The sequence below is a fragment of the Mesoplodon mirus genome (assembly GCF_964341445.2).
Source record: "Mesoplodon mirus genome assembly, chromosome: 6".
In the NCBI taxonomy this organism is placed as follows: Eukaryota; Metazoa; Chordata; class Mammalia; order Artiodactyla; family Ziphiidae; genus Mesoplodon; species Mesoplodon mirus.
Window position 1 is genome coordinate 68,546,326 of NC_138982.1, and position 72,089 is coordinate 68,618,414.

A 72,089-nucleotide genomic window follows, 5' to 3' on the forward strand; every position below is an offset into this window, starting at 1 on the left:
TAAGTGTTGTCCTGTAGAAAGCCACTTTCATTCTGGATATCTCTCTCTGCTGCTGATCGGAGGTGCAAATAGGCATGCTTTATCCTTTAAGCTAACTGCCCAACCCCCGAACAAATAGGACAAATAGGAAGTGTTAATTCAGAAGCTCAGAGATAAGCTGAGAGGTTTTGTGACAAAATGGGATAGAGTGAACCAATCTCTGTAAGAGCAAATCTCTGAATTAAGCAGATAGAGACGATTTATCCAGAAAAGAGAAATTTAGTATCTTCTTTTTTTTTTTTTTTTTTTTTTTTGCGATACGCGGGCCTCTCACTGTTGTGGCCTCTCCCGTTGCGGAGCACAGGCTCTGGACGCACAGGCTCAGTGGCCATGGCTCACGGGCCTAGCCGCTCCACGGCATGTGGGATCTTCCCGGACCGGGGCACGAACCCGTGTCCCCTGCATCGGCAGGCGGACTCTCAACCACTGTGCCACCAGGGAAGCCCCAAAATTCAGTATCTTCTTAAAGATAAAAAAAATTTGAAAGACACTTATAGTAGTCAGGTGTTGTTTTGATATCTTTAATGTTCAAATTTTATGGCCATGTTAGGTATTTATGTGATTTGTTACTTTTGACCCTGTTTTATTGCCCTTGTTTTTGACATAGAAAATGCCTGTTGATAGCTGTGTCCATATGTTTTGATGACTTTTCCTAAATTCCGGGTTTAAATGAATTGGTACACATTTTGGTTCACATATATGTTATTTTCTATTCTTGCATTTTTCTATTTCTAGAATTTTCATGTGATTTATCTATGTTTTTTAGCTTAATAATCATGTTTTTGAAAAGTCTGTGTCTGGAAAGTCCAATATCTGCATCACCAGTGCATCAGCTTCCATTGTCCTTTTTTTTCTTCTTTTATTCTTGGTCCTAGTTTTTGACATGCATGGTAATTTTTATTAAATGTTAGACACTGTGATGAAGCATTGTAGAAGCCCTGGATGATGTTATATTTCTTCAGAAATTCTCTCTATACTCTGGCAGAGAGAGGAGAAAATCTCCACATCCAATCACTCAAGCCAGGGTTTCAAAGTTTGTGAGATTTTTTTCTTTTGATCACCCACACTTCTTGAATATAGTTCTCTAGTTCTCTGTGTGCTTAGAATATTTAACAAGGTTCCTCTTCTTTGGTAAACTTTGAATTTTATTTTCTCCCCAGTATTATGGGAGTGTCCAAATTATGGGAATGCCCCAAACAGCACTCAACTTCTCAGTTACTTTCTGCTTGATTTCTGAGCCTCTTGCTCTGCATAATTTAAGAATTAGCAAATATCCTGAGATGAGAACTTGCATAGAATGTTGGACTCACTTTTTTTTTCTTTTTTTTTTTTTGCGGTATGTGGGCCTCGCACTGTTGTGGCCTCTCCCGTTGCGGAGCACAGGCTCTGGATGTGCATGCTCAACGGCCATGGCTCACGAGCCCAGCCGCTCCGCGGCATGTGGGACCTTCCCGGACCGGGGCACGAACCCGTGTCCCCTGCATCGGCAGGCGGGCTCTCAACCACTGTGCCACCAGGGAAGCCCCTGGACTCACTTTTTGCATCATTCTTCTTTCTTGGGATCTTGGCTCCTGAAGTTCTGGCTGCTTAGTAAGCCCAAACTCTTTTTTTTCCAGCACCATAAGCTCTGTGTGCTTATCTGCCTTTTAGCAGCTGCCTGCTGCCCTAAACCTTTTCAGAATGGGCAAATGCCCTAGGGAGTATGGCAAAGCACACAATATTGGGAACACTTCAATGAATTTCTCTTTTGTTCAGGATCTTGGCCCTAAAGGCTTAGCTGCTCCAGAAGCCTTCCAACAGATTTTTAAAACAATTTTATTTAGCTTGTCAAGTTGTTATTTGGTTGAGTATTGCTCTGCTACAAGTTATGCATAAATAGTAGGAGCAGAAGTCCTGACTCACATAGATTTTGACCACCTGCTAAGGCCAGCTTCCTTCCCATCACAGGCTCTACTTGACCAGGCCATCTCATTATGAACTCTATCTGATGGCTGTTCAGATAGGCAGCATGGCTTACCTTATTGGGAAGTATATGGGTTTCTGTGGCAGATGGACAAAGGTGCAAATCCTTGCTTAACCACTAACCAGTTGTTAGCTCATGGGCAACAATTGCATGTCTTTGAGACTTGATTTGTTTACCTGTAAAATGGGGATTATAATAGTTGTAATATTGTAATGTATAATGAGAAATGTACATTTGGTCTTCATCCCAGTTCTGGCGCAGAGCTCCTAAAACCTTTGAAATTTCCTAAGCAGTAAGAGCACTGAAAGTGAAAGGAGTGGCTGTCGTTTGTGATTCATAACAAGTCCCTTTCTACCACCCCAGAGTTTATGTTAATGAGGTGTCTTTTGGAAAGCCCCTAAGCATGAGGGCTGGTGGCCTGGAGAACTTACCATATGATTAGAAGGTTGGAACTTTCAGTTCCAGTCACCAACCTCAGGCCAAACCAACCTCTGGGGAGGAGGGAGCAGCTGGACTTTGAATCAATCACCAATGGCCAGTTATCTAATCAATCATGCCTATGAATGACACCTTCATAAAAATCCCAAAGGATGGGTTTCTGAGAACTTCCGGGTTGGTGAACAGGTAAGGGTGCTGAGAAAATGTTATGCTTGGAGAAAGCATGGAAGCTCCTCACCCTTTCCCCATACTTTATGCATCCCTTCCATCTGGCTTTTTCTGAGTTATATCCCTTTATAATAAACTGGTAATCTAGTAATTAAACTGTTTTTATGAGTTCTGTGAGATACTCTAGCAAATTAATTGAACCCAAGGAAGGTGTTATGGGAACCTGTGACTTATAGCCATTTGGTCAGAAGCACAGGTGACAACCTGGACTTGTGATTGACATCTGGAGTGGGGACAGTCTTGCAGGACTGAGCCTTTGACCTGTGGGATCTGATGCTATCTCCAGGTAGCTAGTGTCAGAATTGAGTTAGATTGTAGGACATCCAGCTCGTGTCATAGAATTGCTCAATGTATGGAAAACTCACACATCTGGTGTCACAAATGAAGTGTTATAGTATAGTAGGTGAGCGTAAAGGAGAGACACAAAAGAGTGTGTGTGTTTTTTTCCTTTAGAATAGTATTTTTCTCATAAGGTGTTGTAAGCATTAAATGAGGCACTGTGTGCCTACTGGCATACAGTAGGTGCCAAGTACATGTTGCTTTCCTGCCCTTCCTCTGCCTAAGGCCATCCCTGTGGATTAAATTTATTTGCCTCACCATGTAGTTTGAGTTAAAAAAAAAAAGACTTAAATAGATCTTTTAGAACTTAGAAGGTTCTTTCTCCCACAGTGACTCTAAGAAGCCTATGGTCTGTAATTTCACTAATAATTACAAAAATCCCACTATCAAATGACACCTGATTGCCAGTGCTGTTTTGCCTGGGACACTTGCCAATCTCATGGCATGTACAAAAGGGAGGGCAGGAATGCAATCTAGGAGACCAGCTTTCTCAGAGATTCCGCCAGGAGAGAACCACATGGCAGCCTGTAGAATACCAGCACAAGAAGACATCCCTTGCAGCTGGAGGGTCTCATTGGTTTGGCCTGAGTGTGAAAAAGCAAACTACTATCTAAACTCCCAGGCAAACTGTATTGCTTGCCAAGCTTTGGCTGGTAGAAGAATTTTAACATTTTGGGTTTATTCCTGTATCATACACTGGATCATTCATGCCCTAGATGAGCCCTGGTGGACCACAGATAGTTGGTGAAATCCTGTCTGGTTAGGACTTCCAAGAAACACAGGTAGGAACGAACGCCAGATTCCAGGTACTATCTGACGCAGTGGACCAAAGAGCATGTGGCCCCTGAGGTGATGTAAAGGTGGACTCAGCAAGGTCTAATCTCCAAAATAAATAAGTTGATTCCTTTGATATTTTTTTTAAGATAAAAATCTCCAGGCTTGGAAGTCCTTCAGCCCTAGTTTTAGAAGGTGCTACAAGTTTGGTGTAGAGAACCCATGATCAGTGTTCATGTCCAATGCCCTTGGAGGATAATTACTGTTAACCCAGGAGTGGTTCTGATAACATCTCTCTTCTGTTCCACCAAAGACAACCTTGCCTTTGACAGCCCTGCTCTCCTCCATCCTCTGTGTCTGGAGAGAAGGATGGTGGGTCCATGTGTTAAAATGTTGAGCAGAGGAGGGGCGTGTAGCAGGAAGGAAGCTGTGAAGCTTGTGAGGAGGAGTTTCTTCTCGGGGATGGGTGAGTGGGGAGGAGGTGAGAATTGAAGAGAAAGGCTTTGGAGCAGCTGCGGGGTTGGAGTGTGGTGTGCTGATAAACCAGTTCTCTGGAAACATAAAAGGAGCCCTGATTTGTAGATTTTGCTGAATCCCATGGTGTAAATACTCCCACCGTGGCGGATCTCAAGCTGCCAATGTGAAGTCAACTGGCTAGAAAAACTCAGCACACCACCGAGTGGGAGGGAAGTAGAGAGGAAAGAAAAGCTTTAGTATTTTAAACACATTTAAGGTTCTTTGAGAAACAGGACTGAAGAATCCTGTTACCTTGGGCTCTTGAACCATGTGTTTCACATATAAGGCTATTCTGACTGGTCCAAATGAATCCCCTGGTAAATAAGGGCAACTCTCAGAAGGAAAGGGGGAAAGAGACCTAAATTTGTTGAGTATTTATTATATGTCCAGTATTTCATGTACTTTTTGGCATTCACATCTCACAACAACACTAGAACCCAAGTATAATTGGTCTCATGTTACAGATGAGAAAATGCAGGTTCAGAGATTTGAAGTAACTTTCCTAAGGTCATACCAATAGGAAGTGGGCCGTTTAGGACCTGAACCTGGTCTCTCGACTCCAGGCTCAGGGTTTGTTCACCACCCTGTAAAATCCCCTTTTCCTCTGTGACCCAGGGCAAAGGTCCAGCATCCAGGGGGGTCACTGCATCATATTCAGTTTCCCATTCATTGTTTCTACTCAGAGGACACTTTCACTCAAAACCTCTGTTCCCACATATTTGCCTTCTCTGCCTCTTCTTCCCCTCTTGTCCTCTTTTTATTCCAAAGTCCAACATACACTGTTGTTTCAAGTGCACAGCTAAATTTCATCTCCTTGTGAAGGTTTTAGAAACACAAACCTGCATCAGGCAGAAGCTGCGAATTTCGACTCAGGCTACTCGGGGAGCTTTGCCAAAGCCCCAAATCCTGAACACGCCCCTCAATTGCTGTGGTCCATAAGCTTTTGGTGTGAAGGCTCTTCTAGCTCTTCCTTGAGGCCCTAAACCTCAGATGGTGATTCTTATTTGCTCAGCTCAAGGTTGTTTCCTCAATCCAAACTGAGCTATTAGTTGTAGTAGTCTTTTCAATCTCTGGGTAAGTAGATGCCTATCTTTCTTCTACCCCCAATCTCCATGGCCTTAGGCATCACTTTTTCAGTGGGTGAGCCCATGGTCCATTCATTTTGAATGAAACACACATCTCTGTATCTGGCTATTATTCTGTCTTCTGCCGGCTTTTTGTGTGGTTTCTCTCTAATTATCCTTCAGGAGTTGTCCGCCCTGACTATAGATCACCTCCATGTTGGGAGGATCTGGATCCTGCGCTACTGTGTCCCTAGTTCACGGGTCATATTATACATCTGCAAGTTAGAGGAAATCACTCGCTTGTCTAGGGAAAACCTCATGAACTTTAATCTTGTAAAAAGTTAAGAAGTACCCGATGAGTATTCAGAAAGGCAGAGAGCTTAGGTCTGTTAGAGTATGGCTTTGCAGTCACAGGCTACTTAATTTTCATTCCATTTAACAGCTGATGAATCTTCAACTCTCATGTTCTTAATCTGTAATATGGGGCTATTAATGGAATGTAGCTTAGAGGGCTGCTGTGAAGGTCAAATATGATAATGCATGCCTAATGCTTAGGACAATACCTGCTCAAATAAATACTGACCGTGATTATAATTGTTTCTCAGGATGTAGCCCATACATGGTATTTCACAAGGTGTCTTTGACATATGAAATGATCAATAATCATTTGTGCTTGTATTGCCTAGAAACATCAAGTTTCTGCCTCATAGGAGCACCCTGACCCTCCTACAACCAAGAGGTTTAGACTCAGGTGGGGGAAGGCAGTGGAGAAAGGAAAGCCTTTTCCTACTGGCCTAGTGTTCCAAAGTTGTCTGTCTACATGGGAAAGAGAGCGTGGAGTGTGGGTAGAAGATATTCTTTTTAAACCAAGGCAGAGCTTAGATGTGTCCCCAGTAGGGTTTTCTGGGATAGCAAATTATATTCTCTCTGTAGCATTCTTTAACAGAAAACCTTCCAAATTCTGTACCTTCAAAAAAGCCAGAAGCTAACAGCACCCTACAGCAGGGGTCCCCAACCCCTAGGCCATGGACTGGTACCAGTCCATGGCCTGTTAGGAACTGGGCTGCAGAGCAGGAGGTGGACGATCGAGCGAGCGAGGCTTCATCTGTATTTACAGCCGCTCCCCATCACTCGCATTACCGCCTGAGCTCCGCCTCCTGTCAGCATTATGGTGAGTAGTATAATTATTTCATTATATATTACAATGCAATAATAATAGAAATAAAGTGCACAATAAATGTAATGCGCTTGGATCATCCCGAAACCGACCCAGGTCCGTGGAAAAATTGTCTTCCACAAAATCGGTCCCTGGTGCCAAAAAGGTTGGGGACCACTGCCCTACAGCGTGCACCTGAAATTTACATTTCCCACTGAAGATAATGTAGCAAGCAGTTGCCATGTAAAGTGGAAAGCTGTTGTTTTTATGTTTCTCTTTTATTTCTCAAACAACATGATAATGATATTAAGTATACACTTAAACAAAAGAGGTATATACTTATCAAGTTTCCAACGCCTACAACTAAGGATTTCCCCACCCCCAACTTTTCAAATTTCCTTTGGGGTCTTGTCCATATGCATTTATTATTTTTACACAATTGTATCCACAGTATAAAAACAATTATGCGTTTTACTGTTTTTTTTTTTGAGGTATGCGGGCCTCTCACTGCTGCGGCCTCTCCCGCTGCGGAGCACAGGCTCCGGACGCGCAGGCTCAGCGGCCAATGGCTCACAGTCCCAGCCGCTCTGCGGCATATGGGATTTTCCCGGACCGGGGCACGAACCTGCAACCCCTGCATCGGCAGGTGGACTCTCAACCACTGCGCCACCAGGGAAGCCCTGCATTTTACGTTTTAGAAACTTATTTCATGATGAGAATTTTCAAGTCTACTATAGCTTCAAATGTATTATTTGTAATGCCTAAATATTATTCAATTGAGAGTTTAATATGGTTCAATCAATGTTTTCTAATAGAGGGCATTCTTGCTGTTTCTAATCTTAAAATGACACTACAAGGAATACCTTTGAATATATATGTGTTTCTATATCTATATAATACATTTGTGCATATATATTCACACACATATTTCTTCTATTTGCATTATTCTCTTGCAAAAAGTTCTTATATTTCTGATTATTGAGCCAAAGGGCAGGAATATTTGTATAGAAGTCAAAATTTACAGCATTCACCTATGAGGATTACTGAAATTACAGAGGTCTTTAAGATCTTGGGGTAAAGAGAATTCTCCCTATACTGTAAGCCTAATCCATTACTCTGTGAAATAAAGCTGTGTCCAGCTTCTAGGAAAATTATCAGAAACAAATAGCATTTCCTTTCAGATGAAGCAGTTTTTCTTTGCTACAGAAGCTATTGTTTATATAATTATGTTAGTTTGAAATTGGCCAAACCCTTTAACCTGGAGTGGGGCTATTCCAGGCTGACAGATGTGTTGACACTGTGGGTCTGGACTCACTCCCTGTGGAACCCCATTAGCGTCTGGTCAGCGGTCCCCGCCCTAGCACTCTGGTGGCGCACTGCCTGCTTAGCAAGCAAGCACGTCAGCTCACTGGGCCCAGGCCTGAAGCAAAGTGGGAATCTGGGAAGGTTGACAGAAAACAGAGATGCTTTGAGGTCATCTCCTGAAACCTCTGGAACTGTTCACTTCTCACTTCTGTGACAAAATGGGATGCTGCTGCGATGAGGGGAAGGGTCAGAGGCTGTGCTGGGGGCCTTTCAGCTGGGAGACAGATGGCCTTATGAAAGTAGATGCATACACCCCTTCTGTTTCAGCTGCCTTTTTCAAAAGAAGTAAATATAGCTGTTATCTTACTAGAAAATGAAAGGATTAGCGGTCTTGCTGGGGAACACAATGGTTTCACTCCAAGCTGGCTTTAGCTGAGGTTCCAGAGATGCCAATGAATAATGTGTGAGAAAGAAAGAGTTGGAGATATTTGAGTTCCACTGGAATGTGGAAAGATTAAGAACCCTTGGGGCCTGTGAATAAGTTTTCTGCTCCTCAGAAGCCCTGAGCCCTTTCAGCCAAGTACTCAGGAAAGGAAGCAACCTTGCATTTCTGTTTGAAATTCTCTAATTACTCCCATTATGGTATCTATGGTGCACTTGGGATTGACATAGTTGTTGCTTCTTTGGAGCATGTATAACTCTTGCTGATTCCCTTCCTCTCGTCACCTTCCTATTCCTCCCGTGAACAGGTTTTTAGGTGACAACGTGGGGCACATCTGCGGGTGACAGGATGATACCATATCAACTAGCATTCCTTATCACTTCACATGACTGCTTTTCCTCCAAACAGTGAGTAACAGATGACTCAGCAGGGATGTCAGAAAGGTGTCAAGCACTTGCTTACTTAAAAGAGAATATTAAAATGTGATATATGTCATGTGCCTAACATATTTGTGCAAATAGCAGAAAATACAAGCTTAGAGGTATAATCGGATTGCCAGGCTAATTCCATGCTTAGGTAGTATAAAGGATGCCATGATAAGACAGATTTAAAACACACAAACAAACAAACAAAAACAAGACAAAACAAACCAAAAATGAAGCTTGAAGCTACAACCAAAGAAAGAACAAGGCTTGGCTCAGGCACCTGCCTGGTTCTGCAACCTTCCTGGCATGACCAGCTGCTTTTCTCCACTCAGCAAGACACCCAGAGGCACCACCACCCATGATCACACAGAACGTGCCAGGCATGAGGACAGAGCGGAGTAGGACACAGTCCACAGAGTCTGCTCTACCTTTAGTGGTCCCTCGTTACAACATCCCACAAAGGGTATTATATCCCAAGAATTACAGCGTCAGCTCACTTGTAGGAGCTCAGGCATGAAAGGAGAGAAGGGGCACAGTTGCTATGGTACTTTTACTGTATGTCTTTCCATCCCCCACAAAACTCTGACAAATGCAATTGTCTGTTTCCTTCCCCAGTTGAAATGGGGCTTTATGCCTGCCATAGTTTCCAGATGAATTAGATCTTCAAAGGAACATGCTATGTCACAGAAGCAAGCATGACCTATCTTTGTAGTTCTAAGTGTCATGTTTCTCTTCCTCTCTCAGTTCCTATTTTGGACTGAAACAAAAGCTCTGATAAATATGGAGCATTCAGTGGCATTGGGGATACATTTTGATAGTTGTAAAGTTGACAGGGCATGTTCACACATTTTGTCGAAAGTGGCTTTCACATAAAGTGTTATGCTTCAAAATTAAATTAATCTCCAACATCCTGTAAGGCAGGGAGTGAACCCAAAAGGTGAGAACTCTTAGACAGTGACAGATACTGATCCACCTCCAGCTGATTTTGTGATCCTATGGTGTGTGGCCTAGACCCAGTCAGTATAACCATCCACAAAGTGGGATAAACATATCTCCCATTTACCTAGATACAGTGTGTTATGAAGATAAACTTGATTTTTTTAATGCTTTTGCTACCTGGCAAAGAACTGCTTTATAACCCATGGGTTTAATGTTTCAGTATTCCCCCTTTCAAGTTTTATTTTGAAGATGATAAGGCAAATACCAAACATTAGAAACCTCTAATATATAATGTCACACAAAGCACTGCCATTTGTTTGCTTTTTCCAGGCCAAACACAACTAGAAAGCAGAGCGTTAACAGTTCACTCATGCTGCAAACTTTTGGACCGCAGCCTAGATTAAAAACAACAATAACAACAAACAAAAAGGGTACAGTTTTCCCAGCCACAGAAATTTGTCTTATGGGCTCCAATGAATTCTTGGCAAATAAAAAGTATGAAGCAATCTGCAGTCTTTGTTTGGCAGAGGCCAAAGGTTATGCATTTACAGGGATGGAAGACAGTTTTCCTGGAAAGAGATGGGTACTGAGGTCTGGAAGAAAGAGGAAAAAGCCTGCGGAGTCCACTGATGCTGGCAGCTCAGCAGGGTGTCTGTCTCAGGCTCCGCTAATCCCTCAGTTTTCATAAGAAAGGGGGGAGGGGACCAATAGAAGCGCTTCAAATTGCACCCAAGTGGTGAAGTCTGCCAGGCATGCATGTCTGCAGCCTAAAGCACTGGGCTCCCTGTGAAGCAACAGTCAGGCCACATGGAGGATTTCTCTTTACTTCCAGGCATTACAAGAGAGGTTTATACACCAGGCTATTGAAATGCTCCAGTCAGTTGCTCTTCATGGGCATTTTTTCTTTTCTGTTAAAAACGAAGAGAGAAGAAATAGATTCACATAAAAAAAAAAGTAAAAAAATAACAGAAAACAGGAAAAAGTCCAAATGAATATTTTTTATAATCCAAAGATAAATGTTGATGGAATCTTTACTTTCTGTATTTTCTTTCCTCTTTTTTAATTGAAGAGCTCTCCGTGGTTGACTTGGTGTAAATTTAGAGCTTAGCCTACCAGCCCTGAAGTAAATCAGCAAATATATTTTATTGGAAGTCACCTTTAAAATTGCTGAAATGGCACTGTTTACTGTGCTAAAGCATGCTGCAAAGGGAGAGAAAGGAAGAGTACCAGGGAGAGATGATGTGATTTATTTGGCCAATCAGAGGGATGGACAGCCTTGGTAGTGTAGTTTCTGGGATGCTATCAATAGGGCACCAGCAGCAACCCCCTGCGGTCCCAACCCAAAGAGAGCTCCTTAAACAAGGGTCAAAGGTCAGGGGGCTCCTGGCCAGCATTCAGAGGGCTGGAGGGCTTTCTGTCAGGGTCATACTTCCCCAACTCTACAGATAAAGTTTCTGCTCCAGTGCTAAATATTCAGGACCTGTGGACTGCCATTTTGGCATCTAAAAAGATGGAACGTTGGCACCAGGATGACCTTAAAAAAACAAAAGTAGGGGCTTCCCTGGTGGCGCAGTGGTTGAGAGTCCGCCTGCCGATTCAGGGGACGTGGGTTCGTGCCCCGGTCCGGGAGGATCCCACATGCCGCGGAGCGGCTGGGCCCGTGAGCCATGGCTGCTGAGCCTGCGTGTCCGGAGCCTGTGCTCCGCAGCGGGAGAGGCCACAGCAGTGAGAGGCCCGCGTATTGCACGGGAAAAAAAAAAAAAGTAGAACAAGAAGAATGTAGCATACTTAATAGTCTCTCCATCGTAGTTGAATACTTTGTACAAATTTGCCACTTAGATTTTCAGGGTTTCCAAGGAGCTTAATGATACACAGATCAATTTCATAAATATATATGTGTACATTTATACTTTTTCCAAGCAGTTGAAAGTATGAAATAAGACAGTCATTTCATTCTGTGTCTTCCTGCAGTTCAGGCCCACAAATGCTTTTAATTGAATAGATCTGTAACTAAGCCAAACACATCTACCTAGCTTCTCTAAAGCATTTATGTAGAATTAGGAGTTAGGATTTGAGTGATATTATGGAACTGAAGGGTCAAAATTAAAAGACCTGGGAAATGGTATATTCCATCTCCATATAAAGAATCTCTGGTGCTTTGAGATCAGGTAGACCTCTGTGGTCAAGTTACTTAACCTCTCTGAGCCTCAGCTTCCTCATTTTTAAAGTGGGGATTATAATATACCTACACAGGGCCATTGTGAAGATAAAATAAGGTGCATAACCCAGAGGAAGAGCTCAGTGAAATGTCATTGCTATAACTGTTATTCAGCCAATATAATTATGAACTCACAACTTATATGTGACCTCCTGTTCTGCTTTTCACATTTCCAAACTATGACTGCTTCTTTCTCTGTTGATATCTTGGATGACAACAAAAATAAGGGGGAAATGGTGAGCTCTTCTGAAGCTATGAATGGGTGATTGCTAATGCTGCTCACCAAATATTTCTTGCTCTCTGTTTTCTGGGCACAGGGAGGAATTGCACTTTTTAATCTTATTTGTTGGATGGGACCACACGACATTTACTTTGGTGTAAGACCTCCAAAGCTCCAGTGCTCTAACTCAGCACGCCCAGTACAACTTTCTGTAATGATGGAAATGTTCTCTATCTACACTCTCCAACAGAACAGCCACTGGCCTCAAGTGGCAATGAACACTTGCAATATGGCTAGTGCAACTGAGAAATTGAAATTTAATAAATTTTATTGAATTTTAATTAATTTCAATTTAAATTATGCAGCCACATGTGGCTGGGGACCACCATATTGGGTGGTATAGCTCTAGGTAGCAGCTGCTCCATCAGCCTGAGTCCAGGAGTGAGGACATGATGATGTAGGGCAGAGCCCCAGACAACCTGTGACATGTAGCATGAGTAGAAACAAGGCTCTGTTGTTCTAAACCATTGAGGTTGGAGGATTACTTGTTATGACCTCATGGCCTAGCCTATCCTGACTGATGTAACCATCCAAAGGAAGATATTGTTACTTCTACTAGAGTCCTGTATTGACAAAAAATGAATGATTCCTCAGCCCCTATTCCCTCAATGTGTCTAGTCCTGGAGTTGATGAGAGGAATCATCCATGACCTCAGTCCTCACATGGCTGATTAATTCCTTGGTAATTTCTCGTGTGGTTATTAAGCTCCATCAGAAGATGAATAGGCTTCCTCTGTCCTAGTTGGATATGAGAGAAAGTGTCCGAAATGTTACACTGTCCCAGGGCTTGGGAGCCCCAGACTCTGCTCATAATATTCTAGGTCAGCTCTCAGGAAGGGAGGACTTATCATCTGTGTTTCCATATTCTCACCACTTAACAAGGAAAAGAGAAATAACTACAGATTTGAAGGAATGGATACAGACCTCAGATAAAGACTCTGGAGCTGTGGGAGCAGCTGTAGGTACAGAAGAACCTCTATCCTAGAATTAGGCATGGCTGATCATCAAGAGGCCCCTCTCAATAGACAATTATGTTTTCATCCGCCAGCATGTGTACATTGGAAACATTTATTTTTGACCTGGTTTTCTGTTCTTTCAAATTTATTTTTATCATTACATTTTCTTTCTTTCTTTCTTGGTAGATGTTATCGTCATTCACCCACATTCACCCACATTAGAAATCTGGGAGTCATCCTTGACTCATCTTTTCCTCATCTTTCACATTCCATCAGTTCTACCATGTTCACCTCCTTCCTCTTCATCCTGACACCATTGTCAAGGCCACTGCATGTGCTGAGCAGTTTGTGCACTGCCCAGAGGCCTGGCTGAAGGTGGTGAGGGTCATCTGCATCCCAGACAGTGGGGCTCCACAGCCCGAGGGGACGCCGTTTCTTTTCTTTCTTTCTTTTTTTTTTTTTTTTTTGCGGTACACCGGCCTCTCACTGTTGTGGCCTCTCCTGTTGTGGAGCACAGGCTCCGGACGTGCAGGCTCAGCGGCCATGGCTCATGGGCCCAGCCACTCTGCAGCATGTGGGATCTTCCCGGACCGGGGCACGAACCCGTGTCCCCTGCATCGGCAGGCAGACTCTCAACCACTGCACCTTCAGGGAAGCCCGATGCCGTTTCTTAACGATACCCAGAGGGAGCAGCTTTTTCTAAATCTCAGAAAGGAGCCAGGTAGGCCAACTGCAGCTCTCTCAATGGCCTTTGTTTGCCCTCAACATCTTTCACTCTGACTAATGAACCCACCTCCTAATCTGCCTCCTTGCTCTTGGTCTCCTGCTACAGTTCATGCTGTAGCCAGTGAGGACCCATAAACACAGATTTGATATTGGCACTCTTGCTTAAAACATACCTAGTTTCCACTGCCCTCGGAAAGCACACGCTTGTTAATGTGGCCTCTGAGGCCTGCTGTGATGTGGCCTTGGTTACCCCTCCAGCCTTTCCCTCCTTGCACACTCCTCTCCACTGCACCAAACACTACCTGAACTCCTCCTAGAACCTGGAACAGGCCCTGTGATATGGGTCCCTCTGTACCTTCTGCCTAGAATCCCTCCCCCAACTCCCAATTGCCAGGCTGCTCTGGAAGCTCTCTTCTTTTGAGACTCAGCCAAAGCGTCACACGTTCAGTGAAGCTTTTTCTGACCATCCACAAGAGGAACTGACCTTTCCTCTTTCACACTCTCACTGAGCTTAACAGTCATGGCACCTGTGCATTTCAAATTCTCACACTGGTCTTGAGGGCACAGGCTGTCATGCCTTCTTTCACTTCGTGTCGCCTGCCCTGAACACAAGGCAGGGAGTGGGCACGCCATAAATCTCTGTTAAATGAATGAATACACGAGTAGAATGCTATTCTGTTTCATTATTAGGGGTTGAATGCATAGTTTTACAGTGAAACTTAAGATAATTGAACTTATTATTATTATTATTATTTTTTGCGGTACGCGGGCCTCTCACTGTTGTGGCCTCTCCCGTTGCGGAGCACAGGCTCTGGACGTGCAGGCTCAGTGGCCATGGCTCATGGGCCTAGCCGCTCCATGGGATGTGGGATCCTCCCGGACCGGGCCACGAACCCGTGTCCCCTGAATCAGCAGGCAGACTCTCAACCACTGCGCCACCAGGGAAGCCCTAACTGAACTTATTTTAATCTTAAGCTTCCACCTCACCTTTTCAGTTAAATACAGTGGTTTAAACTACAAAATTGCCTTTCTGAACTTGGTCACTTTCAAAGACATGTTAGAGTGGTGAAGGACTGAGCTGGAGGGAGCTGGGGATGAAGGACACATAATGGAGTATGCTGGTATTATTCTGTCTCCCCTCTCACCTGATCCTCCCCAAATGCAAATGCAAAGAACAGTACTGGATTAGGTTTAGAGATAAGGCAGTTGTGACCCACAAATGGAATGAAGAAAACAGGATAAGAACATTCACTAGAATTTTTAAGGGACTCTGACTCCAAAGAGCAATTAAATTGTAGTCAAACAGGGAAGGGAAACGTTAAGATGAGAAAATAAAACCTCATGAAGGAAAGGACATATTACAATGTAACCTGAGAAATCAGGGTCTTAGGATCTACACTTGCAAAGGAGTTGCCTTCCACATTAAATAGAAAAATTTATACCTAAAGTTCTCATTCAAGTGCTTCAGAAAAGAAAGTTATATTTCTGTATGTAACCTTCCTCCTCCCCAAACCCACATTGTGCTGGGGTGGTTGCACTGTGTAGGCTTTGGAGCCACACTGCTTGAATTCAAATCCTGGGTCTCACAGTTCCTAGTGGTATGACCTTAGTTAACTTACATGACCTCCCTGAGCCTCAGTTTCCTCAGCTGCAAAATGGGCATAATAATAGCATCTATCCCATGGTGTTTTAGTAATGATTAAATGCATATAAGTTTAGAATAGTGAGTGCCTCATTAATTGTTAGGTGATATTATCATTATTATCATTATTATTTGCAGGCCCAAATAATTAAAATCTGCAAAGCAATGCAGCTCCAATTGTCTCTGAGACTTCTTTTCTTTCCTAAGTGATTCTGCATGAAATCCAAGTTTTTGTTTGCATGTTTAGTTTTGTTTTTTTTTAGTATTTACTTATTTACTTATTTGTGCAGGGTCTTAGTTGTGGCACCCGGGATCTTTGTTGTGTTATGTGGGATCCTGAGTTGTGGCACGTAGAATCTTTAGCTGTGGCATGTGGGATCTTTAGTGGCGGCCTGTGGGATCTTTAGTCGTGGCATGCATGAGGGATCTAGTTCCCTGACCAGGGATCGAACCTGGGTCCCCTGTATTGTGAGTGTGGAGTCTAAGCCACTGGACCACCAGGGAGGTCCCTGAATGTTTAGTTTTATATAATCAAATATATATACAGATAGTGAGTAAAAGTAGACACATTTGCTTTTTAACTTCTTTTTGATGATTTAGAACTCTGTCCAGCCTGGGAGGGAGGATTGCCAGTAGTTATCTAAACCAGGATGGTGGTCTTTCAGTAGTGGGTCTTCTTGGTTGTTCTAATCAGAAAGTTTGTTCCATGGCAGCAACTTTTGAATGTGTCCTTCATACTCTGATAAGGGGTGTCAAGATATGCCTTATGTTCAACCTGTAGGTCATGTCAATCACCTTAACAGAAATGGGAATTAATGTGAATACTTTCAAATAGGGATAGTTTCAAAGATGTTTAATGTTTTAAGCAAAATTGAATATGCATGCCAAAACTAGAGAAAAAAAAGTTTTATGCAAAATGAATACATAAACCTTATTTAATTAACCCAGTTTTACACTGATGATCTGATTAGTAATTTTGTTTGTAAATTGACTGGATGTGCCTTGTTATTTTATGACTGCTCTGGATAAAGTATCTAGTTCAATATAAAGTGTAAGTTAAATACTCTCTCTGGCCAGCAGTATAAAATATAAAAAAATCGTATTTTGAGGATTTCACCACAAACTCTCCTAGTCATATAAATCTAATGGTGTCTGTTATGCTTTATCTTGCAGAATTCAGAAATGAATGAAAAATGAGATTTTTTCCCCTCAGTTTATAAAGTAAATCAATTTTTGTTATTTATCAAAGCAACAATATGTTTTTATAACTTTAATTATGTCATTTATATAATTAATTGTCTAGGTCTTAATATTTTGTGTCCAAAATTTTTGTTTGGGTTTATTTCTGACTTACCTTCATGATCTCTCTATTCATACTGTCTTGGAACTGAGTTTTTAAAAATTAAAGAATTTAATACTTATCCAGTTAATCAAATAATTATAGAACTTTAGAAACAAAGGGATTTGTTTCTATTCCAACATCTTCATCTGAAAGAGATAAAAACTCAAGTCCAGAGAAGATATTTTCCTGTCTAAGGGCATAATTTGTGGCCTTTCAGATATCCCATGTCACTGGTAGAGGGTTTTTAGTGTCTGCTGTTTTTACTCAATATTTTGACCCCAAGGACATTCTTAATATAAACATTTCAGTCAGAATTATACCAATGTTATAATTTGGTTCAAGAAAGCACTTTGTGGAGTGAAAATCATTAGGACAACTTAATTCCCTGATTAATTAATTTTCTATAGAGTGCATTTATGTTTTTTCATATTTTTCCACTTTCATTTTTATTTTACTAAAATTATTTTCACCAGGATCATTTTTTTCATTTAAATTTTATGTCAAGTATTCATGTTTGTCATTGATAAGTTATTTTTTAAATGATTATAGCTTTGACCATAATGAGTTTTTCTCTTATGGTCATTATTTCTACAAAGTGCAATTTTCTCGGGTACAATTTTTCATAAGAAAATTTTTCAGGAATATTTTATCTTTTCACCAGTTTTTAGTTAATAAATTTTATTGAATATAGTTTCAGTACTTGTAAAGTTTTGATTCTAATGGTAATATTAATCATTCCTACCAGGATTAACTCATAATAAATTTTATAAATGACTTATATTTTGTGTTTATTTCTTAGCTAATCCATGATAAAAACTGTATGGAGACAGAAAGAGGGAATGATTCAGAAACATACAGGGAGTCAAAGAGAAAGGAAGAGAGGAGTGGATAGAATGACACAGTGGGACTCAGTGATACAGGTTGAGGCAGAAGCAAAGGGTCTTTGGTATATTGATGGGCATCTTGTTCACTGCTGTTGGGGTCAAAATATTTATATGTAGGAGTAGGACATCAAGATAGTAGAATAGGAGGACATGGAGCTTGCCTCCTTCCTAAGAAAACATAACAAATACGTCTACAAGTGGAACAATCTCACTGAAAACTAACTGGATGCTGGCAAAAAGACTCCTGTACAAGCAAGGCTATAAGAAAGATCCACAAAGAATTGGGTAGGAGGAGAAGAGAAGCAATCAGCTTGGGATCTGTGCCCCTGGGAGGGGACACAAGACGAGGAGGGGGATTACACAGGCAGGGACCTTCCCTGGAGAGAGAGTGATTAGAGCCACATAATGGATGTCCCGGCCCTGGGGTCCAACACCGGGAGGACAAGTCCCCTTAGCTGGCTGGAAAACCAGTGGGACTAACAGGAGGGCTGTAAGAACCCAAGACTCTGCTTGTGAAGAGTATGCACATGCTTGCTTATTCCCAAAATGAGGTGAAGGAACCAGATTGAAACTGTGTGGGACTCTGGCCAGTTTTCCATGACTGCCATGGCACATGCCCCAGCTTGAACCAAGTTCCCACTCCAGCCCTGCTTGCTCTGTGATGCAGTTCCATACTAGGGTGAGGCGAGTGCCATGGCCAAGGCGAATGCTCAGTTGTGAGGGATGGAGCCAGCTCAGACCCGGAACAGCATCTGAATGGGGCAGGAGCAGCCATTAACGGTGCTTATGGAGGCAGCACATTGGAAGTGGTTGAGAACTCTGACTGGGACTGGGACCACCACAGCCCATGCCCCGACCCGTGCCAAGAACCCACTCCAGCCCCTCTTGCTCTAGCACTGCTTCCCTCTGGGGTGAAAGTGCTGGTGCTGGGAAGGGGGAGAGCACAAACTTAGAAAGAATGGACCAGCTCAGATCCAACCCTCAGAGCTTCTGCTCCAGCAACCAGGGAACCAACCCTTCCCCCAATAGGGTGGTGTTGGCCACTGAGCAAAGGAGAAGCTCAGCTCACACCTGGCTCTGGCTCTAGCTCCCCCTTCCTGTACCTGGCAACAGATATCAGGTACAGGAAGCACACAGGATCCCAAATAAGATGAACCCAAACAGACCCACACCAAGCACATATCATAATTAAAGTGACAAAAGTTAGAGAATTCTAAAGGCAGCAAGAGAAAAAAAAAAGAATTAGTTACAAGGGAACCCCCATAAGGCTATCAGCTGATTTTCCTGCAGAAAATTTGCAGGCCAGAAGGGAGTGACATTATAAATTCAAAGTGCTCAAGGGGAAAAACCTGCAACCCAGGGTACTCAACCCAGCAAGATTATCATTTAGAATTGAAGGAGAGATAAAGAGCCTCTCAAATAAGTAAAAACTCAAAGAGATCATTAATGCTAAAGCTACCCTAAAAGAAATGTTAAAGGGTCTTCTCTAAGTGGAAAAGAAAAGACTATGACAAGAAGTAAGTATTTATAGGAAAGGAAAAATCTCATTTAGTAAAGGTGAATATGGAGTAAAGGCTCAGGATCAACCACTTAAGTAAGCTAGTATGAAGAATAAAAGCCAAAAACATTTAAAATCAACTATAACTACAGTAAATAGTGAAGGGGTAAACATGCAAGATGCAAAATATGACATCAATAACACAAAATATGAGGAAGGGAAGTAAAAAATGTATATCTTTTAGAATGTGCTTGAACTTAAATGACTACCAGTTTCAAACAAGTATCTATAGTTATAGGTCAACATATATGAACCCCTTGGTAACCACAAATCAAAAATATACAATAGATACACAAAAACTAGAGAGAAAAGAACACAAGTATACCACTAAAGAAAATCATCAAACTACAATGGAAGAAAGTAAAAGAAGAAGAAAAGAACAGAGGAGAATTACAAAACAACCAGAAAACAAGTAACAAAATGGCAATAAGTACATACCTATCAATAATCACTTTAAATGACAAAGTAATAAATGCTCCAATCAAAAGACATAGGGTTGGGCTTCCCTGGTGGTACAGTGGTTAATAATCCACCTGCCATTGCAGGGAACATTGGTTCAAACCCTGGTCCAGGAAGATCCCACATGCCATGGAGCAACTAAGCCCGTGCGCCGCAACTACTGAGCCTGAGCTCTAGAGCCTGTGAGCCACAACTACTGAGCCCACATGCTGCAACTACTGAAGGCTGCTCGCCTAGAGCCTGTGCTCCACAATAAGAGAAGCCACTGCGACAAGAAGCCTGCACACTGCAACAAAGAGTAGCCCCTGTTCACCACAACTAGAGAAAGCCCACGCACAGCAACAAAGAACCAACACAGCCAAAAATAAATAAATAAAAATAAATTAATTAAAAAAAAAGAAATAACAGCTAGTATTATTAAAAACGAAAAGACATAGGGTTGCTGACTGGTAAAAAAAAAAAACAAGATCCATCTATATGCTGCTTACAAGAAACTCACTTCAGAGTTAAAGACACACAGAATGAAAGTGAGGGCCTGAAAAAAGATATTTCATGCAAATGGAAACAACAAGGTAGTGTAGATAGCCATACTCATATGAGACAAAATAGACTTTAAAATGGAGTCTAACAAAAGATAAAGAAGGGCATTATATAATGATAAAGGGGTCAATACAAGAAAAGGATATTATACTTGTTAACATCTATGCACCTAATACAGGAGCACCTAAATATATAAAGCAAATATTAACAGACAAAAATGGAGAAGTTGACAATAATAGAATAATATTAGGGGACCTTAACACTCCACTTACATCAATGGACAGCTCATTCAAACAGAATATCAATAAGGAAAGAGTGGCTTTAAATGATACACTAGACCAGTTGGACTTAATAGATATTTATAGGACATTCCATCCCAAAACAGCAGAATACATATTCTTTTCAAGTGCATATGGCATGTTCTCCAGGATAAATCACATGCTAGGCCACAAAACAAGTTTCAGCAAATTTAAGAGGATAGAAATTATATCAAGCATTTTTTTCTGAACACAATGATATGAAACTAAAAATCCATTACAGGAAGAAAAAATGGGGAAAACACCAACGTGTGGAGACTAAACAACATGCTATGAAAAAAATAATGGGTCAATGAAGAAATAAAAGAGCAAATCAGAAAATACTTTGAGACAAATGAAAATGAAAGCGCAACCTGCCAAAATCTATGGGATGCAGCAAAAGCAGTTCTAAAAGGGAATTTTGTAGTAACCCAGGCCTACCTCAAGAAACAAAAATCTCAAATAAACAAGCTAACCTACCATGTAAAGGAATTAGAAAAAGAACAAAGCCCAAAATCCACAGAAGGAAGGAAATAATAAAGATCAGAGAGGAAATGAATAAAATAGAGACCAAAAAAAAAAAAAAAGCAATAGAAAAGATCAATGAAACCAACAGCTGGTTTTATGAAAAGATAAACAAAACTGATAAGCCTTTAGCCAGGCTCATCAAAAAAAAAAGAAAAAGAAAAAGAAAGAAAGGACCCAGATAACCAAAATAAGAAATGAAAGAGGAGAGTTATAACCGATATCACAGACACAAAAAATCATAAGAGAATACAATGAACAGCAATACAACATCCATTTCTCTAGGTTGCCAAAAAATTGGACAACCTAGAGAAATGGACAAATTTCTAGAAATACACAACCTTCCAAGACTAAATCAAGAAGAAATAGACAATCTGAACAGATTGATCACCAGTAGTGAAACTGAAATTGTAATTTTAAAAACTCCCAGCAGGGCTTCCCTGGTGGCCCAGTGGCTGAGAGTCCGCCTGCCGATGCAGGGGATGCGGGTTCATGCCCCGGTCCGGGAGGATCCCGCATGCCACGGAGCAGCTGGGCCTGTGAGCCATGGCGCTGAGCCTGCGCGTCCGTCCAGAGCCTGTGCTCCGCAACAGGAGAGGCCGCAACAGTGAGAGGCCTGCGTACCACAAAAACAAAACAAAACAAAACAAAACTCCCAGCAAACAAAAGACCAGAACAGGAAGGCTACACAGGGGAATTCTATCAGACATAAGAAGAAGAGCTCATACTTATTCTTCTCAAACTATCCCGAAAAATTGAAGAGGAGGGGACACTCTCAAATTCATTCTACGAGGCCAACATTACTTTGATGTGAAAACCAGACAAAGACACAAAGAAAATTACAGACCCCGGAGGAAGATGGCAGAAGAGTAAGACGCGGAGATCACCTTCCTCCCCACAGATACATCAGAAATTCATCTACACGTGGAACAACTCCTACAGAACACCTACTGAACGCTGACAGAAGACCTCAGACCCCCCAAAAGGCAAGAAACTCCCCACATACCTGGGTAGGGCAAAAGAAAAAAAGAATAAACAGAGACAATAGAATAGGGACGGGACCTGCACCAGTGGGAGGGAGCCGTGAAGGAGGGAAGGTTTCTACACACTACAAGACCCTTCGCGGGCGGAGACTGCAGGTGGCGGAGGGGGAAAGCTTCGGAGTAGCGGAGGAGAGCACAGCAACAGGGGTGCGGAGGGCAAAGCGGAGAGATTCCGGCACAGAGGATCGGTACCCTCAGGCACACACCAGCCCGAGAGGCTTGTCTGCTCGGCCGCTGGGGCGGGTGGGGCTGGGAGCTGAGGCTCGGGTATCGGCTTTCAGTCGGAACTCAGGGAGAGGACTGGGGCTGGCGGCAGGAAGAGAGCCTGAAGGGGTTAGTGCACCACGGCTAGCCCGGAGGGAGTCCGGGGAAAGGGTCTGGAGCTGCCGAAGAGGCAAGAGACTTTTTTCCCTTTTGTTTCCTGGTGCGCGAGGAGAGGGCATTAAGAGGGCTGCTTGGGGAAGCGCCGGAGACAGGCGCGAGCCGCGGGTAAGGCGCGGACCTCGGAGACGGGCGTGGGACGCTGGGGCCGCCGGGGCCGCCGGGGCCGCCGGGGCCGCCGCCGCCGCCACCGCGGGGCCTGTGTGCGAGCGCGGGTCACTGTCCGCCCTGCCTTCCGGGGGGGCCTGTGCACCCCGCCACTGCCGGGGTCCCGGGACCTGGGGACGGCTTTCCCGGGAAAGCGCACGGAGCGCCACGGGCTGCTGCAACGTCACGCCGGCCTCTGCCGCCGCAGGCCCGCCCCACACTGCGCGCCCCTCCCTCCCCTCTGCCTGAGTGAGCCAGAGCCCCCGAATCAGCGGCTCCTTTAAACCCGTCCTGTCTGAGCGAAGAACGGACGCCCTCCGGCGACCTACGCGCAGAGGCGGGGCCAGGTCCAAGGCTGAGACCCGGGAGCTGTGAGAGCAGAGAAGAGACAGGGAAATCTCTCTGTGCAGCCTCGGAGGCAGCGGATTAAAGCTCCACGGTCCACTTGATGTGCCCTGCGTCTGTGGAGTGCATGAATGGACAGCGAATCATCCCAAATTGAGGAAGTGGACTTTGAGGACAAGATTTAAGACTTTCCCCCCTTTTCCTCTTTTTACAACGAATTATCCCAAATTGAGGAGGTGGACTTGGAGAGCAAGATTTTTGATTTTTCCCCCTGCTCTCTTTTTGTGAATGTGTATGTGTAATCTTCTGTGTAAGATTCTCTCTGTATAGCTTTGCTTCCACCATATGTCCCAAGGTTCTATCGGTCCGTTTTTTTTTCAATAATTACTTTTTAATTTTAATAACGCTACTATATTTCATACTTTATTCTATTTTACTTTACCTGCTCTTTCTTTTTTTCCTACCTTCCCTTCCTCCCTCCCTCCCTCCGCTCCTCCTTTCCTTCTTTCTTTTTCTTTCCTCCCTCCCTCCCTCCCACCCTTCTTCTTTCCACTTTCTTTTTCTTTCCTTCCTCCCTCCCTCCCTCCTGTCTTTCTTTCTTTCTTTCCTTCCTCCCTCCCTCCCTCTCTTCTTCCATTCACTCTTCCTTTTGCTTTCATTCCTCCCTCCCTCCCTCCTTTCTTTCCTTCTTTCTTTCCATCCTTCCTCCCTCCCTCCTTTCTTTCTTCCTTCCTTCCTTCCTTCCTTTCTTCCCTTCTTCCTTTCTTTCCCTCTCTCTTTCTTTCTTCTACTAATTCTTTCTTTCTACTTTTTCTCCCTGTTATTCTGAGCCGGGTGGATGAAAGGCTCTTGGTGCTGCAGCCAGGAGTCAGTGCTGTGCCTCTGAAGTGGGAGAGCCAACTTCAGGACACGGGTCCACAAGAGACCTCCCAGCTCCACATAATATCAAGCAGCGAAAATCTCCCAGAGATCTCCATCTCAACACCAGCACCCAGCTTCAGTCAACGACCAGCAAGCTACAGTGCTTGTCACCCTATGCCAAGCAACTAGCAAGGCAGGAACACAACCCCACCCACTAGCAGAGAGGCTACCTAAAAACATAATAAGGCCATAGGCACCCCAAAACACACCACCAGACGTGGACCTGTCCACCAGAAAGACAAGATCGAGCCTAAACCACCAGAACACAGGCATTAGTCTCCCCCACCAGGAAGCCTACACAACCTACTGAAACAACCTTAGCCACTGGGGACAGACACTAAAAACAACAGGAACTACGAATCTGCAGCCTGCAAAAAGGAGACCCCAAACACAGTAACATAAGCAAAATGAGAAGACAGAAAAACACACAGCAGGTGAAGGAGCAAGATAAAAACCCACCAGACCTAACAAATGAAGAGGTAATAGGCAGTCTACCTGAAAAAGAATTCAGAATAATGATAGTAAAGCTGATCCAAGATTCTATTTCCAAGATCCATAATCTTGGAAATAGAATAGACAAAATGCAAGAAACAGTTAACAAGGACCTAGAAGAACTAAAGAAGAATCAAGCATCGATTAAAAACACAATAAATGAAATGAAAAATACTCTAGATGGGATCAATAGCAGAATAACTGAGGCAGAAGAACGGATAAGTGAGGTGGAAGATAAAATACTGGAAATAACTGCTTCAGAGCAAAAGAAAGAAAAAAGAATGAAAAGAACAGAGGACAGTCTCAGAGACCTCTGGGACAACATTAAACGCACCAACATTCGAATTATAGGGGTTCCAGAAGAAGAAGAGAAAAAGAAAGGGACTGAGAAAATATTTGAAGAGATTATAGTTGAAAACTTCCCTAATATGGGAAAGGAAACAGTTAATCAAGTCCAGGAGGCACAGAGAGTCCCATACAGAATAAATCCAAGGAGAAATACGCCAAGACACATATTAATCAAACTGTCAAAAATTAAACACAAAGAAATCATATTAAAAGCAGCAAGGGAAAAACAACAAATAACACACAAGGGAATCCCCATCAGGTTAACAGCTGATCTCTCAGCAGAAACTCTACAAGCCAGAAGGGAGTGGCAGGACATAATTAAAGTGATGAAGGAGAGAAACCTGCAATCAAGATTACTCTACCCAGCAAGGATCTCATTCAGATTTGATGGAGAAATTAAAACCTTTACAGACAAGCAAAAGCTGAGAGAGTTCAGCACCACCAAATCAGCTTTAAAACAAATGCTAAAGGAACTTCTCTAGGCAAGAAACACAACAGAAGGAATATACCTACAATAACGAACCCAAAGCAATTAAGGAAATGGGAATAGGAACATACATATCAATAATTACCTTAAATGTAAATGGACTAAATGCTCCCACCAAAAGACACAGATTGGCTGAATGGATACAAAAACAAGACCGATATATATGCTGTCTACAAGACACCCACTTCAGACCTAGAGACACATACAGATTGAAAGTAAGGGGATGGAAAAAGATATTCCATGCAAATGGAAATCAAAAGAAAGCTGGAGTAGCAATTCTTATATCAGACAAAATAGACTTTAAAATAAAGACTATTACAAGAGACAAAGAAGGACACTACATAACGATAAAGGGATGGATCCAAGAAGAAGATATAACAATTGTAAATATTTATGCACCCAACATAGGAGCACCTCAATACATAAGGCAAATACTAACAGCCATAAAAGGGGAAATCAACAGTAACACAATCATAGTAGGGGACTTTAACACCCCACTTTCACCAATGGACAGATCATCCAAAATGAAAATAAATAAGGAAACACAAGCTTTAAATGATACATTAAACAAGATGGACTTAGTTGATATTTATAGGACATTCCATCCAAAAACAACAGAATACACATTTTTCTCAAGTGCTCATGGAACATTCTCCAGGATAGATCATATCTTGGGTCACAAATCAAGCCTTGGTAAATTTAAGAAAATTGAAATTGTATCAAGTATCTTTTCTGACCACAATGCTATGAGACTAGACATCAATTACAGGAAAAGATCTGTAAAAAATACAAACACATGGAGGCTAAACAATACACTACTCAATAACGAAGTGATCACTGAAGAAATCAAAGAGGAAATTAAAAAATACCTAGAAACAAATGACAGTGGAGACACGATGACCCAAAACCTATGGGATGCAGGAAAAGCAGTTCTAAGGGGGAAGTTTATAGCAATACAATCCCACCTTAAGAAACAGGAAACATTTCGAGTAAACAACCTGACCCTGCACCTAAAGCAATTAGAGAAAGAAGAACAAAAAACCCCCAAAGTTAGCAGAAGGAAAGAAATCATAAAGATCAGATCAGAAATAAATGAAAAAGAAATGAAGGAAACGATAGCACAGATCAACCAAACTAAAAGCTGGTTCTTTGAGAAGATAAACAAAATTGACAAACCATTAGCCAGACTCATCAAGAAAAGAAGGGAGAAGACTCAAATCAATAGAATTAGAAATGAAAAAGGAGAAGTAACAACTGACACTGCAGAAATACAAAAGATCATGAGAGATTACTATAAGCAACTCTATGCCAATAAAATGGACAACCTGGAAGATATGGACAAATTCTTAGAAATGCACAACCTGCCAAGACTGACTCAGGAAGAAATAGAAAATATGAATAGACCAATCACAAGCACTGAAATTGAAACTGTGATTAAAAATCTTCCATCAAACAAAAGCCCAGGACCAGATGGCTTCACAGGTGAATTCTATCAAACATTTAGAGAAGAGCTAACACCCATCCTTCTCAAACTCTTCCAAACAATATCAGAGGAAGGAACACTCCCAAACTCATTCTACGAGGCCACCATCACCTTGATACCAAAACCAGGCAAGGATGTCACAAAGAAAGAAAACTACAGGCCAATATCACTGATGAACATAGATGCAAAAATCCTCAACAAAATACTAGCAAACAGAATCCAAGAGCACATTAAAAGGATCATACACCATGATCAAGTGGGGTTTATTCCAGGAATGCAAGGATTCTTCAATATACGCAAATCAATCAATATGATACACCATATTAACAAGTTGAAGGAGAAAAACCATATGATCATCTCAATAGATGCAGAGAAAGCTTTCGACAAAATTCAACACCCATTTATGATAAAAACCCTGCAGAAAGTAGGCATAGAGGGAACTTTCCTCAACATAATAAAGGCCATATATGACAAACCCACAGCCAACATTGTCCTCAATGGTGAAAAACTGAAACCATTTCCACTAAGATCAGGAACAAGACAAGGCTGCCCACTCTCACCACTCTTATTCAACCTAGTTTTGGAAGTTTTAGCCACAGCAATCAGAGAAGCAAAGGAAATAAAAGGAATCCAAATTGGAAAAGAAGAAGTAAAACTGTCACTGTTTGCAGATGACATGATACTATACATAGAGAATCCTAAAGATGCTACCGAAAAACTACTAGAGCTAATCAATGAATTTGGTAAAGTAGCAGGATACAAAATTAATGTACAGAAATCTCTGGCATTCCTGTACACTAATGATGAAAAATCTGAAAATGAAATCAAGAAAGCACTCCCATTTACCATTGCAACAAAAAGAATAAAATATCTAGGAATAAACCTACCTAAGGAGACAAAAGACCTGTATGCAGAAAATTATAAGACACTGATGAAAGAAATTAAAGATGATACAAATAGATGGAGAGATATACCATGCTCCTGGATTGGAAGAATCAATATTGTGAAAATGACTCTACTACCCAAAGCAATCTACAGATTCAATGCAATCCCTATCAAACTACCACTGGCATTTTTCACAGAACTAGAACAAAAAATTTCAAAATTTGTTTGGAAAAACAAAAGACCCCGAATAGCCAAAGCAATCTTGAGAACGAAAAACGGAGCTGGTGGAATCAGGCTCCCTGACTTCAGACTATACTACAAAGCTACAGTAATCAAGACAGTATGGTACTGGCACAAAAACAGAAAGATAGATCAGTGGATCAGGATAGAAAGCCCAGAGATAAACCCATGCACATATGGCCAACTTATCTTTGATAAAGGAGGCAGGAATGTACAGTGGAGAAAGGACAGTCTCTTCAATAAGTGGTGCTGGGAAAACTGGACAGGGACATGTAAAAGTTTGAGATTAGATCATTCCCTAACACCATACACAAAAATAAGCTCAAAATGGATTAAAGGCCTAAATGTAAGGCCAGAAACTATCAAACTCTTAGAGGAAAACATAGGTAGAACACTCTATGACATAAATCACAGCAAGATCCTTTTGGACCCACCTCCTAGAGAAATGGAAATAAAGACAAAAATAAACACATGGGACCTAATGAAACTTAAAAGCTTTTGCACAGCAAAGGAAACCATAAACAAGACCAAAAGACAACCCTCAGAATGGGAGAAAATATTTGCAAATGAAGCAACTGACAAAGGATTAATCTCCAAAATTTATAAGCAGCTCATGCAGCTCAATATCAAAAAAACAAACAACCCAATCCAAAAATGGGCAGAAGACTTAAATAGGCATTTCTCCAAAGAAGATATACAGACTGCCAACAAAGACATGAAAAAATGCTCAACATCATTAATCATTAGAGAAATGCAAATCAAAACTACAATGAGATATCATCTCACACCAGTCAGAATGGCCATCATCAAGAAATCTAGAAACAATAAATGCTGGAGAGGGTGTGGAGAAAAGGGAACACTCTTGCACTGCTGGTGGGAATGTGAATTGGTACAGCCACTATGGAGAACAGTATGGAGGTTCCTTAAAAAACTAAAAATAGAACTACCATATGACCCAGCAATCCCACTACTAGGCATATACCCTGAGAAAACCATAATTCAAAAAGAGACATGTACCAAAATGTTCATTGCAGCTCTATTCACAATAGCCCGGAGCTGGAAACAATCTAAGTGTCCATCATCGGATGAATGGATAAAGAAGATGTGGCACATATATACAATGGAATATTACTCAGCCATAAAAAGAAACGAAACTGAGCTATTTGTAATGAGGTGGATAGACCTAGAGTCTGTCATACAGAGTGAAGTCAGTCAGAAAGAGAAAGACAAATACCGTATGCTAACACATATATATGGAATTAAAAAAAAATGTCATGAAGAACCTAGGGGTAAAACGGGAATAAAGACACAGACCTACTAGAGAATGGACTTGAGGATATGGGGAGGGGGAAGGGTAAGCTGTGACAAAGCGAAAGAGAGGCATGGACATATATACACTACCAAACGTAAGGTAGATAGATAGTGGGAAGCAGCCGCAGAGCACAGGGAGATCAGCTCAGTGCTTTGTGACCGCCTGGAGGGGTGGGATGGGGAGGGTGGGAGGGAGGGAGATGCATGAGGGAAGGGATATGGGAACAGATGTATATGTATGACTGATTCACTTTGTTATAAAGCAGAAACTAATAAAAAAAAAAGAAAATTACAGTCCAATATCTCTGATAATATAGATGCAAAAAACCTTAACAAAATATTAGAGAACTGAATTCAATGATATATAAAAAAGATCATACGGCATATTCAAATGGGATTTGTTCCATAATCAAGTGGGATTTTATGCAAAGTGGTTCAGTAACTACAAATCAATCAATGTGATACATCACATTAACAAAAGGAAGGATAAAAATCACATAATCATCTCAGTAGACGCAGACAAAGCGTTTGACAAAATTAAACATCCATTCACAATAAAAACTCTTATCAAAGTTGGTATAGAGGGAACATATCTTAACATAATAAAAGCCATTTAGAACAAACCCACAGCTAACATCATAATCAATGGTGAAAAGCTAAAAACTTTCCCTCTAAAGGAAAAAAGGAAAAAGACAAGGATGCCCACTTTTGTCAATTCTAGTTAACATAGTTTTGGAAGTCCTAGCCACAGCAATCAGAAAAGAAAAAGAAATAAAAGGCATCCAAATTGGAAGGGAAGTAGTAAAACTGTCACAATTTGCAGATGACATGATACAATAAACAGAAAACCATAAAGTCTCCATCAAAAATCTATTAGAACTAATAAATGAATTCAGTAAAGTTGCAGGATACAAGATTAACATACAGAAATCTGTTGCTTTTCTATACACTAATAATGAACCATCAGAAAGAGAAAGCAAGAAAATAATCCATTTAAAATCTCATCAAAAAGAATAAAATACTAGGAATAAACTTAACCAGGGAGGTGAAAGATTTATACTCTGTAAACTATAAAATATTAATGAAGGAAACTGAAGATGATACAAAGAAATGGAAAGATATTCCATGTTCATGGATTTGAAGAATTAATATTGTTAAAATATCCATACTACTGAAAGCAGTCTACAGATTTAATGCAATCCCTATCAAAATACCCATGACATTTTTCATGGAACTAGAACAAATAAATAATCCTAAAATTTATATGGAACCTTAAAAGACCCCAAATAACCAAAGCAATCTTGAGACAAAAAGAACAAAGTTGGAAGTATCATGCTCCCTGACTTCAGATTATACTACAAAGCTAAAGTAATCAAATCAGCATGGTACTGGCACAGAAACAGACATATAGTTCAATGGAACAGAATAGAGAGCCCAGAAATAAATCCACACACTTATGGTCAATTATTCTATGACAAAGAAGGCAAGAATATACAATGGAGAAAAGACAGTCTCAGTCTCTTCAGTAAGTGGTGCTGGGTAAACTGGACAGCTCCATGTAAAAGAATGAAATTAGAACATTCTCTAACACCATACACAAAAACAAACTCAAAATGGATTAAAGACCTAAATGTAAGACCGAAAACCATAAAACTGCTAGAGGAAAACACAGGCAGGACATTCTTTGACATAAATCGTAACAATATGTTTCTGAATCTGTCTCCTAAAGCGAAGGAAATAAAAGCAAAAATGAACAAATGGGACCTAAGCAAACTCATAAGCTTTTGCACAGCAAAGGAAGCCATCGAAAAACTGAAAAGACAACCTACTGAATGGGAGAAAATATTTTCAAATGATATGACCAATAAGGGGTTAATATCCAACACATATAAACAGCTCATACAACTCAACATCAAACAAACACCCTGATTAAAAAATGGGCAGAAGAACGGAATAGACATTTTTTCCAAAAAGGAAATGCAGACGACCAATAGGCACATGGAAAGATGCTCAACATCGCTTATCATCAGGGAAATGCAAATCAAACACACAATGAGATATCACCTCACACTTGTCAGAATGGTTAGCATTAAAAATAACACAATACCAAATGTTGGTGAGGATGTGGAGAAAAGGGAACCCTAGTACATTATTAGTGGGATTGTAACTTGGTGTAGCCACTATGGAAAGCATTATGGAGGTTCCTTAAAAAACTAAAAATAGAACTACTATATGATCCAGCAATTCCACTTCTTGTTGTATATCTGAAGAAAACGAAAACAGTTTTTGTCTTTTAGTTTGAAAAGATACATGCTTGCCAATGTTCACAGCAGTATTATTTACAATAGCAAAGATATGGAAGCAACCTACATGCCCATTAACAGATGAATGGATAAAGAAGATGTGGTATATACAATGGAATGTTACTCAGCCATTAAAAAAAAAAAAAAGAAATTCTGCCATTTGAAACAATATGGATGGACCTGGAGGGTATTATGCTTAGTCAAATAAGTCAGTTGGAGCAAGACAAATATTGTATGTTAACACTTATATGTGCAATCTAAAAATAAAATGAACTAATTAATATAACAAAACAGAAAATGAGTTACAGATATAGAGAACAAACTAGTGGTTATCAGTGGGGAGAGGGAATTAAAAGGGACAAATTACTCTATATAAAATATATAAGCTACAAGGATATTTTGTACAGCTCAGGGAAATATAGCCATTATTTTATAATAACTTCAAATGGAATATAATTTATTAATCTATTGAATCACTATGTTGAACACCTGAAACATAATACTGTAAATCAACTATACTTCAATAAAAATATTAAATAAAAAACATTTATATGTAAAAAATTAGAGTGGGTTCATTGATGCTACTTTGGCAAAATACTGGCAGAGGCTCATACAGTTCATCTTGTCTACTTATAATCCCCCACACATTTAATGAGCACCTAGTGTCCTAGGCACTAGAAATCCAAAGATGAAAAAGGCAGCATCTGCATTCTGGAGAGACTTAGCCTGTAGAACTGTGCCCTGAATGTGTTGTACAAGTCCTCGACAGTCTCATTTCTAACATAAATAAGACCTCAGGCCATCAGCCTGGCTCTGAGCTTGACTCTGCTGAAGGAGTCGAGGTATTTTTCTAGAAGTTCATGAAGTGTTCTACCCAAAGATAAAAATGAGATGGATTTTGCTTTTGAGTTATATTTCTGTCCTGCCTATATAAGCTTTTTACCAAACAGCCCAGGGCCAGTCACTGTAGTTGCTTCCCTATAAACCAGCTTATGGGGGGAGAAACTCCAGCTCTGGAAACACTCTACAACCTTTCTCATCTGAAAAGTGCTTTTAGTTCTTATAATACTGTTTCTCTACTATTACAGGTGCTTTCATATCTTTGGGAATAATGGAATTTTGTTTGTAAAATGACCTGGGATGTTTGAAAGAGGGCAAATATATTGAGGGCAGAGACCATCATGAAATATAATATTCTGTTTTTTTGCCTTCTGATATTACACCCTATTGTTCCATATATATGGCAGGTTGTTATGGAAGGAAAGATCACACTGAGGAACTAAGTGACCTTTGAGTTCTAAGACTACACTGGCCAAGAGAGCTTAGGTTAGCCATCTAACTACCTGAGCTTACTTCTTCTGGAAATAGAGATAATACTTCTTACCTTGCCTACTTAGAGTTCTCAAGAGACTGAAGTGTCGTAAGAAATATGGAATTGTTTTGAAACCTGTGAAGTGCTAGATACATCATGCATGGAGGTTAATGGTCATTAAACATAAATATACCTGCCATAAAAGTTTAAGCTGGTTTCTAAACTCTTCCTCTGGGTGTTCCCCATGCTCTTTGCTGAACGATGACAAGAAATTTATTTCTCAATATTACTGCATTATTTAGAATACCAATTTCAATTAAACGACCTTCAGTACAAGCAAGGAACAGCAATAGAGATTTTGAATGCCATTCCAGACCAAACCACTGGTCCAAGCAAAGGAGGAAATGCTTTGCTATTGATGGCCTGGAGTAAAATAAACCATCCTCCAGCTTTCCAAAAAGGCTGCCAATAGGTTCGGTTTCAAGCTCTACATGGTATGTGTTTGATGTGGAACAGGAGAAAGGGACACCCTAATGGAAAGAGCGGGAGATGATAAGCCTTTGGAGACAATCACTACAAGTGTCTCTACATAATGAGACTCCTAGAGAGAGAAACATAAATAAACCGAATGAGATCTGAAACGGAAAAGATAAAAAAAATCTGAATCCAATTTAGAAAAACAAAAACAAAAACAGATTACAAACGCCACAAAATCTTGGATTTCTTCCTTGACCATGAACAAGTGAATGGGTAATTCTTGTTTTCTGAGGCTCCATGTCAGTCATCAACACCTATCAGTTCTGTCTCTGAAATGTATTCCATATCATCTGCTGTTCTCTGCTTACCACTACACTCCACCATCCCAGGCTGGACAACTCCACCCTATGCCCACCTCCATGGCATCTTACCGAGGGACAGGCTGGTGCAGAGGGGAGAGCACTAGCTTTGGAGACAAACCTGGATGTGAATTTCAACTTTGTTGTTTTACCAGCTTGAGAGTCTGGGTATGCTAAGCTTGGGATTCCTTATAGGTAAATGGAAATAATAACATTTCTGAAAGTTACCGTGAGGATTAAGTAAGATAATGTTTAGGAAAATGCCCAGTACAGTATCTGGCATAGGGTAATCCTCTCACAGTACGGGTTCCTCCATCTGTTGTCTCTGTTTCCAGCCTCTCTCTACCTCAATTCTCCCTTTACATACACATGCCTGATCAGGTCATTCCCCTCCCTGCCTTCCATGTTTTTCCCACCATTTATTGGACAAATACTAAGTTCCAGAATGTGGCACTACTAGTTAGGGTACAGGGCAAACTGCTGTGACAAAAAGACTTAAAATTACAGTGGCTTAAATAGGACAGTTGTTTCTCTCTCACATAACATTCAGAGGTGAGTTGTCCAGGGCTAGTAGTTCAACTCTCCGATTAGTAGGTTTTAAGTGGCTGCTTCTGTTGTTTCCAACTTCTAGCTGGTTGGAAGGGGCCAGGGCCAGGGGAACTGATAACCCAGGCTTTTCCGTGCAACATTTTGGAGATGGCACTTACCACTTCCTGTGATCTCACTGACTTCAGAAAGGCCAACAGAAATGTAGTCTTTAGCTGGATGGTCACATGCTCAGCTAAAACATGGGAGTTCTCTTATTAGAGTAATGGATATATATGAACAGTTAGTAGCCTCTGCTGCAATGACATGAAGGACTATTCTTCTTTCCACCATTGCAACTTTATCCTTATCGTCACTTTCCCTTCTACTTATCCCTTCTGCATACTCACAGTCTATTAACACCGGGCTACTTACTGTCCTCCCAATATGCCTCCTGCCCGCACACCCCAGTACCTTTGCATGTGTGTGTTCCTCCTCTGCCCACGTGGTGGGCTCCTACTCATTGTGGAAGGATGATTTGGAGTAGCCCTTCCTTTATGGAGCCTATTCTGATGCCCTCACTCTACTGCAAAATTTAGTCACTACATTTATCTTCCCTTGTGCTGAACATTAAACTGATTACAGAACTTCAAATATTTATGGCTCCATCTTCTCTCTAGGCTGGAAGCCCTCAAAAGTGGGCTTTATTTTGTTCTTACTTTGAATTTGTAAAGACTGGTATTTGTCTGCTTCATATTTATTCTAAATACGATGAATGGATGAAGTTTAAATAAAGGTAGAACAGTCAAGCCAGTGAGTTCACATTAATTACTATAAAGGTTAACATGGCTGATCATTGGGTTCTCCCATCATTGCTGGTAAATTGACAGAAGAAGTAAAAGTACATGGAAGAAGAAGTAAAAGAGAAAGAAAATTGGAGTAATTCATGGGCTTCTTTAGAACGCCAGCAATCTTTTGCTCACAGAGCCTTAGACAATCAATACTTAATCCATTAACTTAATGATGGGGAAGCTGAGGTCCAGAAAGGCAAGAAACTTATCCATGGTCATCCGGGTCTTCAAAGCAGAGCTTGACTCTTGCTAAGGTCTCCAGACTTCCTTTGTAGGACTGTTTCCACTACATCCCATTGCTCTAAAAAGAATTTCATATGAGATTGCAAATACCGAAATATTTAACAGGCTCATTGTGAGGTTAAGATGGGTTTATTTTAAAGCATTTTGACAATCTTGAGTCAAACTCTAAAACTCAGAAATAATCTGACATACTACACTTGAAAAGGAGAGTAAAAGGGAACGAACAGTGTATTGTGTAAAGCAAAACAGTAGCTGCCTTAATCCAAACAATATAGTAGTTTTGTGTCCTAGTAAAAAGTGAAATATTTGTCACTTTTTCTTTTTACTTATGACTATTTCCACTTATATATTCTGAGGGATAATTTCTGGCAAATGTAAATTTTAAGTGATGTGCTTATAAGAGGCAGAGTATCAGCACTGGAGGCAGCATAAAACTTTCAGTCCACGAATACAGATTTTACTTCCGTTTCATAAAGGTAGCACGTTGATCTCTCAGGTCTCACTGACCAATAGCAGATTCATATTCGTGGCTTTCTGGATTTAGTGTTTAACTCAGATGTGCTGTATGATCACTCTGTCTGGCTGAGATTTAAAGAGCATTGGCTTGAGCCCTTATCTGACTTGCTGAGGGCGGTCCGCTGGCTTCCTCAAGAGTCCTGTGAATCCCTGAGGGTTCCTATTCTCTTGGTTCCTGGAAGCTCCTAGCATCTGCTGCTCTGGATTCTCAGTCGCGCTAGGAGTCTCTCCTCTCACAATTGCTGTCTTCTCCCCCTGCTTCATGCTGAGTCACCAGTGGAAGTCAGCTCTTTTGGGTTTTCCCTCAGACCATTTTGCACAACACGTTTATATGAATATCAGACTTGAGTTTGAGTCCGTGGCGGAAGCAGTACATTATAGAATACAAAACCACTTAGATCTCGCTTAGCCTTTGTTCCTCAGAGCCCTGTGTTCCTCCCAGCACAGGTGAGACTGTTTTCCAGAGGCTCCAGCTTTCTGCCATGTTGCTCATACCTCAGGTTTGCTACTTCTCTTTCCTCCCCTGCTTCCTAATCCTTAATGTCCTCTGGAAACTCAGTTTCCTTCACGTTCTTATGCAAAGCAATTGTGCACCCATTCCCTGTGGCCCTGGGTCTCCCTTTGGATACCCAGAGCCTCATTAATGTGCTTAGAGAAGGAAAGAGTTTCTGTCTTTTATCAGCAAGAACAACGGACAGAGGCTTTGACAGCTGAGGGTCTCCTTTATCTATTTCTCATCAGTCTCATCATTCAACTTTCTATTGATAGGAGCTATGCTACCTCCCTCCTCAGAAATAGCTAAAATCAGTTTCAGTTTTAAAAACCATCCCCAGCCCCCATCACTATTTATGACTTAGGAACAAATCAAGGAGAAAAAGTGTGTGATCAAATTATTGGAACTGAATGACTAATGGTTATAAATCCCAAACACATTTAGGACAAGCAAGTTTGAGAGAACAAAGTTTATGTGTATCTAGAACTTAATTCACACATCAGCACTGAAATCTTCAGCAGGAAAATGGCTCTAGGAAGAACATGGTGGTATAAGAAAGGTAAGCACGTGAAAACACTCTCCCGCCTCTTCTTTTGCTGTACAGCCCATAAAGAATTTTATGTTTCTAACAACCGAAGGCACTCAAAAGTAGAATGGTCATCTATTATAATTCTGGAATTATTTGTTTTGTGTGGTTATTCTCCATTTCTCCCCTCCCACTAGATCCATTCTTCTTTGCTCTGCTTTAGGCCAGGAGGCTAACCCCTGGGGATCATGTCACCTGGGCTTCCCTGCCTCCTGGCTTTCAGATGGGTTCAACCAGTGGAAGGCCCCGCAAGAATCTGGAGGACAGGAGGAGGAAGAGGTCAAGATACACCTTTGCAGCTCCTTCCCACCCTGGGTGGCATTTTCCGGAAGTGGCTGTGTTACTGCATGACTGCCTGGTCCCTCTTCTATGCTACAGCTCTCCTGGGTCCCAGTAACATTATTTCCTCCTCACAGCCCTCAGGCCTGGGGGTGGTAACAGCTTCCTGCTGGTGCTTGTCATGGGTGTGTCATCCTCTCATCATCCCACTGTCATGGGTGTCTCATCATCCCTTGTTTCCCACACCTCTCTACCTTCATTAAAATCTCTCAAATCATCTTATTTGGGATTTGTTTCCTGCTAAAGCCGTCAGCAGATATTCTGAATAAATATATGTGGTGATAGAAGTATTTTCTAATGGAATAAGATCATGGTTTCCAAATGCTGTCTGTCAACTGGCTGGAGATAACCCTGACAAAGTTTTACTGGTCCAGTGTGAAATTTCAAAAAGAAGGGCAATATAGATTTTCATCAAGTTGAACTTGTTTAACTTAGAGTACTATATTTTTATCATTATACATCTCCTTCCTAATTTCTGGGGGTTAAAAGGATCCTTCTTGTATGATAGGAATATATGTCTTAAAAATGTCCTTACTTCACAAAGTAGAAAGTTACCAGCGAGTGTCTTCAATTTATTTGAAAATGTACTCATCTGTAAAATCCGAAAGTCGAGGGACCACTGGACTCTATGCTTTCTGTGGTGTTTGTGAATCAAATTCCCCAGAAAGACATTTCCTGACACTGCTGATTCTGCAGTATTTCATGAAGGGAATTACTTGGGGAAGATTGTGTGGGAACACGCTGCCCCAGGGGTCACAGTTGTAGTGCTTCCCTGGTATAGAGATGGCTGCATCATAGCTCAGTGTTTTCTCGTGAAAGGCTGAGACCAGGATTTGGAACTCCTAGGGAAGATCCCCGTATAGTAGGGCTTGCAACTGCCTTTCCCACAAACCTCAGGGAGGGACATGGGGCAGAATCACCCCCATTGTTTTCCTGGAGCGTGGGTCTCCAGTGCCTTAGGAAGTCGACTATTCTAGGTGTCCCCTCTGGGAGCCTACAGCTACCCACTCAGCTGAAGATAATTTCTTTATATGATCAGGGCTGAAAAGAATGGTTGTTCTCAATTAAAGGATTCTTAATAATTATTAAAATAAGCCTTAACTTTTATTCATCAGTTTAACTCTACTTCCTCAAACTTTAACATAGCTATTTTTTTTCCTACACATATGATCACATTACTGGGTTGTCTGTCATTCCATATCCTGACTTGTCAAGCTTTTATTCTTACCCTCAAGTGTTGACTCTATTTTCTAGACCTGCCACTGCCATGAACTATCTGGTGACCTTGACTAAGTCCCTTAACCCCTCAGATACTCAGTTTCCTTACCTTAGAGGATGATGGCGTTGGTCAGAAAGATCCTAAGTAGTTTTCTTCCAATTCTGAAAGCCTCTAATCTAAGCCTCAATTACTTCCCAGTTCTGAGTTCATTCAAGAGTTCAAAACCAGTCCAAGCCCATCAATGGATTACTGGGATTTTAGCTCATTTTTGCCAGCATTTTAATGCCTGTGTGTGTGTGTGTGTGTGTGTGTATGTATGTGTGCATCTGTGACTGTAAAGTTGAATTTGCCAGAGTAGCAACATATCTCATTAAGATCCTTGTCAAAATGATCGTGTGTCCCCAAGGTATTTCTTCATTGTTTCCCAGCCTAACCCTTCTGCTGTTATTCGCCCTTTTATATCTTGTGTCTGACTGTGGAACTAGAGGTTGTAGCCTCATCTAAATTTTGACTACACCAGCCTGGGTCTCCCTGTTAGGTACATGTTTTGTTTACCCTTTGGCCCTTGATCATTTTTCTCTGGTAGAAGAAAACACTATTTTTAATTAAATCAGTGGCTGTCACCAAATGTCATTAGAAATGTCTTGGGTCAAGTAGCTTGTTCTTATTTCACAGTCTGATCAATTTAACCCTTTGAGGTTATTGTTCATAGTCTATGGGAAATTAACCTCTTTGGGCTGTGTCAATACCATGTTCAAATAATCTCATGGAACATTTATTTATTTATTTTTGGCTGTGTTGGGTCTTCTTGTTGCGCAGGCTTTCTCTAGTTGAGGCAAGCGGGGGCTACTCTTCATTGCGGTGCATGGGCTTCTCATTGCGGTGGCTTCTCTTGTTGTAGAGCATGGCCTTTAAGTGCGCGGGCTTCAGTAGTTGTGGCGCATGGGCTCAGTAGTTGTGGCTTGCGGGCTCTAGAAAGCAGGCTCAGTAGTTGTGGTGCATGGGTTTAGTTGCTCTGCAGCATGTGGGATCTTCCCGGATGAAGGCTCGAACCTGTGTCCCCTGCATTGGCAGGTGGATTCTTAACCACTGCGCCACCAGGGAAGCCACTCATGGAACATTTTAATATAAAAACTCTGATGATCTGCGTCTGGATCTATGTCATGCCAAATACTCTGATGATGAGAAACATCTGGAATGTCAATAACATGTAAGTAAAATATGTTGACAACGTCTGAAATTTTCCTTTAAATTATGTTTAGGTGCCAAAGCAACTCCAAATGCAGGTCTAATTCATATGCCTGTTTTTACCCCTGCCATGGTCCTCAATTGTTGGTTTACTTGAACAACTTCCCCACTAGGCTGTGAGTGAGCTTCCTGGGCAGGGTACTCACTACCCAGATAAGTACCACTTATCTTGGCCCTGGTACAGTGCCTGGCACAGATGAGGCGCTCAGAGATGCTGGTTAAATGAGCCATCTCACTGTTGGTCCCTGCATCATGCTGTGACTCACTTGTGGCTAAATTCTTGGTATGAGGGGATAGCAGCTAGAAGGAGACATGAGCCCAATTCATCAAAATGATTTTCTTGGGTCCCCAGAATCTATCTATTCAAAAGAAGATGCTACAGTAGCCACCAAGGAATTCTTGGGCTGCCTAGTACTTCATTAGGATCGTGGGGAGAGGGAAAAGCACAAGGCAGAGAAAACACAAAGATGTTAGTTTCTTATTGCATTTCACTCAGATGTATCAGGAAAATTGCCAAGAAATGAGTCACAGTTATGTCAACATTTTAGGTGAATTTTTCACTTTCAACCCTGTGCTAGGTTGTGGGGATATAGGTATTGGGAGGGCCTGCAAATGGTTAAGTAATCAGAAATTTCCTTAAAACACGATAGACACTTCTCCTAACTCAATCCCTGATTTTTGTTTTGGGAGTGAATTTTTTTTTTAATTTTAAATAAGGTCTGCATAAGATAAAGATAGTTTGTATTTTACACATTTTATAGTTTGCAACTATACCTTATGCCATTTGATTTCCACAGTAAATCTACATGGTGTGCACTGGGCTGATAATGTTTTCCCCATTTTGTCGAGCAGGAAACAACTGATGGTTGGAGGAAGCCAAAGTAAGTTAGGAGGTGACTTATTAAGATATCACATCAGGTTCTTGAATTCCAGGCAAATTCAAAATGCCCCTAGGACTTGCTTCTACCCTGCCATGAGTCTATCTGGCTTTCTGGATTCGGTGTCGTATTGTGTTTGGTTTGCGCCAACGGCAACTGAATGTCAGGCATGTTCATGGCAGATACTGACCAGACTACAAAGATACTCATTAATGTTCCTTTTCAGCTTAGGACCAGAGCAGTTTATCTTTTCACCTCTAACTTCTGGTATTCTTTCTTCATATAGTTGTGACTTTGAGAAGACCTAGGCTTAAAAATCTAAAATTTCATCTTAAGGGACCTACTGACCATGGGTCTGATGGTGAAACTCTGACTGCTGTCCAGTGCTTTAGGATCCAGGTTTGCATGACTCTTGAAGGGAAGGGGACCTCTTCAGGGCCAGGCATTGGCCCTCCTGTGCCCCTGGTCTTCCTTTAATATCCTTCCTCATTCTCAGTGGCTTCCATTCCCTCCATCTGGTCATTTCTCAGAACCTGCTTATCTTTCTCTTCCACCTACCAGGCATTTAGAGTTTTAGTAAATTGATGTCTGTTTTTCATCTTGCTCAGAACTTGTCTATTTTACTAAGTGAGGCAGAGAGACCTTTGGGATCTTGCAACTTTGAGTTGCAATCCCGGTTGTTTGACTGCGGACCTTACCCTGTGAAATTAGGATAATTATATACCTACGATGCTAAGTTATCATCTGTGTGCTCCTTCAGTTCCATTTCTCACTTTTCTCTAATCTTCTCATAGGAGATGTATCAATAGGCTGCAGTTTGGAGGGTGGGAGGAGAGGGATGGGGCATTTACTCCCCTGGCTCCCATCTGGGTCACTCCTGGTTGGCCACATACCTCTAAACCAGGTGACATCTCCTGCTAGGCAGCCCTCTCAATACGTCTACTACCTTGGGGCTCTGGGAACCGTTCTGAGCTCTTGCTCCTGCACTTCTAGGACTGAGAACACCCCTCACTGTTGCTAGCCCCAGGATACTGCACTTTTTAGTTTTCCTAGACCTGGCCATATGTATTTGTAAGTAATGTCTTTATCAGTTTCTTCCTTACCAGTTTGTGTCGTCTCTTTCCTACCAGGAAGTGCAATTGTGACCATTAAATGAAAATGTATTTGTAAGATAGATCACAGAATGCCTAGTATACATTCCATAGATGCCACTTCCTTTTTTAGCTCACCCTCCTTTAAATCTTTCACCCTTTTAAATCTTGATTCCGATTCTGGAACTGAAAGCTTTAGACTCAGGCAAATTTCAGGTTTTATTGGAGCAAATCAATGGATCCTTCTGAAGTTGAAAAACCTTAAGCAATGTCCTGAAGTGACTCACACAGGGCTCTCTGCTTACTCTATAGTTGGCTTTGCCATCAAGGAAGGAATAAAACATCAAATAATGAAAGAACATCCCTAGACAATTAATACAGACCTCCCCCCATCCTGATTTCCTCGGTGAGAGATCCAGGGACACCTGTCCCTCTGTTTTGAGGACAGGTGGAGTACAGGAGGTCAGTGGCCCAGGAATTGCTCTCTCTCTGCCAGTAGAGCCACACTGGGTCAGCAGTGCAGGGACTGCTCATCCCATAGATGCTTTTGCAGGCAGGCTATTCTCACCACCAGCAGATGATGGCCCAGACAGTGACTAATTGTCTCCCGTTTGCTTTGTCAATGACTGTATGACTATAATACCTTCACCTGAATTTATGACAGATGCTAGCCAAAGAGCCCTTTGGAAATTGGGAGGTTTTTAGTATCTTAAGAGAATTAGATTCTGATGCTCCTTAGTAGACACAGAGTTGAAGACCTGATTGACATCCTCCCCATTTTTCATTTCTACAGAGCCAACACCACAGCAGCCAATTAAGTGAACAACCAGGCTTTGTGTTTTACCAGGCACTGTTTCCATCACCGAAGGACTGAGCAGACTGAACAATTTGTGTATTTGGGTTAAACATATTTCAGAAATGAATGCACTCAGCCATCTGAGTTTATATTCAGAAATACAATTATGGTCAAATATAGAAACAATTGGCTTCCCTCTATGCTGAAGATGTTGCTAATGAATTTTCTAGAGATGAGCACCATAGCTTTCTTTTTTTTTTTTTTTTGCGTTACGCGGGCCTCTCACTGTTGTGGCCTCTCCCCTTGCGGAGCGCAGGCTCCGGACGCACACGCTCAGTGGCCATGGCTCACGGGCCCAGCCGCTCCGCGGCATGTGGGATCCTCCCGGACCGGGGCACGAACCCGTGTCCCCTGCATCTGCAGGCGGACTCTCAACCACTGCGCCACCAGGGAAGCCCCATAGCTTTCTTTCCTCCAGTGATGTTCAGGATTTATGGTTTATAGGGTCCCATGTCGTTCATTTGTGATGGACACAGAGCTCTACATGACTGACAGCTGGCTTCTTTGAAACCAAGCTCTTGGAAGAAGTATGTGTAAGTGTAGGAGTCACTTTGGCTCTAATTTCAAATGTCATATTCTACCTGGAATGGACCCGAGTCCAATAGCTTCATTACTAACTTCCTTCAATTAACTTTGCTTTATCGTAGCAGACAAACATGTCTTATTGCCACTCAGTGTCAGAAGGCAATTAACCCATTGACATAACATGAGAAAAAAATGTTCAAAGACAAAGCAAACACGCTGGGAAAAATTACTTGGTGATTTTCTCTTCCTAATTTATTTTGCAGCCTCCAGTTTTTGTTTGGCCACTTTCCTTTTTTTTTTTTTTTTTTTTTACAAAGTTGCCATTTCTTCAGCCCCATAAACACAGAAAACCCATGAATTAATCTAAGACGTACTTTGACAAAGAGATGGACGCAACTGAATGCTGGGCTTCTATTGGTTTCTGGAAATGTGTCAGTGTGCCTTTCCTCACAGAGGGAGCAGCCAGGGCTCAGTAGAGGGCACTGCTTGAGCAGCTCCGGAATGAAGCTGTGAGCAGTCTTGGAGTTTTCTTTGCTGTGCAGGTGAGGGATGGGCCTGACAGGAGAGATGGCCACAGAGGCAATCGGGAGAGAATCAGATCTGTCAAGTGGAGCCAGGTGCTCTGGAGGTAGCCCTCTGGCTTTTGCCCTCTGTTACTTCAGACAGAAACATCCTGGAAACAGGTGCCCAGAAACACTGTCTATGCAAATACTCCTACAATACGACCGCCTGCTTTTTCCATTCTGACTCCTGCTGAGAAGGGCACAGCATTTCCAAACGTGGCTCAGTTCCTCCCGTTCAGATCTCTTCATCCAGACAGGGCGGTAGGGCAAAGCGAGAGGGTCCAGGGTCGGTCCAGGAGAGCCCCCGTTATCTGCTTTGCCTTGGGTCACCTGATCTGCTGAGGGGGTCCCTTTGGGACTTCTCATCACTCCACTATAACAGGAAGGAGCATCACGGATGAGGCTCTGGAGGCCCAGAGAGGTTGAGCTGCTTTGCCAGGCTCACACAGGTCGTTGGTGACGGAGGCAGCTTCCTCCAGAATACCTACCCTTGCCCAGGGCCTGGGGTATTCTGGGCTGGAGCAATAGACCCCTAGGGAGTGGGGGCCAGAGGACCAAATTCGTCCTCTGGGCAGGCTGGGTGGGGAGAGGTACCCTGTAAAGAGGGCAGCCTGCTAGTCTAGGAGGGGTGCTTTCTCTCAGAGGCCTCTTTCTGGTCATCTCCTTTGGTGCATTGTCTGTTAACTACAAAGTCCGGCCAAGTGTCTCTCTCTGATTCCACTTAGGCACCTAATCTGGTACTTTCAATTTGTCCATCTTCTCCAACAGATTAACATTAATGGCTAACTTTTTTCGAACATTTACTATGTGCCAGGAACTCTTCTAAGTGCTTTAAAATATTGTCTCTTTTAATTTTCACAACAATCATATAAGGAGTTTTCTATTATTATCCTCTTTCTGTAGGTGAAGAAACTGGGGCTCACAAAAGGTATGAATCTCGCTCAAGGGCACATAGCTAAAAAGTAACAGAGCCTGGATTTTTTGTTCCGTCCAGAGGAAGCCTTTGAGCATAATATTCAATAACTATTAGTTTGTTCCCTCCGTTTTTTAAAAAACAAGGTCAGGCCAGATTATCCATTCTGGAAGAGCCGGGAGGTGAGGTGTAGAGACTGTCTTTGCTGTTTAAGTGAGCACAAGCCCCAGCCTCCTCTTATTTCTTCTCTGTTCATTCAGTCGAGTGTGTATCCACCATCACACAGGGACAACTGGCCATGGCTGCGTTATGAGGGAGGTTTGGTACAAAGTGTTAAAACGGACAAACTGGAGGGAACCACAAACTGCCTGGGGAGCAAGAGAGATTTCACAGAGACACAAACTTGGGACCTGGGTCCAGAAGGATGTATAGGGGATCTCCAGGTGCAGGAGGGCACAGGGTGTGCACAGAGAGAAACAGCTTGTGCAAATACACGGTGGTTGGAAAGGAGCTGATGTTGTCACAGAAAGGAGAGCTTTGGTGTTGCTGTAGGGTAGGGAACGTGGTAGGGATTCTGAGGACAAGGAGGGGAAGGAAAGGAAAAATCCATCCAGGAGTAAAAGGGTCTTAAACTGTGTTAAGACACTTGGAAGACTTATCCAAACTATAATTTATAGTGCAGGATAGAATGATTAAATTTTTGAGGATTTAATAAAACTTACAGTTACAAGTTTTATTATAAGTTTGAGGGCATCTGGATGTAGCATGAAACCATTGAAACCTAGGTGTTTTCACATGGATAGCTCCATTCTGTATCCTAAGGTTCCACAGTTGTCTATTTCTATTGTGTTCTGGGCTTTTATATTACAGTGCATTAGGGTAGGATCAGTTTAAAGATTTTACTACTATCTAACAGAACACAGCCAAGCACCTTCATCTCTATCATCTTTCTGAATTATCTACCAAGGCAGGGGATGCTTTTGTTGTTCCTGGCAATGGTCAAATTAACAATACTCCAATCAGTGAAATTTCTTTAGATGAAGTTGACTTCTTAAAATGAAACAAACTAAAATATCCTTAGAGTTCTGCATTCAAATGGAATCTGGTTAGCTCCCTCTGGTCTAAAATGCCTGTGACGACAGGAAACTCAACAAAAGGTGGAAAACTATTCCATTACGGAAAGCCAGCATTAATTAGACAACCAGAAGCCAACCATATGGCCCAGAGAACTGGACTGAAAAAATCAACTGGGGTCTTACTTATGACTTGGTCAACTGAAAGGTGAGGGGAAGCCCTTCCAACTCTCTTGTATTTGGGGTCTTCTGTTTCAGATATGAGAGGTCTATACCAATCTCTATACCAACAACTGGGTCTTTCTACACCTGGGTTCTCAGACCTACTGAATTAGAATCTCCATGGGTAGTGCACAGGGCAGAGAAAAGAGGGTGAGGGAAAGATTATAGCAAATGCATGTTGAGAAATACTTTACCCACAGGAAAAGCAGGAAGAAGAGTCCTGGCAACACAGCACATTGGAGATTACAGATTTTTATGGATCCCTTCTTTTTAGCAAGTCAGGAAACAAGAAATAGGGCTTCCCTGGTGGCGCAGTGGTTGAGAGTCCACCTGCCGATGCAGGGGACACGAGTTCGTGCCCCGGTCTGGGAAGATCCCACATGCCGCAGAGTGGCTGGGCCTGTGAGCCATGGCCACTGAGCCTGCACGTCCGGAGCCTGTGCTCCACAACGGGAGAGGCCACGGCAGTGAGAGGCCCGCATACCGCAAAAAAAAAAAAAAAGAAATAGAGGGATAAGAAGGTAAGAATGTCCCATTTCCATACAAGATGCAAGTTTTGCTATAGTGGGTAGGGGGACAGCAGCTAGGCACACCTACCTGCTTTTGCTGTATCTGTGAGAAAGGGATTTGCCCAGCCCCCAAGCAGACAGAGAGCTGGGCCAAGAGTAATCCACACTCAATTTCTATTGACCAATACTTGGCCAGGCTCTTGGAACCACAGGAAACTGTGGAATAACACTGGGGGTCTTTAGAAGGACACAAAAAGATATAGTCTCTAAGAAACCAGAGCAGAAAACAAAAGGAGAGATAAAAAGAAAACTGGATGAGATAAAAAGAGATATGGGTAAGATAAGTCAAGATTGTAAGGATGCTAAGCATGCAATGGCAGAATGAAACCCATACTGGAGACAGTAAAATCAGAATTAAAGTTACAAAATCAAGTCCTGGGCAAATTTGGGAAGCTTCCGCAGGATGCAGAGGGAAGGAAAAAGAACTAAAAATGATGAGAGAGACCGTGATAAATGTGGAGGACAAGAAATGGCACTCCCCACTAAGATTATGTTTCTTGAGAAAAGAAACTAGAAGAATTAGAACTAAAGAAATAAAGTCACTGCTAAAGGAAACTTTCCTGAGGTAAACAATTATTTAGCCTGAGAGGGTGCCCTGGGAGAGGGAAACATAACACACAATAAAAAGAGAAGGAATGCGCGTGGGTAAGGATGCTGACTGCATTAGATGAATGGTGGGTTCTAGTGGATTTGTTCCTACCACGCACTGAGCTGGGAGGGAGAGTGTCTGGGTGGGTTGGGATTTGACTTCTCAATGTGGCAGAGCTGTGCCAGACTCTGAGACATGTATGAACTAGTGAGTCTTTGCCATGACCTTGTTCTTGGACTTGGAGTCTGGCCCTGTACCTGCTCACCTTCTGCCTCCACCCTGGGCCAACTCTGCCCCAGTAAACCCTGGGTCCTCTCCTGGGGTTTCCAGATTTAGCCAATAAAAATATAGGATACCTTGTTAAGCTTGAATTTCAGATAAACAAATTACAATATACTTACACCAAAATATGTATTTGTTTATCTGGAATGCAAATTTGAAATCCTGTATTTTAGATGGCAACAATACCTCCTTCACCTGCCCTAAATTTTCCCTAACATTTGTCTTCTCTTCCCTTTGCCCCAAGACTCCTGAATACATATTTGAAGGTTTGTGGTTCACTTACTGATACTTTGGCTAGTACTTACTTGAAAAATGCTAACATAGAACAAGGGAGAATATCAGTAAATATTTACCATCTAATGGTTTTTCACAGTGTACACGCTTTGGTCCGAAGTCCTATGCAGGCTTCTACATTATTTCTAAGTCTGCTAAAAAAAGTTTTGCCAAAGCTTGGTGTTAGAATACATAATTTCGGTTAATAGAATGATTATTACACATGTGTAGAGTGTATCTAAGAAAATTGACATTTATTTAAAATTATATATATTTGCATGTCAACTTGCCTGGAAAAATGTTCTCCAAAATCTTTACAGTAATTACCTCTGGGTAATAAAAGTTTTGAGTGATATTTAGTTGCTTATTTATGTTTTTCTGGATTTTTGAAGTGTTAACATGAGAATGTAACACTTCATAATAAAAATAAAGATACTTTCATTTGAAAAAGTCAGCTATTTTTTAAGGTGACACATGCCTCAAAAGTCTTGCTAGCAGTTCCTAAACTTGGTTGTGTGTCAGTTTCACCAGAGGAGCTCTTTAAAAATGCACATGGCTTCCTGGGTTTCACCTCTCTCCCAATAAATCAGAATCTCCGGAGATCGGCTCAGGCATCTGTATTTTAGAAAAGCTTCCCCAGTGGTTCTGATGGAGCCGAGTGGCCTTTGCCCTTGGACTGACATTCGGGAGCCGGTGACTTAGAAACAGCACGTGCAGGCTTAGATTCCCCAGGTGTGGAGAGATGCTCCCTCTCTGCCGACGTGCAGGCGGTAACTCTAATGAGGATAAATAACCACCTTTCTGAAGTTAGCTGCTGCCCGGTAAATTTCCTAAATGCCAGTGCTGTTCTCTTCATTTTGAGAAGAGTTACTGAAGTCTTTTAAAAAGGATATTTGGAATCTGTGATGGAAGGGCTCCAAGCCTCATCATCCCAGCTAGGGACAGCAGCCCTGTGGTCTGCAGAGGAAGGCCTTGGATTAGCCTCAGGCCCAAAGTGGAAATGGCATCAGTGCTTGTTCCTGCGGACCCAGGAGCAGAGGCAGGAGATGAGGCCAGCCAGTTGGAGACGTCCTGGTGAGAAGAAGGCTGAGTTTGACAGCAATCTAGGGAGCTCTGCTGAGATGTTATCCATTTGTAACAACTTAGATTGAAATGTTAATGAATGCCTTCTGAAAACAGCATTTTATAAATTGAGACTGAGGCAGGAAGGAAGAACAGGCTTAGAGAACCCAGTAGGATGGTCAGGCAGCCACGTGCAATTTGCATTCCTTCTGCCTTCTTTCAATTCGAGGCACAGTTTGTAAAATTTACTTTTATTATCAGGTCCTGATTACATATGGAAATTGGGGTCCAGTCATGGGGCTAAGCTGGCTCATCCTTCCAAACTCCCACAGAGAGGAAAAGGACATAACACAGCAACCTTTTGCTTCCCCTGCTGTTGCTGCTCTTTATCTTCTGGGGAAGGAAGTAGGATGGTTGGGGGAATAGACATTCCTGTGGCCAAAATTACCAGGAGACAAATGTCCTTATCATTCAGTTTCCCTTATCTGATCACCTGTACATTTTTTCAATTACAAATCCTCAGGCTTACTTGACAGATTTAAGCTGAGGAAACACCAAAGCTGATTAATTCATTTCTGGAGTTTCAAGGGGCTGTTTATCTTACAGCTGAATGGGGCAGCCAGCCTGGAAATTATATCCTTGTCCATTCGTCCATCCCTTCATTCATCCATCCATCCATCCATCCAATAACATTATGCTAGGCACTGGGTAAGTAGAGATGATAAATAAGATATGGCGCCCCTTTTAAGATTTTTCAGCTAGGCAGGGAAGATAGAAGTATATAAAAAAATAATAAAACATTTTAAATGCTAATACATAGGTATAACTCATTAACTTTGGAAGGTTACGTTGATATAGTATAACTATAAGAGCTACACTACTGAGCCAGACTGCTACATTCAAATTGAAATTGAGTCCCCCTAAAACCAAGTTTCCCCTGCCAAGTTTATGATTAACCTCTCTATCCAAAACTTTATTCTCTTTCTTGTCCTGCCCCCTGTTCTTCTCAGAATTGAGGAGTATCAAAGAGGAGGAAGGACTGAAACAGAGCAGGACCCTGGGGGCCCTCCTGGGTACAAAAGCCTCTCTGTGTCCCCCCCTTCTTATTTCTAGAAAAAGGCTTTGGTCTCCTAGGCCTTCCCTGAGTTCCAAAGAGCAGTCTTAAGCAGTTACTAATTAAGGAAGTGAGAGAATGCAAAAACAAAGGAAAAGCAGTCAAGAAACAATAGTTCAGTGATAAAACCGAGTCCTAGTTCCTCCTCGAGGGATTAACACAACAATCTGATATATACCTTTGAGTTGTTCTGCAGGAAAAATGAGACCCCCCACCCAGGTGGAGGATGGTGACTACACAGACCCCAGACTGGCTGGAACCAGAAAGTTGATGACTGAGATTCCTGAAACACCACCCTGTAACCTCACCACCAACCAATCAGAAGAAAGTCGTGCACCCTGCAGCCCTCACCTCAAATGTTGCCTTTAAAAACCTCTCCCTGAAAACTGTCAGGGAGTTTGGTTCTTCTGATCGTGAGCTACCTCTTCTCCTTGCTGGGCTCTTCAATAAAGACTGAACTTTCCTTTACCACAACCTGGTGTCAGTAAATTGTCTTTGCTGCACAGCAGGCAAGTGGACCCAAGTTTGGTTCCGTAACATAATCCTATTTCTTCCATATATCTTCTGTGTAAACTTAGGCAAAACATTAACCTTTCTATGTCCAAGTTTCTATCTATAAAAGGAGGATTATGTGTGGTATTTACCTTATAAGCTTCTTAGGAGGATTAAGTGAGTTAATATATATTTATTTCAAAAATGTCAGAACTCATAATCTGAAAGGCAAATATATAATCAAACAGAGTTGGCACAAATATTTCTAACTTCCGCCCACCTTCATTCCTGGACCTCTTCTACAATTTTACTTCCAGCTTTCCCAAGTAGCACACACCTAGATTCATGTAACAGCACAATGATAGTGGTAAGTACATGGGTTATAAGAAGGGATTCTTCTGTGAAAGAACATTACCAACTTGCTTCTGGGACAGTGTTTTTCTCCTTTTTTAGGGTCATGGATTCTTCTGAGTATTCCCTCCGTTGATTTAATAATTACTTAGTGAGTACCTATCATGTGCTAAGCATTATTCTAGGCACTCAGGGAACAAAGCAAAGATTGCTGCCCTTGTGGAGCTTATATTCTCTAGGGGTGGGGAAAGAAGAAAGAAAGAAGCATAATACACAAGTAAATTATCTAACATGTAAGAAGTGATACATGCTTCAGAAAAATGAAAAGACCAGGAGAAAGGGTGTTAGAAGTGCTTGTGGGCGTAGAGGGGGACAAGGTGTAACTTAAAATAGGGTGATTGGAGTAGCCCACATTGAGTGGTAATATTTGAGCAAGGGTGTGAAGAAGATAAGGGAGTTGGCTGCACAGATGTGTGAGGGAAGTATGTTTGAAGCAGAGGGAACAGCCAGTGCTAAGGTCCCAGGGCAGAGCATGCCTAGGGTGTTGAAAAGATGTCAGTGTGGCCGAGCTGAGCAAGGCAGGGAATCATAGGAGATGAGGTCAGACTACCCGAGGAAAGCTATACATCCTTTCTCTGGAGCTGTGATTCCCACACTTGAGACCGCATCAGGGATGGTGAGAACTCAGGCCGTGGTGACCCCACCTCCAGAATTTCTAACAAATTTCCAGGTGATGTTGACACTACTGGTCTGGGGACCACACTTTGAGAACCTCTCACCTAGAACATATATTTTAATGGTATTCCTGGGCTTCTAAACTCTGTCTGGGACCACAGTCAGGAATCCTGGCCCTAGGGAACTCTGGACTGGACCATTCATCCATAGACCACTCTGAAGGTCCTGCATCAACCTCGTCTTTCCAACCAGGGGAAGAGTGTGATACTTGACCTCTAACTCAGGTTAGGCCAGAAAAAACTGATAATGTTTCTGATTTAACTTCTCAGCCTCAATGGTGACTCCTTAGCCCTGCTATAATAACGTTTTATTCTCCTCACTGAATAAGAATTTGTGGAGTACTTTGTTACAAACACAGATTTGGGGCTCTAAAAAGATAACATTAAGTAGCACTAAAAGCCTTTCCGTAGGGTACAAAATTGGCTCGACTTATTACCTTCTAAAACAGCACATGGCTCAGTTCATGTTTCAAGAGGGGAAGATTAAAGACACAGCGTTTCCTCATCAGGATGGTACTCAGAAGTTCAGGAAAAGGAGGCAACAAATCCCCTAGACTTCTAAATAATAAAAGATTTTTGTGACTGTTGTTAAAGAGAAGCTGAAGCAGTGCTTGACAAGCCAAAACGACCTGGCAAGTATTTGTTGTGAAGAGACAGCGGGGAGAATATTAAGTGGAAAGCAGGAACATGTGAAAGCTAGAATCAGATAACTTAATCATTGCAAGATGAGGTCTGAATTATGTGCAACCTACTTTGTATTTACTTGGTTTTGCAAATTAGACTGGAGTTTGATCTATAGGCTGGACATGGGCAATTATGCATTACTGGGACACCTCAGAGGAGAGGTACTCAGCAAGAAAATAAAGAGGCAATTGGCATGTTAAGAATGCAAATAATGAAGACACAGACATGCTCCAGTGGGTGAGAGAGGACAACTGGGGAATGATTCAAAACATGCATAAAACTAAGGTAATCATTTCCTTATGACAAATGCTTACCGTTCCTACCATGGAGGAACCTGAGCAGCCCAGAGCGTTCATTGACTCAGAGATACTGATTTCTGAGTATGTCTGATTAAGGAATATCAGGCCTTAGGGAGATATAAATTATAAAGCAGTGTCTCATATTTTGGAGCAATTACCAAGTCATTTTCAGGTACACGTTTCTCTTCATTTTTCTCTGCTTTGTTATGTTTTGAGTTCGGAGATTGTTCCCCTTTGCCAGTTGAATTCAAAGCAACTATATAGTATCCATTTCAGCTAAGCCCATGTTTCAAATACATGCATGTCCATAATGTTTAGCTGATATTGTACTCATCAAAAGAAATAGTGGATCACTGTTTTTAAAATATAATTTTTCATCTTTTGTGATGGTATTGCCAAAGGAGTGTCATTTCCTAATGAAGGCACTATTCAATCAATGGGACTGCTTTGTGAATTTGAAATATTCACCTACAGGAAGTCAGTTTGGTGACTGGGAAGAGTTGCTCGACTTGGGGCTGTGACACGTAGGTTAGAGTCTTTGCTGGGTCTCACTGTTGTGTAACCTTTAGAAAGTCACTTACACCCTCTGGAAAATCTGCACAATGATTCCAGTTAGGGGGTTGTTGGAGGGACAAATGTGATAGCTTATGTGAATGTGGTTTTATCCTAAAGTGCTGCACACATGTTTGATACTAGTATAGTCTACATATGAAGGTCAAAATTAACATCGTTTTGTAGAAATGTGGCTGGAGGATGCATGACTTTTAAATAAATTGACTGCTTACATAGCAAGGAAATATTGCATTAAGAGTAAAAATTGAAGTAACCAGTTGGGTGGTGTGCTTACTGATTAAAACGGAATATAGGCCCTGTATCAGAAAAAAACAATTACCAACTATACTAATTAATGCTAATTTGCATTTAGTGAGCCGTCCTGAATTAAAATACCTCCCATCATTTGTTATAAAGCAGAAACTAACACACCATTGTAAAGCAATTATACTCCAATAAAGATGTTAAAAAAAAAGAACAATGGCCAAGAATTTTGAGAGTATGCTTTTTTTTTCCTTAAAAAAAATAAAAGAGTGTGCATTGTGTATTACATGTATATTTTACAATGTAACCCTGACCAACTCAGTCTCATTATTTGTTGACACAGGTAGTTCAGATTCAGGGTCTCACTTAAGCTAATACCTGATAAATTTTCAGAGTACAACTATAAATAGAACACGTTTCTGAATTTACAAATTGTTCTTATTTGGTCATATCACAAAATTATCTAGATAATCTAGCCAAGTTAAAACTAGACAGTTGACTCAATTTTGGTTTCTATCTAGATTTTGACCTCACAAATCATATTCAAAATATTTTAAAATATAAAGCTAAGTGTTACATAAACATGACTCACAATTCAGTTTAATCTACATACTAAAATAATGATTTCTCCAACTTGTGAAGATTTTGTATTGGGAGAAAACCCCACAACTCCTCCATAATATTTTCCATATAATACAAGGTCATAAAAAGGGAAAAAAAAAAAAGCCCTATCTGAACAAGTTGACTGTAGCACAAATAATTTTTTTTAAGTTAAACCTTTCATTTTGAGATAACTGTAGACTCACAGTCATTGATCTATATGTCTATCACTCTGCAAATACCACAAAGTCTTGATTACTGTAGCTAGATAACAGGTCTCGAAACTGAGTAGACTGTTTCCTCCCACTTTACTTTTCTTTTTCAAAATTGTTTCAGATATTTGAATTCCTTTTCATATAAATGTTAGAACAATCCCCTAGGAGGGCAGAGAGGGAAGTCCCAGCTTTTCCATGATGTGATGTTCTTTGCTAACACGAGGTGGAGGAAGGGGCACTAATTCCTGTCGGTGGGGATGAAAGTCCAGCACTTTACTCGGCTTCCTCTAACGTGTTGGGGTGAGGGTCTTGGGCTCCCCATTACAGCCTTAAGAGGGCAGAAGTCTAGGTGCCCCACTGGGTCTTTGCTGGCGTGTGCAGGCATGAGGCTACAGTCTTTTCAGTAGTGTCAGGCTGGAGCAGAGGGGTTATTGTCTAAACGTTTTCTGTCTTGCTTTCCCCTTGCTGTCCTTTCAGCCAGAGAGAGCAGGCCTTTGTTGAGGCTTTTTATTTATTTATTTTTTTGTGTGTGGTACATGGGTCTCTCACCGTTGTGGCCTCTCCTGTTGTGGAGCACAGGCTCTGGACGCGCAGGCTCAGCGGCCATGGCTCACAGGCCCAGCCGCTCCGCGGTATGTGGGATCTTCCCAGACCGGGGCACAAACCCACGTCCCATGCATTGGCAGGTGGACTCTCAACCACTGAGCCACCAGGGAAGCCCGAGGCTTTTTTTTTTTTTTTTTGCCTGCACCCACTGGTGTTTCTGGGTGGCTGGTTTCTTCAGCTCTAAGTCTGGGACATATGAGGCAAAAAGAAAACCCAGGAAACTCAGCACTGTGTCATTCCGTGGGTCCCTAAGTCCCTAGCCATTCTGCCTTCTTTTCTCCTCCTTTCAGTGTCTTCTTATGTTTGTTTTATATATAATGTCCAGGATTTGTAGTTGCACTTGAGGGAGGAATAGGGAAGAGAACATCTACCCCATATTCCCAGAAGCATAAGTCTTCCATAAATGATTTTTAATATTTATTTACAAGAAAATGCTATCAACGTTGCTTAGCTTTTGACATGAACTGTAGAATGGAGGTAATGAAGAGGCGTGAGGCATATTCCAAGACAAGCTTTTCAGAACAGCAGGCTGAAGTTCTCAAAAGAAAGAGGTTTTCAGATAGGTGCCCTATCACCCTACCCATGAGATGTGATACGAATGCTGAATTAGTTCACAGTTCCAAGAAGTACTAGAGATCACACATGGAAAGTGCTTAGGAAGGAATCCTGGCTTTCACTCTTTCTGTCACTAATTTTGATTGCAGAAAAGAAAACCATCTCTTAGGAAGTTTCAAGTGAACCCTGAGCCCTTAGTGAAGCCATAGGAGATCACTGGGCACTTTCAACTTCTGTCTGAGTTCCTTGACAAGGTGGCCAAATTCTGCTACTCTCAAGAGTGGCAAAAAGTACATCTGCTGAGGCCCTGTCTTCACCTGTCTTCCTTGGATGCTTTCCATGGAAGTGAGCAACTGTGCTCCAGCCTTATTTTATTATTTTTTGTTGTTGTTGAAAATAATTGATAACATTTGTGGGACATTCTATATTTCATCCAATAAATATTTTATGAGACATCTCAATATCCTTGTAAAGAGACAGTGGTTGTAATTCTATTCCGGAGTGTTTGAAGCAGCTCCAACGCTATGGGCCAGTCTTCACCATCACAGCTCAGCACAGGCACTGTCCTCATCTGCTTCTTCCTCCAGTGGGGACAAACTGCTGTCTGGTCATGTGAGCTCCAGCATAAGCCAAAGTGAGAAGCCCTACATCTGTGCAGGCTTTGGAAACGCCTGGCATTTATGTATGCTTAATTAATAACCATGACAAAATAGGGCTTTGGATTTTCAGGCTATTCCCCCAGGTTCCTCAGATTAGAATCCTGGTAGAGCCCTCAGGATAAAATTGCTATTTAATAGATGGATGGATGAATACATAGGTAGGATGATAACGTGGATCTATGTATAATTTATGAATATGGAAATCTGCTGCAAGAATGATACGTTTAGACCATAGCAGAATCTTAAATGTTTTGAAATGTATAGTAAGTTAGACCACGTGCCTTCAATATCCTGAACATTGGCCCGTTTATGTCATTCTGCCTAGCTAGTTTGTGACTGTATTCCTCAAATCCAAGCACAAGTTATTTTGTATTGTAGACAGGAAGTATGTGGGGAAAAATACTGCAGTAATTTCCATTTCTTCGTTTTTTTCCCTTGCCCTCATTTTCTGTGTCCTTCACTTCCTCCATTGATCTAACCTCCAAGGTTAATGTTTAAGAAATGGAAAAAAAAAAGAAAAAAAGAAAAAAAAAGGAAACTCAATGCTGTCAACCTCAGTATTTAAAAATGTGCCTCTTAAACAGAACAGAAGAGTCATGGAATTGTTTGGAATCAATGTTTAAGGGATCCAGATTCATTTCCATTATTAAAGACCCAGGCCATATTCTACTTGTTCCAAGGAATTTTCCCTGATCATTTTGAGCTAATAGGACCTTACCAGCAGTAATTCCTTCCCCTTAAATCCTTATTATCACCACCATGCAGGTGCTGTTTATTTCCTATTTGGGATATTGACCATTGTTGTTCATGGCTTATCTCCTCGCTAGATTGTGAGCTCACAGAGTCCAGACACATTCCAGTCCCCCACGATGCCTTACATACAGCAGTGCTCCCCAAATACTTGTAAAATAAATTTATTAATAATTTACATGTGACTCAGCCCCCCAAATGCTCTAAGTCTTTCAGCATATTATGCTATAACTGGATTTTAACTCATCTCTCCAGAGTTTATCCTTTATATTCATCAATCTTCATCTGTCAATTAATAGGCAGAATTAAATAAGGGCCACAGAAATCTCTTGAATTAAAAGGAGAATCCAGGAATCTGTATTTTTTGCCAATATTTCCAACCATAATGTTTGTATGACATTGGATCTATGCAAAAATCAGAAGTACTCCACCCCGAAATAAATTTAGGGTTTATTTACTCTATGTGTGGCATTGTGATAACAAAGTGATTAAATCCCTCATTTTTTATTCCTGACTTCATTTGCATAGTGACTGAGGTATACAACTGGCTATTGTTTAATGCAAAACTAATGGATTATCTAGATCAGTGCTATACGTTGGAAACTGTGGTAGACAAAATGATCTTTCCCCATCCTAATCCCTGGAATCTGTGAATAATTTACTTGGCAAAAGAAGTCCCATTGCAAATGTGATGAAGCTAAGGAGCTTGAGAAGGGAGATTATCTTGGATTATCTAGGTGGGCCCACTGTCATCACAAAGGTCCTTATAGTAAGGAGGTAGGAGAATCAGAATGAGAGGAGATGTGATGACAGAAGCAGAAACGTGTATGTAAGAGAGGGGAGGGGGAAAGGGAGGTAGAGAGAGAGAGAAAGAAAGAGATTTGAAGATACTATGCTGCTGGCTTTGAAGATGGAGTCAGGGACCACAAGCCAAGGAATTCTGGTGACCTTCAGAAGGCAGGCAAGGAAACGAAGTCTTTCTTAGATCCCCACTTACACCTTGACTTTAGGACTTCTGACATTCAGAACTGAAAAATGGTAAATTTGTTCTGTTTTAAGCCACTACATTTGTGGTAATTTGGTACAGCAGCAGTAGGAAACGAATACAGAAGCACTGTGAGCCACAAATATGAGCCACATATCAAATTTAAAATTTTCTAGTGATCACATTAAACAAAGCAAAAAAAAAAATAATTTTAGGAATATATTTTAGTTAACCCAATATGTTCATAGTATTACTTCAACATGTGATCAAAATTTTAAAAATGACTTATTTTATATCCTTTTTGTTACTAAGTCATCAAAATTCAGTGTATATTTTATAGTTATAGCACATCTCAACTTGGATTAGCCATATTTCAAGTGCTCAATCACCACCTGTGGCTGATGGCTACTGTATTAAATATTAATAGCCCATATCTAGATAATTCAAATATAACCCATTTGCCTCAGTCACGTAGGTCCGTGTCTCCTTTTATTTATTTATTTATTTATTTATTTATTTATTTATTTTTGGCTGCTTTGGGTCTTCATTGCTGCATGTGGGCTTTCTCTAGTTGCGGTGAGCGGGGGCTACTCTTCGTTGCAGTGCATGGGCTTCTCACTGTGGTGGCTTCTCTTGTTGCAGAGCACAGGCTCTAGGCTCATGGGCTTCAGTAGTTGTGGCACGCAGGCTCAGTAGTTGTGGCTCATGGGCTCTAGAGCACAGGCTCAGTAGTTGTGGCGCATGGGCTTAGTTGCTCCGCGGCATGTGGGATCTTCCCAGACCAGGGCTCGAACCCGTGTCCCCTGCATTGGCAGGAGGATTCTTAACCACGCACCACCAGGGAAGCCCGGTCCGTGTCTCTTAAAGTGAGGTTCACTGACAGCATCTGTATCACTATGAGTTTGCTGGGTGGGATCTCAGTGCTTCCCCTCCCCCACCCATCTACAGAAGCAGAACGTTCATTTAAACAAGAACCCTCGGTGATTCATATGCTCATTAAATATTGAGAGGCACTGCTCTAGATATTGGGTAAACTTTTTTGTTGTTGTTTTATTATCCATGTGACAAGTTGCTTAAATATTTTGTCTCACACACCTCTTTCTCAAATGATCAGTACTTACTGGTGTCTTTTTTGCAAAATTTCAACTGTTACTGGGAAAATCCAGGATCTTCTGTGGAGAATTCTTCTGTTCCTCTGGTCCCTCACAGTGAAGGACAGCTAATGCAGTAATCACCTGCAAGGGGATGAGATCTGGTCTCCCTTCTAGCTGCCTTCAAGGTAGAACAGTGAATGAGTCTGTTCAAAAAGTGGTACCTCCCACTGAACAGACCTGCAGCTCTGAGTGAGAACACATGAGGACAAATCACCTGATTATTTTCCATAATGGTGTGGATAGGTAGTCCAAGAGAAATCTGTGATACAGTTGCCTCATTCCAATTCTACTGTTCATTTATATACATGCAAAGGAATTGTCAATAATGTGAAGGCTCGGAGAGTTGTACTCTTTCTAGTTCCTTAGAATAAGCAGCATCTTTTCACTGGAATTTTATGATATTCACACTTTGAGATGGGTGACTTGTCGGCAAATTGAGCACAATAAATTTGGGTGCTCAGAAATGTTAGTGGAATTATTTGACAAAATGAATGGCATTCAAAACTTAAGGTGAACTTCAGCAACTGGCCAAGAGAAGGAGCAGAAGGTAATCCTCCAGGTCTCACACTTCATCCCTTCATCCTTTGCCTGGTAGGTTGCCTTTTTTCGCCCTGCTCTTTGGTTGAGGGAAGGAGTTTGGCAATGAATCCTTAGCTGGTGGTAGGAAAAAGCAAGTTCTACAACATTTTTTAATACCTGAAAAGTGCTTTAGAATAATGAAAATTGTGCTATTTAATCATGTGACCAAGAAAATGGAAAGGACTGAGAAACTTTAAAACTATAATTAAAAACTAGAGCTCTGTTTTGGTGATATCGCAGTCTAGATTTTATATGTGTACCTTTCAGCCACAAAGCACATAGACATGCTGTTAAATGCAAGAAATATCTTCTCAAATATGTACCTGAGGTCATATGAACCCAAGGGAAATCTCAGGGGCAAAAGCAAACAAAATGGTAAGTGGTTAGAGGAAGCTATGCTGCTCTCCAGGTATGTGCTTATGTTTGTCAATGACAGTATGTATTTCAACAGATGTATGCAGAAGGTGGGGGTCTGTAGGGAAAAGGAGGCAAAGCCTTGGGCCTACCCAAAATTAGGAGTTGAAACTGAGCCCCTTCCATAAAGCCAGGATCATGGAAGGGTCACACTTCAATGAAAGCCTAGGCTAAGAAATTGTCTTCAAGAAAAAGGAGTTAACAAAGTGTCAGCCTGGAGTACCAGATGGAGAAAATAAAAAGAATGGAGGAAAATTAGCATTCAAAAAGATACTGACTGACAGTTTTACAGAACTGATAAACAAATTGGACACTCAAAATCAGGAACTGCAACAAATCCCAAGCAGATAAATAATGATGAATCCACATGCAGACACATCAAAGTACGACTGCAGAATATAAAAGACAAAAGAAAAGATAAAAGTAGCAGGGAGAAAAGATGGATTATTTCAAAGGAATAGCAATTAGAGTGATAGCAGAATTCTCTACAGTAAACATAGGGGCCAGAAGAGAGCTCGGAGTGCTAAGAGAAAATATCTGTCAACCTATCATTCAAGAAAAATAATCACTTTATGGTAAAAAAAAATATCTGAGAGGCAATCACTAAATGAACTTCCAAAGAATGAGCTCTCTGCAAAATGAAATTGAACCTAGAAGAGCAGTTAGAGGTATAGGAAGGACTAATGAATACAGTAATTAGAAAACATGTAGTTAAATATATGTAAATACTGATTGTATAAAACAATAACAAAATGATATTAATGACTAGTTTGTGGTGGAGAAAAATGGTGGCAAATACTAAAAATCAATAACACGTTGAGGAAGGAGGATGATCAAAATTTATCATTGTTAGGAGGAGTGTAAAATTATTGATTAATTTGGACTTTTAAAGTGAACATTCTGAGGAAAGAAGGAAAAACATAATTAAGACAATTCAATCTAAATAGTAAGGAGAGAAGGGGATAAAAGCACAGAAAATTTCAGGAAAACTAGGACAAAGTAGTATGATAGAACTCAAATTTGATGAAAACTACAATGAATCTATGTAGTCTAAACTTGCTAATGAAAAGACAATTGGTCAGATTGGTTTATAAGAAATCCACGTAGAGTCTGCTTTTGAGGGACACAGGTAAAACACCAGGACACAGGAAAGTTGAAAGGAAAAAGATGCAAGAGAATACACAGGGTAAATTCTAACCAAAAAGGAGCTTTTGCTGCTAAATTAATATTAGATAAAATAGTTTTTAAGGCAAAAAGCCTTATCAGAGCTAAAGAGGATAAAAACATAAGGACAAAAGGCTCACTCCACTAGAAAGATATAACATTTCTAACTCATATATGCCTAATAAAATATTCACAGATGAAATTTACATACTTACAAGGAGAAACTGACAAATCCATCATTGTTGAGGGAGATCTGAATATATTACTCTCAGTAACTGATAGATGAGGCAGACAAAAATTTGGCAAGGATATAGAACAATTTCACAACATAATTAATAGGCTTGATCTATTGGACATACACACACACATACACAGACTTGCACCCACCAATTAAAAAACACATTTTTCCCCACAAACAATATGGAATATTAAAAAGAAAACTAACCATAAAATATTAAAAAACCAATTCTGGCAATTGATTAGAAAGAGCATCATGGCAATGAAAAAATTCACCAATAAAACTTACCTTATCAAATTTAGGAAGTAAAATCATATGATCATCTCAATAAATGCAGAAGAGGCATTTGATAAAATTCAGTATCCATTCATGATAAAGATATTTAGTGAACTAAGAATAGAAAGGAATTTCATTAAGCTTATGAAAGCCATCAAATAAAAAGCCTCCATAGTAAGTATATAATGGTGAAATGTTAGAATCATTCTTTTTAAAATTAGGAATGGAATAAAAATACCCTCATCTCTGCTTCAAGATTATACTGAAGGCCTAGTCAATGGAGTAGAATGAGATAAAGAAATAAAGTGTACAGGAGTTACAAGGGAAGAAATAAAATTGTTCTTATTCTCAGGAAATACGATTCTATATATAGAAAACCCAAGAGCACCTATAGTAAAATTATTAGGATTAATAAGAGAGTCCAGCAGGCTTACTGGATATTAGATCAATGTAACAAAATTGCACTCCTTATTCACCAGGCACAAACAGTGACAAAATACAAAAATATAAAAAGAAGCACGACTTACAGTCATCAGCAAAAATGGCTCCTAAGAATAAATCCAACAAAAGATGTACATGAAGTATATGGTAAAAATTACAAAATTTTAATGAATGACATTAAAAAATACCTAAGTAAATGAAAAGATATGCCACATTTATAGTAAGTAGACTCAATATCATAAAGACATTGATACCCTTAAATTCAATGCAATTCCAATAAAAATCCCAAGAGATTTTCCTATAGAACCTGACAAAATAATTAAAAATTTTCATGAGAGAACAAAGGGTCAAGGATATCCAAGACAATTTTGAAAAACAAGGTGGGGAAAATTGTTCACTTGCCCAAGATTTATTATAAAGCTGTAGCAACAAAGATAATATGGTACTGTTGTAAAGAAAGAAAAATTGACCAATGGAAAGGTTAAAGAATTTGGAAAGTTACTCACACATATATGGAAACTTAATAAATTATAAAGTTGTCATTTCTTCTAAAGAGGAAAGTGGGACTGGGACTTGGTGAGCCATGTGGCAAAAGAAAAATATCTCTACCTCACACCATTCCAGGAAGACACAGTTCTCAAATGTAAAAACTGAAATTTTAGATCATTAGGAGAAACTATAGAGGTAACAAATGTCTTGTGTGTAGGAAAGGATTTCTTAAAGAAGACAAAAACATAAACCATAAAGGAAAAGATTGGCAAATTTGAATACATTAAAATTTAACACTGCTGTGTATTAATACACACCTTAAGAACAAAGTAGAGAAGCCATGGGCATGGAGAATAGAGCAGCAGTGTATTTAACTGACAAGAATTAATACTAAGAACATATAAAAAAGTTCCATGAGAATAAGAAAAAGCAAACAGCATAATAGAAAATTAAAATGTGAACAAAATTTACAAAAGGAGAAATCTGGAATGACCAATAAGCTAATGAAAAGACCTTCAAACTCATTAGTAGTTAAGGAAATACCCACTGAAACTGCAATAGATAGCTTTTCATACGTGTCAAATGACCAAAGATTTAAAAGACTGAAAATAACAAGAATTGGAAAGATGTAGAACAACAGGAACTCAAATAACAGCTCATGTACGTGTAAAATTGTGCACTTAGGAGCAATTTGGCAATATCTGGCAAAACCGCAGATGTTCATCTTAACTTACGACCCAGCAATACCACTCCCAGGTTATATACCCTGAAGAAACCCTCACACCTGCGCTTATGGAGACGTGGCCTCTGTGGTCTGCTCCTGATGACCTCTCTGATGCTGTTTTCTACTATTCTTCCTCTCATTCTGTCTGCTTCCTCTGTGCTGGTCTCCTTGTTCCTAGAACACACTGGGCACATTCCTAGCTCAGGGCCTTTGCACTTGCTGTTTCCTCTGCCTGAATTGCTCTTCCTCAAGGAATTTCCATAGCTCCTTCTTCATTTCCTTCTAGCTTTTACTTGAATGTCAACTTCTCATTGAGGTCTTCCTGGCTCCTCTATTCCCCATCCCCTTTTCCACCCTAATTTTTTTCACCTTAGCACTTATCATTAACATAATATACATTTAATTTATTTACTTATTTACGGAATGTAAGTTCATAACTAAAAGCAGGCTCTTTTCTTTCCACTACAGTGCCCTTAAGACCTAGTACAATACCTGGTCCATGGTTAAGTGCTCAATAAATATTTATTATATGAATAAATGTGATAAAAACATTCATTCTGGCAATGTTTGTAATCCTTCCAACACTTTGTGAAATAGAGTAGGATGACTAACACGCCCATTTGTGCACCGGGAGAGCAGTGAGATACAGAAAGGTTAAGGAGCTTGCCCAGAGTCACAGCACAAGCGACCAGCACAGTCTGAAGTATGAAAGGCTGCCCTTTCTCTGACTAAAATAAATTCCACATTCCAATATGTTCTCCTAGGAAGGAAGAAAAATATTAGAATGGCAAATCAGTTTATTCCCTTAGTATTATGTAATCTCTAGAAAATGTATTACTTTGGAGAGAATCTTTCTATTTATTTGGTAAATAAGAATTACTTCAAGCAAGATAGAATGCAAAAGCCTCTCAGTCATGCTTGTCCTGATATATATAAGGGAAGTGGTTACCCTACTGTGAATTTTACCAGTGAGAATTTTAATAGTAAGATGCTCATTATATGAGGCATGTGAAGAATGTAGGGAATATAAATATTGTACATTACATGCACTTACTGTAACCACATAATATAGTATCATTTCATCAAACAGGACTTTCTATTCCACTTTCTATTCTATTTAGTTTGAAGACTAAAATGAAGGAAAGAAAAAATGCATTTTTAAGGACAATACAATTTAGCTTTTCCTTATAAAATATAGAGGTCTGTATACTCCATAAAAACACCTAATGGCTATTAGTATCAATAGAACTTATGAGGCCAGGTAAAGATGAAGAGGCCCCCTAGCATAAGACATGTAACCAATACAGCCTATCTGTATCCATAATTGCTGTCTCTCCTTGTGGAGAAGAAAAAGGGAGGAGAGAGACAGAATCAACACGTTGTCTCCATGGCAGGAAAAGGGAAAATGGGGTGCTAGAAAGGTAGGGGACCCACCAATGCCCGAAGTAGAAGTCCATAGTCAGGTGTCAATATCATATTATAAACGTCTAAAGCTTTGTTCTTCAAGGCAGGTGGAAAGTTGGGTGGATGAGTTGAGGAGAAACTCTAAAAACTTCAATAGTATAAAATTCCTGCTCTCAAGAGGTTGATGGCTGATTACAAGTACATCACATGGACAAAAATGAGGTGCCTTTTCATGAGCAGGGGTTGATGAGATGAAGTAAGCTATGCTGGCCCTTAGATGTGGGAGTTATATACCCTGAAGATATTCTCACATGTGTACTCACAGAGATGTGAGTGGGTGGTGCCCCCCAGAGACCACGCACAGGAGTCAGATGTGACATGGCTGTCCACTAGGCTGGGTGTCAACACTGACTGCCTAATCGCGGCTGACCAGTGGGGAACTCCGGCTCTTGAGAATATAAAAAGCAGCATAGCATGTTTGGAAGATTATTTGGAATTATCTATTAAAGCTGAGCATATGTACTTATATGACCCAGCAAGTCAACTCTTAGATATACTTAAAAGAAAAAGTGTTCTTTTGTTCTCCAAAAGACATGTATAAGAGCACTAATGTCAGCACTATTCCTAATAGCCCCAAACTGGAGTAAACCAAATGTTCATCAAACTTCAAATGGATAGGAATCATTATTCAATGAAATACTATAGAGCAATGAAAATGAACAAAGTATTGTCATATGGAACGACAAGAATTAATCTTAAAATTATAATGCTGGGTGAAAGAAGCCAGACATAAAAGGGTATACACTGTACAGGTGCAAATAATCTATGGTGCTGAAATTCAAGACAGTGATTTCCCCTGGTGGGGGTGGGAGGGAAGTAAGTGGAATGGAGTATGATGAGAGCTTCTGGCTTGCTGATGCTGCTCTCTTTCTTGACCTGGGTTTCACTTTGTGAAGTGTCATCTAGCTGTACACTTAGGATTTCTGTACTTGTCTATTTGTGCATTATATCTTAATGAAATCTTTATATCAAAAAAGCAACATTGGGCTTCCCTGGTGGTGCAGTGGTTGGGGGTCCACCTGTCGATGCAGGGGACACGGGTTCGTGCCCCGGTCTGGGAAGATCCCACATGCCGCGGAGCGGCTGGGCCCGTGAGCCATGGCCGCTGAGCCTGAGCGTCCGGGGCCTATGCTCCGCAATGGGAGAGGCCACAACAGTGAGAGGCCCGCGTACCGCTAAAAAAAGAAAAAAAAAAAAAGCAACATATGCGGAAGTATATGTGAGTGCAGAGTTCAGAACTTTGGCAAAGTGAATTTTGGGATGGGGCTGATAAAGGAAGATTGACTGAAGAAGGTGAATTTTGAGATTCAGCTGTGGAATGTGGATGGCTTAAAGGAGACAGGAATAAGTATTATATATTAAGGATGGGGAGAGACGGGGCAGGCAGGGGGCAGCACGTGCTTTGTTGAGGCAGAAATCCAATAGTGATACATAAAGAGAAGTGTATATGATGAGATACAATGAGGAGGAAATTTAGATTTTGATACGTAATAGAGAACCACTTTTTCCTTTCACAATTTTTAATTTTTAAAAAATAGGTGTATAGATAGCACATGTTACCTATATTTATTTATAAATATAAGTATAACAATATAAGTATTTACATATAGATGTAGGTAAATATATATATAATTGCAGAGATAGCATATGCTACCTACTTGTGGAAATTTTAAAAATAGAGATGTATAAAGAAAAAATTAACTTATAACTCCACCCTCCTCATATAATATTGTAGCAGCCTCCAAGTTCCTATATTGAGAATTGCGGAGATATAATTTGAGGATTAATATTAATCATATGGAAGTTTAATATTAAAGGAATTTAAGCAATAAAGTCAGATAGGTCTGAAGACCTTTAAGCTTTGCATGCTCCCTGACTCCAAATTGCTGTCAGGGAGCTGACATTATCTTAAGAACAGCATCTGCGTGATGCAGTACCCTTTTTCTTTTCCCTCTGAGCTGAGTTATAATCTTACTATTAAAACAAACATGTTGAAAGATCTCTAATCCAGTTACAAACCACACCCTTCCCACATAAAGGTATCTGTGGAACAGGTGAAGAATGTCTTTCCCTATATATCTCCTCAAGTCTAGAATTTAGGATTTTAGAAGTGTGGCATGGGGAGCGAAGGATTTTGGCCATGGTCTAGCTACAAAGGGTGGGTTGAGGTCACAGAACAAGATAGGATGAGAGACCTCCTAGGAAAAAAGGTAAAAAGTGCAGCATTTGTACACCCAGTTCATAAATTTGTCCTCTTTTATATAATTTCCTTATCTTCTCCTGGGTGGTTGCATTTGGTAGGGAAGAAATTGGGAGCAAACTTGTGAAGTTACTCCAAGTTGGGAATTTATAAAATCTTCATGGAAGTCTTCCCTGGGCATGGACTAAGGTAATACTTAACTCTCATGGCTTGGGGTACAATTCAATGTAGCCAACAAAATCTCCTAATAGCTGGGCACTTAGGGTCTCTTGTCTTGATCTATTTTTCCATAGGAATCAGATAGCATAGCTCCAAAGGATCCTGGTAGCTGAGACAAATTTACTCCGTCCTCAGTTTTTTTCTGTACACAACTGTGGATAATCAGTGATTTCCTCCCTTCTTTAAGAACAGTGGCTCTAAAGTTCTTGAGGTTGGATCCTTGGGAGGGACACTCACCTACACTGGAGATGGGATAACCCCTATAACAGAATTTTCCTACACTTTCCTCAGCAGTGAGCATTTTATAAGTACCTTTCTCAGCAAGGATGGTGAATGTTTACTTGTATTGAGATAGAAAATTCTTCAATGAAAGTGGGATATGGCATAAGTTGATGAAAACAGAGAGGAAATAAATAATCCTAGGATGTGGCAGTTGTTTGTCCACAAACTGAAAATGGGAGCAAAGGACTGAGGGAATTTAGAGTTGAGTCCAAGGTCACAAATTAGAAAAGGCAAATCCTGCTTAAGGAGCATTCAGAGACTAGAGGTAACATTTTGAAGCTCGTCTCAGGAAATGCAGGGAGAGCACTTGTGTACCCTTGTATGCTTAGTTCAAGGGTATCTGATGCTCCTGTGGTTTGTTAGAAAAGAATTCCTTGTGCTTTCCACAAATATAAAGCTCAAGTTTACTCTGAGGAAACAATTACTGGGAAAGGTGAACCCACTGTGGGAGAGGGGAAAGGACCGCCTATTCTCATATCAACTGATATTAAGAATAATGGCAGAATTCTATTGTTCCAGAGGGACTAATTTGTCCCTTTGTTTCACTGAACATTTGCTGGGATCCCCTGGGTGGTTTAGAAAAATGTGTCTCAGATCACCATCTACTTAAGTCCATTAAAATTGATGTGTCCTTCACTTTATGCAAACTCATACCTAAAGTCCTAAATTTATAAATAAAATATGGATTATTTGCATCATAGAAGAATTCTTTAAACAAAGGTAAACTACAGGATTTCTTTAAATAGCAAATTACCCTGGTGTGTTTTACAATATGATTTCATGTGCTGTAATTTGATCAACATACAATTTTCCTAGGAGCACACATTCAGGGTCAAGAGTGGAATGCCTGTATATTCATGACAGTCGTTGATGTGGCTAAACATCCCAGCATATGATGTATTGGTGTCTGACGAATTATCATAGTAGCAACTTCCTGACCACTGTAGGGTATTTTAAAAACATTCTAGCCTCATAGAAAGCTTTATATTTTAACTGCTGATCCCGAGGAGGAAAATCCAGTGGAGAAAGAGCAAGGCAAATTTTGCATTAGCAAAAAAAAAAAAAAAAAGAGGTATTCTCGTGGTGAGCTTCTGTTTCAACTATGTATAGCTGTTCTGAAGCACTCTCTCACTAACACCTGCAGACATTTTTTACTAAGAGTGGGAATAATGAAAATAATGGTGAGGGTCACTATTAGACTCAAATGGGCCAATGCACAAGATGGCATTTACAAAGAAGGATGTTATAAAAAATGTCAATTATTATTATTATTATTATTATTATTATTATTATTATTATTATTATTATTATTATTTTGGTATGTGGGCCTCTCACTGTTGTGGCCTCTCCCGTTGAGGAGCACAGGCTCCGGACACGCAGGCTCAGCGGCCATGGCTCACGGGCCCAGCCGCTCCGCGGCATGTGGGACCTTCCCAGACCGGGGCAAGAACCGGTGTGCCCTGAATCGGCAGGCGGACTCTCAACCACTGGGTCACCAGGGAAGTCAGTCAATAATTATTATTATTCCACTCTCCCAGCATTAATCACAATAAAGAAACTTCATTCTGGTGTGTAAAGTGAATAAACATTAGCTTCTGCTTTTTCTGTTTCTTTTAGTTTCCGACACAAAAATATTTTCCAAAGTATCAAACTCTAACTTCAAAAGAAAGGAAATAAAAATGGGAAACATATAGGTTCATTAACCAAAAAGCTGATGGGATGTGATATGATTTGCACATAATGGCAGAGTTGCCCTGTGATGAGCATGACTGGAGTCCTTGTTCCATCTGCTCTGGAACACACGATGAGCAATGAGCCCAGTGAACGGTCTTAAGTGCTTCAGGCCTCTCAGTCTTTTGAGCACAGCTTATCAGCAGGAAAAATCATTAAGCAGCAGGAAAGGGAAACAAAGAGCATAATAAGTGAAGAGGGGTGACTGGAGAGATAGGGAGAATGGGAGGGATGGGGATTTACATGAAGAAGCAGCAAGTTCAATGTTGTGTGTAAAACTTGCAATAATGTGAGGGAAAGGAGACATGGGGGTAGAAGTGTGTGTGGAAGGACTTGGGAAAGAGAAACTAGACAGTGATGCAATAGGATAAAGAGGAAGAGTATTAGCAATCAGAAAACAAAACCAATAAACACCAGAGAAAAGACCATGCAGTGGGTGTAAAGATGTCACAGAGGTCAGAAACTTTCCATTTAATTTACAAAACAATGGGCCAGAAAGCTACTTCCTTTAGGCAGTTGCCATTTTAGGAGTAGAACTCACTCTCAAACCATCAGGGAACCATTACTGAGCACAGGGCAACAGCAACTTCCTGCCCAGCCTGGAAGAAGAAATGCATCTTTCCTGGTTCTTAACTTCCACCCAGGAGGGGTTAGCCGTCTGGCAAGAGGTAGTTCTTGTATTTACATTTTTTTCTAGGACACTCTTTAAGAAGTGAGTATGAGTGACTAGGCCAAAAGAGCTCATTGGTAGTATCAAAATTTGTTCTCTTTTATTCTGTGTTCTGGGACCTGTAATCACCTGAGGACCATATTCAAAAACTGAAGACCTTCTTCCTTGACTCTTCATTATGAGAAATGAAATTGCTGATTTGTCAAGCAGGGACAATGTGTACTTTATTTCTTATCCAGGCTATTAGATACGAATGGGCAGGAGGTGAAGATGACTTATGCACTAGAATGAGTCTCCTTTTATTCATTTATCTACAATAATCAGTCATTTAGAAATGTTACGTTTCTCTTGTGTCGAAGCCAAATGTCCCTAAAGTTTGGCCACAAAAGTTCATCACTAAAACCAGAACTTGCATGACTCTTTGGCAAGCATGAAAAATACTTTTATCTAAGAAAAAAAAAAATCAGAAGAGTTGATGACTCTGGGGGAGACTAGTGGGTAGCTATTGGTTGGCAAGGGCATGAGGGAATGCTCTGGGATAATGATAATGCTGGGAAGATTTGAATATAATATAGAATATTATACCTTAATAGGGATTAGGATCACATAGCTATATACATTTGTTAAAACTCAGCAGATTAAAAAACTCAGTAGATATACACTTAAGTTTTGTACATTTTATCATGTGCAAATTTTACAATTAAAATCTGTAAACAAATATGGAATTTTAGCTAATGCTATACATGCTGAAGTATTTAGGGGGGAGATGTTTTAATGTCTGCATTATGAAATGCATAAAGCGGTGGGTTTATTGATGGCTAGAAGGATGCATGGATGGATAGGTATGTCACAGAGCAAGCACAGTAAAATATTAATGGTATAATCCAGATGGTGAGTAAATGAGTGTTCACTCTAAAATGTTTCTGTTTGTTGTATGTCTGAAAAATTTCATACTAATGTGGGGATAAAAAAAGAAAAATAATCCTCTCTTTGAAAATGACTCTGTATTGAAGACTCTAATATGAAAGAATTTCAAGCTGAGACCAGGGCCTTGAATGCAAATTAGAGCTAGCAGGAGTTCTCCATCTGAGCAAAGTGTGTCTCCAACTCTTGGAAAGTTACTTTCAGTTCTGAGAGAGAAATTCCTTTTTAAAAAATGTACCAAGCGGGGCTTCCCTGGTGGTGCAGTGGTTGAGAGTCCGCCTGCCGATGCAGGGGATATGGGTTCATGCCCCGGTCCGGGAAGATCCCACATGCCGCAGAGCGGCTGGGCCCGTGAGCCATGGCTGCTGAGCCTGCGCGTCCGGAGCCTGTGCTCCGCAACGGGAGAGGCCACAACAGTGAGAGGCCCGCGTACCGCAAAAAAAAAAAAAAAAAAAAATGTACCAAGCATTTGATATCCCAATCCATCTTGCTAGAATCCCATTCCTTTGTCCTTTGGGACATTCTTTTGTCCATTACTTTTGGAAATGGTGTTGAGCTGTAAGGGTAGGATGAGAAGTATCATTTCTATATTTATGAAAAGTATGTGGGTACCACAATTATAGATGGCCCAGAGTTGTAAAGGAAAAGAATGGGGCAGTTTCTGCTCTTAATGGGATTGTAATGGGGCAGGGGAGGTACATTAGAAAATAGGGTTGAATGACCTAATAACAAAATTGCTAATAGAAAACATTTTTTCCTATAGTCTGTGTTGCCATTGCTGCATATGTAGAATCACTGAGCTTGGAAAGTGAGCTCAGAGGGGCTACTGATGAGACCCCTGTGTGAGGAAAAGCACTCACTTCCCAATGTTCAACTCCTGAGCTCTTTTCTTTGCCATGTCCCGAGCCTGTAACTTCCCTTCTTAGATTATCCTTGGTATCCTCAGATACCAAGGATTTACCATCTTTCTTTCCTTTCTTATCCTTAAAATTCTTCTACCCCCAAACTAGGATACCAAGTTAGGTGTAGTCTCCCCAAATTCTCTTTCCTACTGTCCTAGAAAAAAAAGAAGCAGGATTTCCTTTTAAGGGGTTTGCTCTTATTTATTATCAGAAGAGCAGATTAATAAGTAACAGACCTGGAGAAACTACAGAGGTTTAAGAAGTCACACTACTCCTCAGGGTCGAAGTTCTTGATGTATATTTTCTGTTTTTCTTTGTAGCTGGGATTGAGGAACCATGGAGAACTGCCTTCAAGTTTTATTCCTGAAGGAGAGTTCCTCAAACCTCCCGATGGCTTTTGATACTTGTCTTCCTCTGACCCCTGATATCTGGCTCTTTCTTACACAAACATCCCGGATGAAGGTGAAGAAGGCACTTACAAGACACATCCCATTTAGACTCACACTGTTCTCAAATAGGTCATTACATCTTGGGGATCCCCTGGCCAGTGACTCCTTTCTCAACGGCCTTCATGTCCTATCCAGGAAGTGCCTCTTTCAATTTTTACTCAGCCAGAAAACTTATTTGCACAAAAGATATGGATTAGACTTGCCTTATTATTATTTTTTGTGTGTGTGGTACGCGGGCCTCTCACTGTTGTGGCCTCTCCCATTGCGGAGCACAGGCTCCGGACGCGCATGCTCAGTGGCCACGGCTCACGGGCCGAGCCGCTCTGCGGCATGTGGGATCTTCCCGGACCGGGGCACGAACCCGTGTCCCCTGCATCGGCAGGCGGACTCTCAACCACTGCGCCAC